The 67902-nt window shown below is 53.2% G+C and overlaps 5 protein-coding genes across 8 annotated transcripts in view; all 5 read left to right on the plus strand.

Annotated features, from left to right (window-relative positions):
- Window positions 1–10230, plus strand: part of PSME3 (proteasome activator subunit 3) — a 12094-nt gene extending 1864 nt beyond the window's left edge. The window contains exons 2-11 of the mRNA XM_034756126.1: window positions 1949–1981; window positions 2416–2478; window positions 2903–3007; window positions 3309–3357; window positions 3913–4025; window positions 4642–4710; window positions 5367–5434; window positions 5600–5654; window positions 7807–7893; window positions 8460–10230. Coding sequence (XP_034612017.1) covers window positions 1949–1981; window positions 2416–2478; window positions 2903–3007; window positions 3309–3357; window positions 3913–4025; window positions 4642–4710; window positions 5367–5434; window positions 5600–5654; window positions 7807–7893; window positions 8460–8540 — 723 coding nt within the window. The 3' untranslated portion in view covers window positions 8541–10230. The remainder of the gene's footprint in view (window positions 1–1948; window positions 1982–2415; window positions 2479–2902; window positions 3008–3308; window positions 3358–3912; window positions 4026–4641; window positions 4711–5366; window positions 5435–5599; window positions 5655–7806; window positions 7894–8459) is intronic.
- A 4375-nt stretch (window positions 10231–14605) lies between these two features.
- Window positions 14606–16357, plus strand: LOC117869448 (membrane primary amine oxidase-like). The gene has a single exon (XM_034756285.1). The coding sequence runs from the start codon at window positions 14708–14710 to the stop codon at window positions 16355–16357; it is 1650 nt and encodes a 549-aa protein (XP_034612176.1). The 5' UTR covers window positions 14606–14707.
- A 2244-nt stretch (window positions 16358–18601) lies between these two features.
- LOC117869342 (membrane primary amine oxidase-like) lies at window positions 18602–46390 on the plus strand. Of its 4 annotated transcripts, XM_034756121.1 has the most exons (5): window positions 18602–18673; window positions 37291–38833; window positions 41202–41487; window positions 43678–43807; window positions 44095–46390. In XM_034756121.1, the coding sequence occupies exons 1-5, from the start codon at window positions 18644–18646 to the stop codon at window positions 44377–44379; spliced, it is 2274 nt and encodes a 757-aa protein (XP_034612012.1). In that variant the 5' UTR covers window positions 18602–18643; the 3' UTR covers window positions 44380–46390. The 4 variants fall into 4 exon arrangements, with proteins under 4 accessions (XP_034612012.1, XP_034612013.1, XP_034612014.1 ...); XM_034756122.1 differs by lacking the exon at window positions 18602–18673 and having other exon boundaries at window positions 35660–38833; XM_034756123.1 differs by lacking the exons at window positions 18602–18673; window positions 37291–38833 and adding an exon at window positions 39325–39624.
- Window positions 18608–33127, plus strand: LOC117869343 (membrane primary amine oxidase-like). Its single transcript, XM_034756125.1, has 4 exons — window positions 18608–20213; window positions 30485–30770; window positions 31835–31964; window positions 32463–33127. Exons 1-4 carry the CDS (start codon window positions 18644–18646, stop codon window positions 32745–32747), a joined length of 2271 nt encoding a protein of 756 aa, XP_034612016.1. The 5' UTR covers window positions 18608–18643; the 3' UTR covers window positions 32748–33127.
- Window positions 46391–61858: 15468 nt separating the features above from the next.
- The window catches only part of LOC117869211 (glucose-6-phosphatase-like), an 8677-nt gene continuing 2633 nt past the window's right edge, over window positions 61859–67902 (plus strand). Inside the window, exons 1-4 of the mRNA XM_034755850.1 lie at window positions 61859–62180; window positions 63129–63238; window positions 66909–67014; window positions 67818–67902. The exon at window positions 67818–67902 is cut by the window's right edge and continues 31 nt beyond it. Of these exons, the coding sequence (XP_034611741.1) occupies window positions 61951–62180; window positions 63129–63238; window positions 66909–67014; window positions 67818–67902 (531 nt within the window). The 5' untranslated portion in view covers window positions 61859–61950. The remainder of the gene's footprint in view (window positions 62181–63128; window positions 63239–66908; window positions 67015–67817) is intronic.

The following is a 67902-nucleotide window of genomic DNA, read 5'->3' on the forward strand; positions in this document are numbered from 1 at the left end:
CCCTGCGTTCAGAGAGGCTTTAGATTGTTCTCTGAAATACTCGTAAGGGCACTGTCAAATTCAGATTTCCCTCTGACTGCAATGTATTGCACCTTCTATTGTCAGAGCAACACCTCAGGTTATAAAAATGGAAATATTGAGGTTCCCTGTGTGTGGGTCAGTCATGTAGCAACATGAGAGTAAAATGTTTTTTAAAGAAATAAGAAAAGTGGTCGTCAACCCCCAAATTGGCAAGGGGCTGAAGTTCATGTGTAGGACCCCAAACTACTTGTATTTTAAATGGACTAGCCTTCAGGTTGGCGATGCCCCTTTCAATAACCAGACTGCACCTGTCTGCAGATTCTTGCCCTCGCTGTTACTCTGCAGTCCTGTGGTTTTGAGCCAGGGAATGTTGAGTTTCTGGTTTTTTGGTGGCAACCAACAAATTCTCTCACTGTTGGGGAGCATACCCACTTCTCTCCCCAGAGAAAGGGACTGAATTGATGGGACCCTTACGTGAGGTGAGAACAAGGGCAAAACATTTCAGTAACTGATAGCGTTTACTGCTACGGCAACCATGGGCTTCTTATGCAAGTTATCAGTTATTACCAGACTCTCCACCCCCTCAGTGAACAGTGAGAGCTCTCACTATCCTTCAGACCTCAGGAGCAAAAGAAGTGTCCGGAGTAAGAATAAAAACCCACTTGGCCTAAAGCTAAGCAAAAGGAATATGTCTTGCAATGTGCATGCCTGTGAGGTGGTGCAATTCCTCTATTCTTCCACTGCATTTCTGCTTTATGATCAATCAAGCCCGGCGTTAGGCATTTGACCAAGTCAGCTTAACAGCCAGATAAAGGAGAAGGGCTCGGCATAATTAGCCGTAGCACCTGACAATGAGTATTTACCGTGGCCCTGAGAAGTTCGGCTGGTGGTGGCCTCAGTTCCAGTCCAGGAGTGCTCCGCATAATGTGCCTGTTTCTGAGGCTTCATGGGGACCTTCTGGAGTGCGCTTTTTGCCTTGTCGATCTAACAGCAGCACCTTCAGCCTCTGGTTGTGCTTCGCCTGCACGGCAGCTTGCTGTGTTCTCCATCCCCGATGGTGGTAGCACTGGGATGGGGAATGTTAGACCTGCTGTCCCTGCACTGCCAGCGTGGGCTCTGTTTACTGAGGTTGCTGAGTCTGAGCCTGTCCTGGAGTAACCGCTTCTGCCTGGAATATCGAGTCTGGAGGCCTTTCAGCAGTTGGTAATACTGACATCCTATAAAGCTCCGTCGGCTTTCCCGTTGGCCTGGTGGGGAAGGTGTTGGAGAGGCTGCTGTGTGGCCACCTGCCCCTCTGCAGTATCATTCTCACCCTGGGTCTCCATTGTAAAGGGGCCATTTACCCGATGCCGAGGCTCTGTGCGCTGCAGGGCAAACTGGACCTAAATTCTGCATCAAGGGCCCCAAATTCTGGGCATTTAGGAGACTCTGGGAGCTTCAGATACATTCTGAAAACAGGGTTTCTTATTGGATTCAATATGCCATGGCTAGGATGGTCAGGGAGTGGCCCCACTGCTTAATTTTAGGCTAGAGTTCCGTTTTTAATGCAGGCCTTGCATTTCCAGTTCTCTCACTGTCCCCTTCCTGCTTCCATGCAAGCCCATGAAGATGAGTAGGTCAGCTCACTCCTCTCCGCTATTGTTTGAGGCTGTCTGCAGACAGGCAAATGACCCTGGGTCAGTTACCTCTCGTTCTGGTTTTCAGGCTAGCCCTCAGGAATGCAACAATGTATACCTCTAAGAGAGCTGGAATTCGGGGTCCAGCTCTGAGGCAGGGGATGAGTTCTGTCGCTGTGGAATATGTAGGGCTTTGCCTCTGGCCCAGTGCCTGGCACACCTGGGCTGCTAGATCAGGAAGAACTAAGGCTGTCTGTGAACTGTGCTGTTTGGGAGCAGTTATTTTGAGCTGTTGTTTTCCTCTTTTCTAGGTTGACTCTTTCAGGGAGCGGATCACAAGTGAGGTAAGTGTCCTCACCCATCTCCTCAGAATGGAACCTGGGGGCAGAGTGAATGCCATGTTGGGTTCTAGCTTTCTGTTGGATTGTGCTGTGATCTCTGAGGTGCAGCAGAACCTTTCTTTGCAGGCTCCTTGCTGGCAGTTGGCACTTCAGTCACTCCCTGAGTGTGGAGAGTCTGCAGTCCTGTTGTTCTCCAAAGCCTTGGCAGAGTGGAGGGCTGCCAAGACTCCTCTGCCTTCAGGTGGGAGAGTTTGACTCCCTCTGAGGTTCCTTCCTCTCCCTCCCCCTCCCCCCCCCGGCTTTGAACAGAGCTGTACGCTTGGCCTTTTGTAGTAGCCTTGGTTTCCACAGTGTCCTTGCGTGCTGGCTAAGTGCAGAGGTGAGGGCAGCCTGGGGCACTGCTCTTGTGTAACCATCTGCTGCTCTTTCTCATTCAGGCTGAAGATTTGGTGGCGAATTTTTTCCCAAAGAAGTTGTTAGAACTTGATGGGTTCCTTAAGGTAAGATATGTGCTGTTGCCTGCTTCCCCATTCACTTCAGAGTCCAGCATGCAATCCTGACCCTGGGGAGGGGTTGTCTTTAGTCAGAGCAGAGAGTAAAACAGGATAAAACGCTGAAAAGCAGTGTCCCAAACTTGCTTTATACCCATTTGAATGCCATTAGCCCATGACACTCGGCCTAGTGTCTCTTACGGACTGTGATAGTGTATGGATCCCATCAGCTGGGCACTGGATAGAAACCTAACGGGTTCGGTCCCAAACTTACAATCCATTTTCCTAGTCCTCTCAGTCCCATCTTCCTACCTGCCTCTGTTCTCGCTTGCCTGGTGGCTGGATGAAACCTGAGGTCTGGAATCTCCCATTTCCTGGCAATTAACATGACAAAAGTTGTTAGATTTGTATGTGACTTCTTGTTGTTTTCCAGGAGTCCATCCTGAATATTCATGATCTCACCCAGATCCACTCAGACATGAACCTTCCTGTCCCTGACCCGATCCTTCTCACTAACAGCCATGATGCACTGGACGGGGTAAGATTCCTCCCTTGGCTACATTAATTAAACCTGCATGGCCTGCTGTGCATTTGGTTAGGCTGTTCCCTGTTAACGACAGGCCACAGCCGCCCGTGAGCATGTGAGAACTGGTCTCTTCAGCCCGTGGATCCTGGCTGGAGGTGGTGCTGTGTTTGCTCTGTAACCCACCCCCGGTTGGAGGGGGAAGGCTGCTCTGAAATCAGGACCCTCGAAGATGTTCTGTAAGAAATTTCCTCGCTGCTGTCGCGCTAAGTCCCGGGTGGTTGGGGAGTAAAACGTTTTGTTGTATGTATTTTAGCCAAATATGAAAAAGAGGAAGCTGGAAGACTGTGAAGAGACCTTCCAGGGTAAGAGTCCCCAAGTCTCTGTGCTGCTGCCTGCCCGCTGAGCCAGCGCTCCGTGCCTAGGGGTATGAAACTGCACAAGCTCCACCTGCCCTCTCCCGACTGCCACTGCCCTACCCAGGCCTGTCCGTCTTTCCTCTTACAAGCTGGGGCGTGTGACTGAGTCACGGAGGAGCCCACTAGTGGTTCTGCTGAGCAGAGCTTGGCCTCTCCCAAGAGACTGGAGTAGGGCTCATGAGAGCTGGCGTGCTGCTGGAGGGAGCAGACTTAGAGCCGCCTGACCCCTTCGTGGAAGGAGGGAGCTGCCAGGCCTCATGCTGCATTGAAACAGAGGCAGCTCCTACGTGTGCCTCAGGGAGCTCCCTTTGCACCCTGTCTCTCCAGTTTGGGTTTCTTCCCGGGTCTTGTCTCTCTTCCCCTTCCCATGTGGTAGTCTTTGTAATAGCCTGTTAAATATCCCTGTCCCCATGGCGATCCAGCATGGTTAGCACACGTGCAGAGCTGGCGGTCTCTGAGGTAAGATGCTGTGAATAACTGACCTTTCCCCTCTGGCGCTAGGTACCAAAGTGTTTGTGATGCCCAATGGGATGCTGAAGAGTAACCAGCAGCTAGTGGACATCATTGAGAAAGTGAAACCGGAGATCAGGCTGCTGATTGAGAAGTGCAACACGGTGGGTGTGGGCCTGAGCATGGGGCAGTACAGCAACCAGCCCCCAGACCCAGCTGTCCAAATTCCTTCCCCATAGCATCAGGGCTTCTCAGGGATCCATAAAGAGTGGACTGGGCCTCCATCCTACCTCGAGGATAAGGCAATGTAGGACTCCGCCTCTCCCCTGCTTCTCGTGGTCTCTGAAGAGGATGCTGCCCAAAGGGGCAGGTGCATTTCCCAAATGTGCTTGGAGCTGCCCTGACTCCAGTGCCTGAAGTCACTGCAGCCCTCAGCTAGCTCCCTCCTGCCAGTCCTTTGCTTGGAAGGGCTTGCGTCTCTGTGACGTTGTACAGCACCAGGCACGCCTGTGGCAGATACTTGCTGAGTGGGGCTTCAGTAAAATCGAGGGACAGAATCTTCCCTTAATGCTTGGGTGGATGTCCTGGGTTCCCAGGAGAGGTCAAGGCATCAGGCCTTGTCCCCAGTCCCCGCATGAGCCAGGCCCTGAGACGGTCTTGGGATGAGCTGCTCGAGCGAGAGTTTCCGTGGGCCCCCAATAAGAGGTCCTGATTTAAAGGCAGGTCCCTGCAGTGCTGTCTGCAGTCAATCAGTCACAGGGTCATTTTGCGTCCCTCCAGGTCAAAATGTGGGTGCAGCTTCTGATCCCCAGGATAGAAGATGGAAACAACTTTGGGGTTTCTATTCAGGTAAGTGACCCGTGGCCACATGGCTCCTTTATATGCCAGTGCCCCAGACGCCAGGGCATCTTGGGCTTCTGAGGAGCCTTTCATTAGATCCACCTGGCTCTGCCTCCAAAGGGCTCTTCGAGGGGTCGTTGAAACCTGAATCCTTCCCTGGCATCTAAGAGGGAGGGGCAGAGAGGGCCTAAAAGCCTCACTTTGCTCAGAGGCCTGGGAGCCATGCCATAGTTTTGCAAGACCCAGTAAAGCTGACCCATGTTCGAGGAAGGCTGTGTGCTCCACCCAGCACCCTAACCTGGCAGGATCAGGGTGGTTGTGTGAAGCTATTTGCATTGCTTTCTTCCCTGAATCTCCCAGGAACTTGTCTGCCTTGCTCAGAGGATCAGCAGCCTTAATTTGTAGGGCTGTGTGGGGCTGGTGCAGGGGGTCATCATGGCCAGGAACTGCTGGTTCCTGCTGGCTCCTATTTTCCTGTAACCTTCGCTAACTGACTGAGGCTCGAGACCTGTGTCTGATTCTACCCTGACGAGTAGCTGTTGCAACTTTAAAGGTGGCCAGAGACTGAGCTGCTGGACGCTGGGTGGCTGCACACGTGAGTGGGGTTGGAGTTTCTTGCTTCTGCTGTGAAGCTCACTCACTCTGTGTCCGTGGCTCCCTTGCAGGAGGAGACGGTGGCTGAGCTGCGGACTGTGGAGAGCGAGGCAGCTTCGTATCTGGACCAGATTTCTAGGTAGGTGGAGGTGGGGAAGGAGTGGCTATGAGCAATCTTCGCTGGGTCCCTCTCTGGGGAGGCTGAGTGCTTTTGGGTAAGGACTTGAGCCCCGTGGCTAAGGCAAGGTCTGAGAACACTGCTTTGCTATTTTCTGACTATTAAATCTACCCTCTTCCCTTCCAGATACTATATCACAAGGGCAAAGCTGGTTTCCAAAATAGCAAAATATCCTCATGTGGTAAGTGGAGCATCTCTTTGCTGAGCGTTTGGTGGGGTTGGAGAGAATTAATTGTTTTTCTGTTTCTGTGGATAGCCCTCGACTGGCTGTTTCTATCACTGACTCCCTTAAGCAGAAGCTGCCAGAGTCCTGTGGGGCCTGGAGGGTTGGTGGAGGGACCCTGTGGTGGGTAGGAGCCCTGGGAGGGGAGCCTGCAGGGCTGGAAGGATCTGGCTTCTCTCAAGGGAAAAGAAAACTCATAATAATAATAAATATAAATCAGAAGTTAGGAATTGTAGAAAATCGATAAGGGATGCAAAGAGACACAAGGAGAAATCTATGGCCAGTAGAATAAAGGGCATTAAGGGGGAGTTTTAAAATATATGAGGAACAAAAAGAACCCGCCAATGGTATTGGTCCATTACTAGATGGAGATGGTAGAATTACCAGTAATAACGCAGAAAAGGTGAAAATGGTCACTAAATAATTCTGTTCTACATTTGGGGGGGAAAAAAACAGACAATACAGTCTCAGCCTATGGTGATAACACTATTTCCACTATACTAGTATCTCTGGAGGATGTTAAGTAGCTGTTACTAAAGTGAGACATTTTGAAATCAGCGGGTCCAGATAACTTGCATCCAGGAGTTTTAAAAGAACTGACTAAGGAGCTCACTGGACTGTTAATGTTGATTTTTTTCAATAAGTCTTGGAGCACTGAGGAAGTTCCAGAAGACTGGACGAAAGCTAATGTTGTGCCAGTATATACAGGGTGAATGGGAGTACCTGGGTAATAATAGGCCTGACAGCAATCCCAGGCAAGACAATGAGTGTCTGATACGGGGTTTGATTACTAAAGAACTAAGGAAGACAATGTAACTGATGCATATCAACATGGTTTTATGGAAAACAGATTCTTTCAAACTAACGTGATACATTTTTTTTTATAAAATTACAAGTTTGGTTAATAAATGTGATAGTGTTGATGTAATATACTTAGACTTCTGTAAGGCGTTTGACTTGGTACCACACAACATTTTGATTAAAAAACTAGAATGAGATAAAATGAACATGGCCCACATTAAATGGATTAAAAACCAGCTAACTGATAGGTCTCAAAATATAATTGTAAATGGGGAATCGTCATTGAACGAGTTTGTTTCCAGTGGGATCCTGAAGGGATCAGTTCTTGGCCCTATGCTAATTATCATCTTTATCAATGACCTGGAAGAAAACACAAAATCATCAGTAATAAAGTTTGCAGTTGACAAAAATTGGGAGTGGTAAATAATGAAGAGGACAGGTCACAGATTCAGAGCGATTTAGATTGCTTTGTAAACTGGGTGCAAGCAAACCATATCTGTTTTAATATGGATAACTGTGCATCTGGGAACAAAGAATGTAGGGAAGCAGTGACTCAGAAAAAGATCTAGGGGTCCTGGTGGATCCCGGTGTGATGCTGTGGCCAAAAGAGCTAATGTGATCCTAGGATGCATAAACAGGGGAATTTTGAGTGGGAGCAGAGAGGTGGTTTTAACTCTGTGTTGGCACTGGTGCAGCTGTTACCAGAATCCTGTCTCTAGTTGTGGGGTGTCCACAATTCAAGAAGGAGGTTGATAAATTGGAGGGGGCTCCGAGCAGAGCCACGAGAATGATTAAAAGATTAGAAAACCTGCTTTATGGTGAGAGACTCAGAGCTCAATCTATTTAGTCAAAGAGCAGGTTTAGGGGTGACTTGATCACAGTCTATAGGTAGCTACCGGGGGGACCAATATTTGATACTGGGCTCTTCAGTCTGGCGGAGGAAGGTCTAACATGAGCCAATGGCTGGAAGCAGAAGCCAGACAAATCCAGACCAGAAATAAGGTGTGTGGTGTTAACCGGGGGAGTAACTAACCACTGGAACAGTTTCCTGAGGGTCGTGGTGGATTTTACATCACTGTCAATTTTTAACTCAAGATTGGAGGTTTTCCTAAACTCTCAGCTGTAGGACTTATTTGGGGCAGGTCTCTGGCCTGTGCTATACAGGGGGCCCGACTACGTGATCACAACGGTCCCCTCGTGCCCTTGAATGCATGAGATTGAACAGGAGAGAGCCCCCTTGATGTCTGTAGAGGGAGGGGCAGCCTGGCGTTTAGGCTATTCACAGCCACGTTCTCCCTTCTCTGTGTAGGAGGATTATCGCCGCACGGTGACAGAAATTGATGAGAAGGAATACATTAGTCTGCGCTTAATCATCTCCGAGCTGAGGAATCAATATGTGAGTGAGAGTTGGGATCCCGGTTTATGCGTTCCCCTGTGGAGAAGCACCCTTGGGATCCATCCCACCTCAGAGCCCTGAGAGGAAGCTGGCCTGGGCCTCTGCTTTCCCTTTGCTCTTAGCAAGCAGAGAGAGCGGCGACTCGCTGCCCTGGAGAGTCTGGTATTTCCCGCCTCTGGGCTGAGTGCTGGGCCATGCAGTTCATTGCGCTCTTTGCTGGAACCTTCCGTCCCAACCTCTCCAGATGGCGTAGGCCAATCCTGGGCGCCGTTAACGAACTCGCTTTCGTCGGTGGGGCTTGCAGTGGCCAAAACATGCTGGTCTCTTCAGAGTGCAGACAGGCGAGGCCTTGCTTAAGGTGCTTACTGCCTGACATGAGACATGACCTGCTGCTTGAGGGCAAGGGCTGGTGAGGTGGGGAAGGGCCAAGGGGCGGTAGGCTAAGGGGCTGTAAGAGCAGCCATTACTCAGGTTAGGCCGGTGCTTACGGTGAGAGTGGAGTTAAGTCAAATCGTGGACGTCCCACTCCTGACGTGCATCCATGGTCTTTCTCCTCCTCCCTCCAGGTCACTTTGCATGATATGATCCTTAAAAACATTGAGAAGATCAAGAGGCCTCGGAGCAGCAACGCTGAGACTCTCTACTAAGTGTCAACGTTTGAACTTGAGAACTGTTCAGTCAACTCAAAGACCGTCATTGCCTTGGTTTGTTACGTGACTATCGAGATGGGAAACTGGCTGGAAATAGTATTGCACTCTTAGTTAAACTCTAAAGAAACCCTCGCCTAGTTCTGTGATTGGTTTTGTTCAGGTCTCAGGAACTCTCCCTAATGTAGTAATTGGTATTGAGCGGGCCACTGCCATGGGATGGGAATGCTCCTTCAAGCCTTTCTTCCTAGCTAGGTGGGAATTGGATGAGAGACCGAGCCCTGGGGTTCTCCCCCTCGCCCCCCATCTGTCAGCTGCAGGGTTTCCTTGGGGCCCCTGGGAATGGAGGAGATGCAGTGTCTTCAGCACTAGACTGAGTCCACAGAATGTGTGCTGCCTGCGAGAAGCCAGCTGCTTCTCAGTGCCATCTGAGTGACCCCTCTGCTGATAGTTGTCTTATGCTTGTTAACTGCAAGGCTGGGAGGACGTGCCCCTTTGGAGCAGGCGGCTCCCCTAGCCCAGGCTGCAGCCACGCTCAGCAAAGTGCCATGGAGAGATTTTTAGGTTCAAACAAGCCAGGAAAGAGCCATCTTACGTTAGATCCCACCCAGTTTGTCCCTCTCCCTTGTGAAATGCAGCTAGATCCGTGCAGAGGGCTATGTGGAGCACCTGCCACCCAGTCACGTCCCGCTGGGCTGGCAGGTTCAGAGCCCGGGTGGCTTTCGCTCCTGTGCGTAGCTTTCCTCTTGGCTCTACAAAAGCAGTTTTCTTGGTTAAAACCGATGTTAATCTCTCACACGTCTCCTTCGGCGTGAGGCATTTCTGTCCAGAATGAAGTTAGGGAGAGGCCTGAGCTCAAATTTTGAAGTCCTCGTAGTCTCCACTGATGCTAAGGAATTAGCAGGTTGTGACGCACAGTCGCCTGCCGAGTGTATTGGGGGGCAGGGTTGGGCAGGCTGGCTGCGATGGCTGATCTTTTGGAATGAGGACGGCCAAAAGCAGCCACAGCAAATCCAGTATCAGAACCTCAGCACCCCGTGAAAGGTACCTCGATTCCTTCTCCTGTGCCCAGGAGCTCCTCCCAGGCCCATTGCAAACCCCATGGGAAACGGTCGGTTGCATGGTCAGTTTTTGTATGTGTGGGAAACGGGCTCATGACGCTGCAGGTTCCTTCTACGTTTTATTATTTATGGTATTTTTACTTCACACCCTCCTTCAGGGGAAAGCTGGGTCAGTTGGTCTTGGACCCCTGTAGCTTCCATGGGTCTCACTGTCACACCTGTAACTTCTTGTGCAGTAGCCTTAGAGTTGTTAGTCGTGAGAAATGGAATGAACGTCCTCTCCTTCCCTCTTGCGTTCTGTTGCTTTTGTTTCTTCTTCTATGCTGAAGAGCCCCGTTGTCTCTTGCTGGTTTCCCAGGGGTTGCTCTGAGCGTGGAGGGCCCCCTGCCCTTTCGATAGACTCCTTCGTTGTTGTTTGTAGTAAGTCCAATCTTCGTCTTCCCGTTAATAAATATTCAGTAACAAACCAACTGCGTCTTAGCTGCTGCCTGGGAGCAGCACCTTCACTGTGTGTTTCTTTGTACTGATTCCTTTTTATTTGTTGGACTGTTCAACTTTCCTTGCCAGATGAACGTATGTAAAACTTTTACCATGTCAAGAAATTAAAATACAGGTACTTTGAATTCTTACGTGGGACCCTTGTGTGATGCTGCGTTGTCAGACATGCTCTGTCAGTGGCTAGGCCTCGCCTCTGTCCCAGTCTGGCTCTGCCTCTCTCACCTCCACTCGCTCCACCCTTGAACTATATCATCTCCTTTTCCTTCCCCATTTCTCCAGACAGTCTGCTGCTGTGTGGAGCCCGGAGGTTCCATTAGCATCCAGCAACCTAGTACCAAGGCCCCATGTCCTTACACTGCCATTACTCACTTCTGCGCGGGGCGATTGGGAATTGCTAGAATCATTTGGAATAAAATGGGCCACTGGGGACCAGGGACTGGGATAAGGGAGCCTCCAACTCTAGGCAGCTGGTTCCAGGAGCATCTTCCTTGGGCCATGACTGCAGCTGTGTGCAGTGCGTGTCTCCCACGGCAGGGTTGTCAGCCTCAGTGGTGAGGGCTGGATTGACTAGGCCCTGCTTGTGGGAGAAGCTTCACCGTGGCTGCCTGCTGGTGTAGGGCTAGAGAGCATACTCCAGGGCTCTCACCTGGCCCTTCCACTAGGCTGGAGACACGGGAGGAAAGATGCGGGCCAGCTGCAAAGCTCAGCAGCAGTGTCTGTCATTCCACTTCCTGCTCCGAGTTCCAAGCGACTGTGGTGTCAGGATCCTGACCTTTCCTTTTCCTGTCATCCCTTGTCTGGCATTTCCAGCTAGCAGCCCCATCCTGGAGCTAGAGACCTGCTCCTCTGTGTTAGTCTGCATGCATGCTCCCTCCTACCTCCACCACTCTCTCCAATGGCAACCGATGCTTTCCAAGCTGCCTCTCCCATGAGCTCGAGCTCTGAGCGAGGGTTGAAATCTCCCCCTTAATGCTGTCTCTTGAGACCTTAGTGCCCTGGAGCTGGGCTCCCCCCTTGGTGAAAGGAACCTGCCGCACACTCCACTTCCGTGTGGTGTCAGGTATTTGCAGTCCGTGTAACCCCCTGGACTGGGTGAAGGGGGGACGTAGACAGTTGACGCTGAGGGTCTGAGGTAGTTAAGGCTGCTTGATCTGAGCCGGAGTCTGTTCTGTACAGAAGCCATCCTCTCAAGAACATACGGAGGGGTTCCCCGTCTGGAGCCAACGGCCACTAGATGCTGCTCTTGCTCCAGCCACCGAACAGTGGTGCGCCCGGCCCTGAGCAGCTGGCGCCTATGCGAGCACACTGGATCTCACTACAAATCTTAGGAACCACTGAGGAATGTGAGAAACGGCTTCTGGAGAAAGTCTGAGTTTCCTGCTGCCCATGAGGCCCCCTCCAGGACTCTGCTCCCTGTGGTGTGGGAAATGCCAAAGGCCTACTCAGGCCAGGCCCCCTTCGCAACAGGAGCAAAGGACTGGCTTAAAATAAAATTCCCTTGTTTGTTGTGAGGCCGCAGGAGCTGGGGGTCAGCGTGGGCTGACGCCGAAAGAACCTGACATGGCACCGTGAAAAGCACCCGCTCTTCACTACCACTGAAAGAAAGGGCCTGAACTGATGAGTGTGGGGGGAAAATATCCCAGGTTACCTAGGTGAGTGCCCATCAAAGGGCAACAAGACACAGCAGCCAACTGCCCCGTCCCTGCAGACAATATAATGAGGGTGAATGAACATCAAGCAAACTTACTTTGACATTTAAAATGATGTAACTCGCGGCCAGGAGAAAATGGGAGCAAGGAACGTAAACCTCCCTGCAGCCGGAGTTCTGTCTGCAAGTAGACAGACCCAGCCAGCCCCTGGGGAGTCGAGTAATGTGCTCCCTGCCCAGGTGGCCGGCATTCTGGTGCTGCCGCTGGCTGGCTTTGGGTTTGGTTCCGATATGTCGCAGAGATGGATTGTGCAGCTGTTCTTGTTGTGTGAGCTGCACAGTCTGCTCTCCTCAGAACAACACAAAACTCTTCCCTTCTCACTCCTTCAGGGGGGCAGGAAGAGGTGGGCAATTTACCAAACCCAGGATATAGCAATAGGTGGTTCCAAAAAGGAATTTAGCTAAAATAAGTCTCAGCAGGAAGTGAATTCTCTGGGGCAGGGCTGCGAGAAGTTCCGTACTGCGGCTGGATAGGACGTGTAGAACGGGGTACACACTCTGAAACGGAATAAAGTTGTGTTGCTGCTAGTAAGAAGACTTGATACTTTCTACGTGCCGAGTTAGCTAGCTGCTGGAGGTGTTCTTAGTTGAGACAAAACCCAGGCCTTTAGCACTTGTGCTTCTTAAAGAAGCCAGCTCACTTTTCGTAAGAGTCGGAGTGTTTGCACAGGTGTCCCGGCTGTGCTGCTGTTCAGTTCATTTCATTTGCTTCCTGAAATTTCCCTGGCAGTTTGAAATGGATTCAGGTTTGTTCTCCACTTACTCTGAAAATGGCCTGCAGTGGGGGGCTGCTGTCCTTCTGGAGAACTTTATCAAATGCTTTCAGATCCCTCGGCTGGAAAAGTGCCCAGAAATAGACGGTATCAAGTACTGCACCTTTAGACTGCGCTGCACTGGGACATCCTCGGGCATATACACAGGCTCGAAACTCGTGGGAGCAGTAGCAGAGAAGAGCAAATTCCCTCCACGTTGGCCGTATCCTTCCCCACAAATAGGCTGCTCATTAGCGTGGGTTGGTTGGTTTTTACTGTGGGGTAACTAGTGAGCTTAGATCTATATTGAAACACACCGAACAAAAGGCCATCCTGAAGCTCCCTCCGCGCTGGATCCAGGCGGCTGTAGGGCTTCTCCACCTTTCTTTAAGCCCTCGCTGTCACTGAGAAAAGCGCTGTGTTTGCAGCCTGTGCTGGCTTTAGACCGCTTAGAGGAGATGTAAACTGTCATTGCATCACTCTTAGCCGGCTGCTGTACGTGCCACTCCTGGATTGTCTCCTCCCTGGGTTCATGTTGTCTGCAGGGGTGATACTAGCGAGTCCGACAGAATGGAAGATGCATGTTTCTGGGGTAGCCACGTGTCCAGTTCTCCTGCCAACAGGCCTTGTGGTGAATGGTGACCGCAGCGGCTCCTGCCCTCGCCACAGCGCTAGACTCGCTGCCAAGGACTCAGAAGTGACATGAGTCCGCTTGTGTCTGTCTTCGCAGCTGCAGACGAGGCCAGAGAAGGCTGCTGGGATGATGTAGGTACTTTGTCAAGAGCAGCGCTGGCTAAATGCTTCTCCATAGGGCAGGGGGGTGGGTCCAAACCCAAGGTGAGGGAAGCTGCAATGGAAGAAGTAAAGGTGGAACTGCCTGAGGAGGAAGCAACCTGCCCCCAGCAGGAAAGAGTGAGTGTTGCCTGCAGGAGGAGGGAGGGAGGGGAGGCAGGGGTGAGTTGAGGCTGGCAGCAGGAATGGAAACTTGCTTTGACTCTTGGTTTCCTTGTGTGTTCGGCACAGGCTGGAGATCCGGCAGGGCTTGTGCGCCCCAGATCTCTGCTCTCTGCAGGACAGTCTCAGGCTGCTGTGTCTGTCTCACCAGCACATTGGGACACCTGCGCCTTTCTGGAGGTTCAGGGAGACCAAGGAAAACAGTCACTTATTAAAGTGAGGCTGGAAAAGTCATGCTAACCAGTGGGAGTTCCAGCAGGAGGCTGCCAGCGCCATGCTCCGTCCAGGGAAAATGTGCCTTCTATTTTCCCTGAACCCGCCCATCCGGTACCAAGCTGGTCACCAGTGTGCGGCCAGGCAGCCTGGGGAGAGGGATGAGCACATGGTGGAATCCAGGGACTCCTGTGTGCTAACCCTGGCTCTGCCTCTCCCAGTGCCCTGCAGGAAGTCAGCTCCTCTCGCCCCACGGAGCAGGGCTAATAATGACCCTGAGGTGTCTCATGGGAGTGTGACCAAGACTGGCTAATGACAGGCTGTGCAGGGGCATGATGCTGGGGCTAATTAGTAATTGTGATTTGGGTGCTGAGACTAAGGCCCCCATGACCTGGCCGGGGCTGCCCCATCCCTTTGGCTATTCCATAGCTGGGCACGTTCCTCCACACAGGACCTGCTGCTGGAGGTCAAACTGGGACCCAAAACCACACAGCCAGGGCATGTGTGTGGAAGGAAAGAGCCTGGGACATTAGGGAAACTCAGTGAAATGCAAAGAGGTGAAATTCTAAGCTGTGGTGGTGAAATCTCCACTCTCACAGGCTGGTAATGTGCCCACCTCCAGTCCCTAACCTGATGCTGACAACACCATCCCAGCCCTCATGGGAACCTAAGCAAACTGGCCAAACTAAAAAAAGCGACATAATGATGTGAAATTTGTCTTATGAGTCACTGGCCCTGTGGCTCCAGTAGTTTTCCTAATGCAGTGCGCTTGGAGGCCCACCGAGCGTGCTGGATGGGCTGGGAGCAAAGACCTTCCCTTTCTAGTCCCCACAAATTTCAGATCTCCTCCCCCAGCCTCTCTCCACCTTTCATGTTTCCTGTACTAACCATCCAGCCACAGTCCAAACAGGCTGACGGCAGCGTCTCTGGGAGCTGCTGTAAAGCTCCAGGAGTCTCCTCTGCCTTCGTGACTGCAGCAACATGAACCTGAAAACTGTCCTCATCCTCCTGGTCCTGGCACTAGCCACGATCTTCGCTTTGGTTTGTGTGTTGCTGACGAGAGGAGTGAAACCAGCCAGCTGTGAGCCGCAGCCCCTGAGCAGCCAGGGGGGAAAGCACAGTGATCAGAGCCTGGTCTTTGCTGATCTGATGCCAGAAGAAATGGGGCAAGTGGTGAGGTACCTGCAGCGCAGCCTTGGGGTGCCATTGGTAGACGCCTATAATGCAAACCCCTCCGATAACTGCATTTACTACATCGATGTGCAGCTCCCCAGCAAGGCAGAGGTGCTGGGGTTCTTGGATCGTGGGGGCAGGCGACCCCCCCGGCAGGCGCTGGCTGTGGTGTATTTTGGAAACCAACCAGATCCGAATGTCACGGAGTACGTGGTGGGTCCCCTGCCCCAGCCGACGACTCACCAGGACATCACGGTGCGGAAGTACGGAGGGAAGCTGCCGTATCACCGCAGACCAGTGCTGGGTAAGGAGTATGAGCAGATTGCTGGCTATTTACAGAGGACGGCATTTCCCACAGCTCGAACCTTCCTGAATCAAGTATTTGATTATGATGGAACTAATTTAGCAGCTATGACCACAGCCCCCCGGGGGTTCCAGTCCGGAGACCGCAGCACCTGGTTTGTTCTGTTCCACAACGTGAGCGGCTACTTCCTGCACCCAGTGGGGCTGGAGGTGCTGGTTGATCACAGCAGCCTGGACGTCTCCCACTGGCGGGTGAGAAAAGTGTTCTATAACGGCCAGTACTACGGGGACTTGGTGCAGCTGGAGAGCGAGTTCAAGCAGGGCCGTGTCAAAGTGCACTCAGTTACGAGAGCCCCACCCGACGGGGGATTCTCTTCCATGCAGCCCCGAGCAGCCCCCAGGGCTCCGTTCCCTCTGCAGTACGAGCCGCATGGGCCCCGCTACAGTGTCCGAAACAACCAAGTCGTCTCCCAGGCCTGGAGCTTTGCCTTTGGGGTGAACGTGAACACGGGGATGCGTCTCTTTGACATCAGATTTAAGGGGGAGAGGATTGTCTATGAAATCAGTGTCCAGGATGCTACATCTGTCTATGGGTCCAACTGTCCTGGAGGGATGTCAACCAGGTACATGGATGGGAGCTTTGGCATCGGGAGATTCACGTACCCGTTAGTCCGGGGGGTTGATTGCCCCTATTCAGCCACCTACGTAGACACACACTACTTAGCTCAATCCCCAAACCCTAGAATTAATAAAAACTCCATCTGCATTTTTGAGCAGAACACCGGGTCTCCTCTGAGGCGCCATTACTCCAACTTGCAGTCCCTGTACTACGGGGGTCTGACCAACTCTGCTCTGGTCCTTCGGTCAGTTGCCACTCTGGGCAACTATGACTACGTCTGGGACTTCATCTTCTACCAGAACGGCGCGATCGAGGCCAAAGTCCAAGCCACAGGCTACATGAGTTCGTCCTTTCTGTATGGTGACGGTCTGGACTATGGCAATAGGGTTGGGGATCACACCCTGGGGACGGTACACACCCATTCCATCAATTTTAAAGTGGACTTGGACATTGGAGGTAGGTCTCTTGGTGATGTTTCTTTCTCTCTCTCCTGTGCCTCTCACTTATTACGTGCTACAGGCAGTCCTCGGACTTAGGACACAATTGATTCCTGAAAATTGCGTCGTAAGTCGAAACGTCCTAACTTGGAACTGCAGTCCACTCTATTGCAGGACCGAGCATCCTAAAGTTGAAACTAATTGTCGTAAGTCGAATCAGGGTGTCCATTCAGAAACGTCGTAAGTGCCGTTCGTCGTAAGTTGAAGGCGATAAAGTCGAGGACTGCCTGTATTCTGTCCAACTGCAGGAGTGGGGGCTGCCCCAAGATGCAGAATTCTTGCAGATGGCCAGCAGCATCATCCTTGCTCACTTTCTTACCCTTAGCGCTCTTTGCAACGTTATTTATTGACTTATTCAAATGAAGAGTCAGGGAACGTCACAAACCCCAGCAGCCATGCGAATCCCAGCAAGTGGCAGCTGCTCCAGGGAAACCGTGCAAGGTAGCAGTTTGGAAATGTGTGTATTTTTCTTACACCCGTCAGTTGCCAGGCATAGGGTGGGAGCCAGGGTCTTGCTAGTTCTAACCGCTGCCTCTTCCTGTGACCTTGGGGTTGTCACCGTTCCCCAGCGTGCCTCAGTTTCCCCAGTGTAAAGCAGGGATACCAGCGACTGTGGATTAGCTTGTGCCGTGCTAAGCATGTACTGATCTCTGGGAACGTTTGTGGTTCAGGGCCCAAGACTCGGACCCCAAACTGGCCTCCTTGCGGCTGCTGAATTCCTCGTGCTTTGACACAGCCAGGCATGTTTTCCAGCGGCAGTTCCCCTGGGGGGTTATTTGAGAGTTTTATGTAACGTCCTACACGCCAGGGTGGTTTGGTGCGACTGCACGCGCCATCTGCTGGCTGAAACAATTGGTGTCGTCTAAGTGTCTATGCACTGTAGCCCCATTCGTCTCAATGAGGCTAAGAGACCAGGTCGCAGTTTTCTTGTCGGAAGGTCGGTCTGTCGGGCTACAACTCAGCAAGGCGTCAGTTCAGCAGGGACTCTGGGGAAGTACCAGGGGAGCAGCAGCATTGGGGGGGGGGGAGAGTCTTTAAATTAAAACGGCGTCTGCAAAAAGGGAACCGTAAAAAAGAGACACTTTGCACCGCCCCCCCAGCCAGATATGGCACCGGTAGGAGCTGGGTCCCCTGCCTCCCCTCCATCCCACAAAGACCTGCTTCATGTTAGCAACCAGACATGCTGACTCCTGCAATTGTGGCAGGGGCGTGGGTGGGGGGAATGGAGGCCTTGTCTGTTAGAGATGTTACCCCAATGCAAACCCCAGCAGAGGCCCCTGACGTCAGCTGTGCTTCATGGCTCCATTAGAGGACTGCACCTCTGTCGATTCCCTTTGTGTAGGCCAGGGCCGGCTCTGGCTTTTTTGCCGCCCCAGGCAAAAAAGCCTCCGGCCGCCCGCCCCCCCCCCACTCCCCCAGCACGGCCGGGGAGGGCGGCCGGAGCCCTGGGAGGAGGGTGGAGTGCCCGGTTGGGGCTCCGCTCTCCCCGGTGGCTGGGGGGAGGGCGCCGGAGCCCTGGGAGGAGGGCGGCGAGCCCGGCCGTGGCCCCGCTCACCCCGGCGACCGGAGCCGGAGCACCGCGCCGCCCCCCTCCAGGTGCCGCCCCAAGCACAAGCTTGGTGGGCTGGTGCCTGGAGCCGGCCCTGGTGTAGGCAAGGCCTGAGTGCGCATTAACATCCAAATCATCACCTAGCGCCTCGCTCCTTCCGCCACATTTGCTGTGTCCCTAGGCTCTAGTCTTTGTCCCAAACGAGCGTTGGTTAATCCAGAGCCACAGTCAAGATGAAACCCTTATCAGAGGGAACAATACAACCACCCTGCTTACCAAGGAAATGCAAGAGCAAATCCGACTGAGACCCAGAACCTAGCCGCCGTGGAGAGAGTTCATGAGAAAGGAACCCTAGGAGCAGTCCAAGTTCAGTGAGTCGGGAAGGGATGAAATTCTGCACTATAGCAAAAAATCTCCAGCCTTTTGAAGATTTGGTTTCACCCCCTACTGATGCTGAGTGCTTAGATCACAACTTCTACAGGCAGCCTCTGGAAGTTGGTCTGAACAAACAAGTAATGGCGCCTGTTCTGTAACTGGCCGTCTGTAGATCAGTTACGCTGTAACAGAGCGTGCTGGACGGGCTGATAGTGAAGACCTGCCCTTTCTGGTCCCCACAAACTTCATATCTCCTCCTCCCACCTCGCCTCCACATCTCATGTTTCCTGTACTTAACCCCTTCAGCTGCATCTTAAACGGGCTGCCTGTAGCTGGGAACACCACTCTGGAAGTGGCTCCTGAAGCCTCACAGTCTCCTCTGCCTTCCTGACTGCAGCAACATGAACCTGAAAACTGTCCTCATCCTCCTAGTCCTGGCACTAGCCACGATCTTCGCTTTGGTTTGTGTGTTGCTGACGAGAGGAGTGAAACCAGCCAGCTGTGAGCCGCAGCCCCTGAGCAGCCAGGGGGGAAAGCACAGTGATCAGAGCCTGGTCTTCGCTGATCTGACGCCGGAAGAAATGGGGCAAGTGGTGAGGTACCTGCAGCGCAGCCTTGGGGTGCCATTGGTAGACGCCTATAATGCAAACCCCTCCGATAACTGCATTTACTACATCGATGTGCAGCTCCCCACCAAGGCAGAGGTGCTGGGGTTCTTGGATCGTGGGGGCAGGCGACCCCCGCGGCAGGCGCTGGCTGTGGTGTATTTTGGAAACCAACCAGATCCGAATGTCACGGAGTACGTGGTGGGTCCCCTGCCCAAGCCGACGACTCACCAGGACATCACGGTGCAGAAGTACGGAGGGAAGCTGCCGTATCACCGCAGACCAGTGCTGGGTAAGGAGTATGAGCAGATTGAAACCTTCTTACGGAAGAAGGCGCTCTCAACAGCCCCTACCTTCCTGCATCAGGTATTTAATTATGATGGGACCAGTTTTGTATCACTAACCTCAGCCCCCCGGGGGTTCCAGTCCGGAGACCGCAGCACCTGGTTTGCTCTGTTCCACAACGTGAGCGGCTACTTCCTGCACCCGGTGGGGCTGGAGGTGCTGGTTGATCACAGCAGCCTGGACGTCTCCCACTGGCGGGTGAGAAAAGTGTTCTATAACGGCCAGTACTATGGGGACTTGGTGCAGCTGGAGAGCGAGTTCAAGCAGGGCCATGTCAAAGTGGCCCCAGTTATGAGAGCCCCACCCGACGGGGGATTCTCTTCCATGCAGCCCCGAGCAGCCCCCAGGGCTCCGTTCCCTCTGCAGTATGAGCCGCATGGGCCCCGCTACAGTGTCCGAAACAACCAAGTCGTCTCCCAGGCCTGGAGTTTTGCCTTTGGGGTGAACGTGAACACGGGGATGCGTCTCTTTGACATCAGATTTAAGGGGGAGAGGATTGTCTATGAAATCAGTGTCCAGGATGCTACATCTGTCTATGGGTCCAACTGTCCTGGAGGGATGTCAACCAGGTACATGGATGGGAGCTTTGGCATCGGGAGATTGACATACTCGTTAGTCCAGGGGGTTGATTGCCCCTATTCAGCCACCTACGTAGACACACACTACTTAGTTGAAACAGACACACCTGAAAAGCATAAGAACTCCATCTGCATTTTTGAGCAGAACACCGGGTCTCCTCTGAGGCGTCATTACTCCAACTTGCAGTCCCTGTACTACGGGGGTCTGACCAACTCTGCTCTGGTCCTTCGGTCAATTGCCACTCTGGGCAACTATGACTACGTCTGGGACTTCATCTTCTACCAGAACGGAGCGATCGAGGCCAAAGTCCAAGCCACAGGCTACATGACTTCATCCTTTCTGTATGGTGACGGTCTGGACTATGGCAATAGGGTTGGGGATCACACCCTGGGGACGGTACACACCCATTCCATCAATTATAAAGTGGACTTGGACGTTGGAGGTAGGTTTCTGTGTAACTTTTCTTTCTAATTTTGTGCCCATCCTTTTAGTGTCTCAGCACCTCCCAGGTACATTTAGATTTGCAAAATAAGGTTTCTCTTGGACTTGGGAGTGCTGCTTTTCTCCTCTCTCTGGCATGAGAGGGACCTGCCTGGCGTGTGCCCCATCAATAGTGTTTCTCTATCTCTGCCCCCTTTTGTGTCCTCACTCTGGTTATGGCGAGCAAGTGTTAACTTGCCTTGCTGCTGATCGGACTCCTTAATAGCTGGGAGGCTGCTGGGTAACCTCTCTGATTCATAGCAAAGTGAGAGAATGGAGCCCTGAGCTGGCATGAAAAGCAAAGGCCAGGCTGGGGAACACTGGTCATTTTACCGATTTCCACGGTTGAAGGAAATGAAGTTAAGGAATCTCTATTCGTCAAAATCGGGAACCTGATAAACAGTGAAGAGTTCTCAAGACAACCACTGAGCATGTTTGAGTTGTAACTCAATAAGGGACATCCCAGAATTGCTCTGGTCTCATTACTGCTGTTTGTGTATTAGCTTCCTCGATGGATATGTCTGCTCTCCGCTCTCTGCCACTCCTTCTGCTTGGGGGAATTGGCCACGTAGGCTGAAGGGTTACAGGGAAAGGCTGTTTATCCCCTAAGATGTAGGTAACCAACATCGCCTGCTTGGGACTCATTTAGGTAAGACCCAGGTGTGTCTATCTCCCAGCTGCGGGTCTTTTGTTTCCTTTCTGTCTTAGGGCTGGTACTGCAGAACTCTCTGTTTCTAATCATCCCTCTGGTTTCCCTCTTTGCGTTGTGTTTGCCACACAGTGCCCAGGCCCACGTTCCAATCTTAGGCTATCCCAAGAGTAGTGTTGGGAAAGGGAAGACAGGAGTGTGTGTGTGTGTGTGTGTGTGTGTGTGTGTGTGAAGTTTATATATTTGTTTGTAGCGGAGGTGTCTCATCTACCCTCCTCCTTTCTCCAGAGTAAAATCTCTCGCTCTGATCTCCTCTTTAGCTCTAGTCTCCACAGGGCCTTTTGAACATATCTGGCCAAAGTGCCAACGCCCCCCCTGAAAGACGCCGTAGGGTGTGGATCGACACCGTGGGCTGCCAGCGAGCCAGGTCAGTCCCGTGGGCTGCCGGAAAAGTTGCACAGCCCGAGACTGAACGTGGGGTGGGTGGGCGCAGGTATAAAGGCAACAACCCCTCCCTTTCTGGATGAAATGGGAGGTCACGTGCCCGGACCCTCGTCCACTGTATGTTCCAGCCGGGAGCGTGCATGGGAACCCAAGAGGCTTTTATGTGAAGAATCTTAACGGCAGGTGCAAGCTAGTCCCAGAGCCTGAGCGGGTACAGAGCCCAACAGCTACTGGGTCACCGTTAGAATTCTCCTCGTGCCCAGGGGCTGCCCGCAGCAGCTCAGGCCATTCCTCCCCTCCCCCCGGGAGTGCTGAAAGACGGTGCTCAGATCTTTGTCTGCTGCTCCAAGACCCCTCGCCCATGTTAACAGGCTGTGCAGCTCCCTCCCCAGACACCTGCACTCGAATACCCACCATCCCCGAACGAACGCTGGGAGAGGGATGCGGCCACCTCGGCTACAGCAGCCTGCGTTTGCTCTCGGGTACCTGTGGCTGACTCGCTGACGTCAGGGCAGTGGCACGAAGAACAGGAATTACTTGTGGCACCTTAGAGACTAACAAATTTATTTGAGCATAAGCTTTGGCAGGGGCATGAGTGTAACTGGCCGACTGTCTGGTTCAGCCCGGCAGCACAACGCTCGGCCAGCAGAGAGCAGCATTAGAGCACCCAACCACTGTGAATCCTACAGGAGACGAGATGCTGGCAGATCCGTTTCTAGCAGTCACAGGAACCTCACCCGACTCCTGGGGCTGGGACATTGGCGCTCACCTTCTAGCGCTGAGACTGCTGTGTGCAGCTCCCAGGCTCGGGGAGAGGCACAGGACATGCACAAACCCATTTTAAATAACCTCTTACGTTTCACCCACGTCTCACAAGCCCTCTGGGATTTTGCCGGGGGTTGAAGCAGCCGTAGCAAGCTCAGGCGTGGTGGGTCTGGGGCGGGTTGTGTAAGAGGCCTGCATCAAACACCCTTGTCTGTCTATGCTCTGCACGTGACTTGCAACTGTCTATCAGATGAATAGGTGAGAAGTCTGTCCTACCAGCTGCGTTCGGCAATAGGCTCTGGCCTGAATTCTGGTAACAGCAGCCCCTGCCCCCTTCCCAGCGCCAAACGAACTGGAGTTTGGGGTTCTGCAGAGAAAAGACAGCCTGCTGAATCCCAGCCAGTCGCCAGGGACAGAAAGGCAGAGAGCTCCTGGCGGTGGGGAGATGAGGAGAGTGATTGACAAGAAGCGGCAGATGGGAAATACTCTAGTACAGTGGTTCCCAAACTTTAACAGCCCGTGAACCCCTTTCGCTAAATTGTGAAATCTCGCGAACCCCCTCCTAAAAACGAGTATTTTCAGGGATTTAAATTTAAATTTCCTCAGTGTGATGGATGCCCCAGCTGCCCGGCCCCCGCTCTCCCTGGGGCTCGGGCTGTCTGCCCTGCAACCGGGTCCCACCTGCTGTCTCCAATGCCCGGGGTCCTCTGTCCGCCCTTAGTGACATTTTTCTGGCAAACCCCAGTTGGGAACCACTGCTCTAGTGCAAACTGCCGAAGTGAGCATGCATCGCACGTACATCAGACCTTCAGTCCTAGCTCCTGAATTGCTTCGCAGAGCTGGGTCAACCGTATTGTTCTCACTTAAACGGGGAAATGGAGGGGACACGAATACCAAGCTCAGAGAGTAACCGAAGTAAGACAGAATCCAGGTCTGCTGCTTCCTGCCGCAGTGCCCAGGGTGCTGACCCTGCTGACTTGCACTAGACTCCATCAAGCTCCTTCCATTGGTCGCTGTTGGGTCAACAGGGGACCACTAACCCTCCAGCTGGAAATTCCACTGGACAAATTAAAATACTATTGGAAGTGGGAGCCAACTGTCCTTTCACAAAGAAATGGCCCTTGTCCAACATGGCATGATAAGATTTCTGGTGGGAAACAGGGAGAGGGAGGTTCTCCATTAGGCGTCTGCCTTGAGGGATAGCTCAGTGGTTTGAGCATTGGCCTGCTAAACCCAGGGTTGTGAGTTCAGCCCTTGAGGGGGAGACTTAGGGATCTGGGCCAAAATCAGTAGTTGGTCCTGCTAGTGAAGGCAGGGGGCTGGACTCGATGACCCTTCCAGTTCTAGGAGATAGGATATCTCCATATTATTATAACTTCTGTTGCATTTCTCAGCCCAGGCTCATCCACATCCCAGTGTCTGTTACCTCAGGCCAAACGTCACCTTTTGAAGATTGGTGCCCTCCTGGTGAGACGCCGTCTCTGCTGCTTGCCCAGTGGGGTTTTGGTCCGTAGGCTTTCTCCAGGGGCAATAGCCATGTGACCCAGAGCGTTGCTGTCCCTAATAAGGAAAGATTCATGCAAACAAATGTCACTCAGCAGGTGCCTGGCCAAGCAGGTGTGGGGAGGCAAGGGAAGAGCCTCAGGATGGAAGTAAATAATGCTCTTCACTGGCTTTATCTTCTCTAGCTAGAAAAAAAACAGCCAATGCAGAGGGGTGGCTGGCATTAGGGGTGGCTGGTTTCAGGAGCTGGGATAAATCCCTGGAGCAGTAGTTAGAATCATAGAATATCTGGGTTGGAAGGGACCTCAGGAGGTATCTAGTCCAACCCCCTGCTCAAAGCAGGACCAATCCCCAACTAAATCATCCCAGCCAGGGCTTTGTCAAGCCTGACCTTAAAAACCTCTAAGGAAGGAGATTCCACCACCTCCCCAGGGAACCCAGTCCAGTGCTTCACCACCCTCCTAGTGAAAAAGTGTTTCCTAATATCCAACCTAAACCTCCCCCACTGCAACTTGAGACCATTGCTCCTTGTTCTGTCATCTGCTACCACTGAGAACAGTCTAGATCCATTCTCTTTGGAACCCCCTTTCAGGTAGTTGAAAGCAGCTATCAAATCCCCCCTCATTCTTTTCTTCTGCATACTAAACAATCCCAGTTCCCTCAGCCTCTCCTCATAAGTCGTGTGCTCCAGCCCCCTAATCGTTTTTGTTGCCCTCTGCTGGACTCTTTCCAATTTTTCCACATCCTTCTTGTAGTGTGGGGCCCAAAACTGGACACAATACTCCAGATGAGGCCTCACCAATGCCGAATAGAGGGGAATGATCACATCCCTCAATCTGCTGGCAATGCCCCTACTTATACAGCCCAAAATGCCGTTAGCCTTCTTGGCAACAAGGACACACTGTTGACTCATATCCAGCTTCTCGTTCACTGTAACCGCTAGGTCCTCTTCTGCAGAACTGCTTCCTAGCCATTCGGTCCCTAGTCTGTAGCAGTGCAGGGGATTCTTCCGTCCTAAGTGCAGGACTCTGCACTTGTCCTTGTTGAACCTCATCAGATTTCTTTTGGCCCAATCTTCTAATTTGTCTAGGTCCCTCTGTGTCCTATCCCTACCCTCCAGCATATCTACCACTCCTCCCAGTTTAGTGTCATCTGCAAACTTGCTGAGAGTGCAGTCCATGCCATCCTCCAGATCATTAATGAAGATATTGAACAAAACCGCCCCCAGGACCGACCCTTGGGACACTCCGCTTGATACTGACTGCCAACTAGACATGGAGCCATTGATCACTACCCATTGAGCCCGACGATCTAGCCAGCTTTCTATCCACCTTACAGTCCATTCATCCAGCGCATACTTCTTTAACTTGCTGGCACGCGTAAGCGTGCTAGCCACAATGCTGAAGGATCCAGGTCCAGGCTTGCAGGCAGCACTGTGTAATCCAAGGAGCAGGATTCAGAAACAGGATGAGCCCTATGCGGGAAGAGCCATTTCTTCCCAAGATGCCAAAAGGAGTGGAAATTTGCCAGGAGCTTTGGTCAGGTCTAAGGTGGTGACCTGCCAGGCCTCCCGCAATCAGTCCAGCAACTCAATCACCTGGGAATGTTCTGCAGTAACAGGCCTTCTCTGTGTCCAGCTGACCACAGCCAGTGTTCTGGCAGCAATGTTAAGGAAAGGGCTGTGTTTTGCCCCATCCCTGTGATACACAGTATTGCGAGCATGCATCTCTGCCTCCTCTCATCCTCTGACCCCGAGCTTTGGATTCCGTCTCTCAGGGCCAGCTGACAGCTGTGATCCCTGAACAGGGCCGGCTCCAGCTTTTTTGCCGCCCCAAGCGGCGAAGCGGGGAAAAAAAAGAAAAGAAAAGATAATGCCGTGGTTGGCGGCACTTCGGCGGCAGCTCTACCACCCTGCTTCATTCTTTAGCGGCAATTCGGCAGCGAGTCCTTCGCTCTGAGAGGGACCGAGGGACCCGCTGCCGAAGACCCAGACGTGCCGCCCCTTTCCATTGGCCACCCCAAGCACCTGCTTCCTTTGCTGGTACCTGGAGCCGGCCCTGTCCCTGAATAACAAAGGCGGCTCTGCTGTATCTGGCTTGAACTTGCGCTATCCACTTTGCAGGGTATGGCACAGACGGCACCTGCCACCCCCGCACAGGCTGGGATGTGAGACTGCAAGTCACTCTGCACTAACCCTACTGGGCTGCAGCTGCCGGGCGCTGATGGGGATTTTCTTGGCGTTATTTTCATTTGTGACAAAAGCCACATGGATGATTTTTATACAAAAGCTGCTGTCCGTGGGAGGAGCAAACAACCCCAGCCTTACTGGAGGAGGACAATGTGTTTCTTTCCTAAACTAAAAAGATACAAATAAACAATCCAACCTGGATAGAGCTGTGGGCTTGATTTCTGGCATTCTGCCCTCCCGAGGGCAAGTAGAGGCAGATAAGCCCAGACCTGCTGTAGCTGCACTGAAATTATTTTCAAGGAAAGCCTCAAGTAAACTCACTTTGCCTAAGCAGAAGAAGCCAGAGCAACTCAAACTGAGAACCAGAGACTATAACCACCTTTTCCTGCTCCCAGAGTTTGGAAAGTTCCTGGGACTCCTTCTCGTGAACATCTCGATTATCTTATTCCCACGGGCCCTTACCAATCTCATGTCCATGCACTGAATTTGTTAGTAGACTAGTTTTAGTTACTCAGATAAAAATATTGCAGGAGCCTCCTGATTTTCTGGCAGTGCAATGAAATTCATCCAGTTACTTGGGAGAGGCACGTATCTGCCTTCCCCCTTTCTTCAGATGGGTCTAGTACTTCTTGAGCATTTTTGCCTTGTACAACACTTAATATATTCTTCGCAGTAACTGCCAAATGCATGTCTGTTCTGTGAAAGTCTGCTCCAGGCCTGTTCTTACAAATGTGTCTACAAGGTCTCCAAATGTTTTGGCCCTGGAGGGCTTTCCTATGGCTTGTACCAAATCTTACGCATCTGTCACAAGACAGCTCCTCCCAGCAGGGTTAACTGTTGGTGGGCAGTGGACATCGTCTGTCAGTACATCACCCAATATTGCTTTTGCCTGTGCTAATGCCAAAGGGATTGGCATTAACTCGTGTCAAAATCTGTTGCAATTTCACAGTCCTGCTGGCTTCATAGGCTGTGATTAGTTGCTGAAGAATATTTCTGTCCATCTTCATAGTTGAAGCCTTTCCTTTGACTTCTTCCCCCCACCTCAGAGAGCTTGGAAAAAGTTGGAGCATTATTTTTTGGCAGTGGATGATGAATATGTACGTGACCAGGATCCCTCTCTTGTGTCATCAGCTGTTTCTCAACACAGCTGTCCAGTTGCACTTTTCCTAGGCTCTTTGCATTCAGCAGTGGGCCCTGTATGGCTTCAGCAGCTAGATCTTTTGTTGCGATATTTTGCAATGAAGTTGGTGGCTCATCCCCAGAGAACACCTCGAACCTCTGAAGTGTTCATAAGAATGAATCCTCATCTTCATTGTCACGTTGCTTCTTTGAACAAGTTGCCATCCAAGCCAACATGGATCATGGTTCTACTGTCTGCTGTGATATGGGCTCTCAGGTTGTAAGACAAGGCCCATCTGCTGAGGACTGAGCAAGTCTTGGTGATGCCTACAGTCCTTTCTTCCCTACCCCAGTAAGCCGCTCCTGGCTCTGATCAGGGTCCACTTGGTTGAACTTCTGACATGATCTCTTGACCACACAGTCTCCTTGCTGGAACTCTTTGACCACTTCAGCTGGTAGCCGATGTATTTCCGCATTGTAGGTAGCACCCCTGCCTTGCAGTCTGTGTGGTCACAGCTCGTGAAGAATGGCAGTATTCGAATTCACATTTGAAGGTGAAGAGCTGCACCTCTCAATTTCCTTCTCTCTGTGCATGGTTGAACAAGAGCAGTAAGGCCACCATTTTCGTGTACTGACATCAAAACCTGAGGTTCACTCCCTCCCCTCCCCTCCCCTCCCCTTTGCTGGTCAAAAATGTAGAGGGGAGATTTTCTGAAAGTATTGTGAAGTATGAACTGATACGAGTTTGCCATAAGAATGTGACCGATCGGCTTTGACAATATGCTCTTTGAGATCTTGATCGTGCTTTGCTATAAAGTCCAGTAGTTGTGGAAGAAGCAGGCACTACAGTGCTCGAAATGGCAGTTTGTGCCAGTATCGTCCCGGAATATGACTTATGATTCACAGCTTTTTCTGTTGAGTTTGGGCCAAGAACTCCACTTTCAGTCCAAACATCTGCTAGTCCTGAAGCCTGGGTGTTGGCCTATCCATTTTTTTGGAAGTTCACTGAGATATGGAGGTCTCCTAGTAGTGGAATAAGCCACTTTTACTTAATTTTTTTTACAGTACATCAGAAGCAGGAACGATGCCAACCAGTCCACTGAGTGAGTGAGGTGCAAAAGGAGAACTCAAGGAAGATAAGCCATTGCAGAAACACTAAATGAATGCTTTGCAGAGTCTTTTTTTTTTTTAACTGGAGATATCCTATCTCCTAGAACTGGAAGGGACCTTGAAAGGTCATTGAGTCCAGGCCCCTGCCTTCACTAGCAGGACCAAGTACTGATTTTTGCCCCAGATCCCCCTCAAGGATTGAACTCACAACCCTGGGTTTAGCAGGCCAATGCTCAAACCACTGAGCTATCCCTCCCCCAAAGGATATGGGTAGAGCCCTGTGCAGATACAAAATCTGTATCTGTGTCCGAGCCGCAAAAATGGTCTGTGGATGCGGCTGTCTGCAGATCTAAAGCGGATATCCATGGATACGCAGGGCTCTAGTTGTGGAGGAGAACGCCCCACCCCAGCCATTCTTTTTAGGTGACAAAGCCGAGAAACTGTTCCAAACTGAGGTGTCAATAGAGATGGATGTTGAGCAAATTGATAAATTAAACAGTATTAAGTCACCAGGACCAGATGGTATTCACCCAAGAGTTCTGGAGGAACTCCAGTATGAAATTGTGGAACTACTAACTGGTATGTAACCTATTGCTCAAATCAGCCTCTGGACCAGATGACTGGAGGGCAACTAATGTAATGCCTACTTTAAAAAAGGTTTCCGAGGCAATCCTGGCAATTACAGGGTGGTGGCTTAACTGCAATACCAGAACATTGTTTGAAATTATAGTAAAGAACAGAATTATCAGATGAACGTGATTTGTTGGGGAAGAGTCAACCCGGCTTTTGTAAAGGGAAATCAGGCCTCACCAATCTACTAGAATTCTTTGAGGGAGTCAACAAGCATGTGGACATAGTGTACAGTGTACTTAGATTTTCAGAAAGCCTTTGATAAGGTCACTCACCAAAGGCTCTTAAGCAAAGTAAGCTGCCACGGGACAAGAGGGAAGATCCTCTCATGGATTGGTAGCTGGTTAAAAGATAGGAAACAAAGGGTACATCTACACTACAGGGGGGAGTCGATTTAAGATACGCAAATTCAGCTACGTGAATAGCGTAGCTGAATTCGACGTATCGCAGCCGACTTACCCCGTTGTGAGGACGGCGGCAAAATCGACTTCTGCGGCTTTTTGTCGGCGGCGCTTACTCCCACCTCCGCTGGTGGAGTTAGAGCGCCGATTTGGGGATCGATTGTCGCGTCCCGATGGTACGCGATAAATCGATCCCCGAGAGGTCGATTTCTACCCGCCGATTCAGGCGGGTAGTGTAGACCTAGCCAAAGGGTAGGAATAAATGGTCAGTTTTCAGAATAGAGAGAGGTAAATAGGGGTGTCCCCCAGGGATCTGTACTGGGACTTGTGCTGTTCAACATATTCATAAATGATCTGGAAAAATAGGGTGACCAGTGAGGTGGCAAAATTTGCAGACGATACAAAACTACTCAAGATAGTTAAGTCCAAAGCTGACTGGGAAGAGTTACAAAGGAATCTCACAAAACTGGGCAACAAAATGGCAGATGAAATTCAATGCTGGTAAGTGGAAAATCTGATCCCAGCTATACATATAAAATGATGGGGTCTAAATTAGCTATTACTGCTCAAGAAAGAGATCTTGGAGTCATCGTTGATAGTTCCCTGAAAACATTTGCTCTGTGTGCAGCAACAGTCAAAAAAGTGAACAGAAGGTTAGAACCATTAGGAAAGGGATGGATAATACAATAGAAAATATCATAATGCCACTCTAGAAATCCCTGGAATTCACATATGACAAAAGCCGCCCTCCCCGACCCTTACTGCTCAGACTCATTCCCTGCAAGGCCCTGAATTACATGGAATCACCCAGTTCTTGAGAGGTGCTGCTCACTCCCCCTGTCACTTTGCAAGATCACCGTCTCTTCTAGGAAGCTGCAAAATCATGAGCAGAAATATTCTATTTGCTCTATCGCAGTGGTTTTCAACCTGTGGTGTGCAGACACCTGGAGATCCACAGACTATGGGGTCTGCACCTCCTTTGGAAATTGTTTAGAGGTCTGCAAATGAAAAAGGGTTGAAAACCACCAATCTATTGTATATGTAACATTTGTTAATTACAGTAGCTGTGTTGTCATCTGGGGAGAGTGCAGGGGCTAGCACAAGGGTAATGCACCTCTTAGGCTCCACTTAACTCTCTGCACAGGGTGAATTTCACCTTAGGTGATTACGGGAGCCAGATGATGGGGTTGGTCACATCTCATTGCATCTCAGCCACTCATCACAACTGCAGTCATTGCTGAGAAGGATTTAGCCGCACGTTTGGCGTTAGACTACTTGTTGGGCATAGAGCTGCAGACGTGGATGGGCCCCATGCAGAACCCACGTCGTTCAGAGTCTCTGGGACGGGGTGATGGTGAGAATGCATATGCTGTCTAGGAAGTACAGGAAGTGATTTCTCAGTGGTGTTTTTCTTTGTCTTTTAGGGGTGAATAATACTCTGGTGGCCCATGACATGGCATTCGAGCCTGTGCAGGCTCCTTGGAGTCCAGAGCACCAGATACAGCGCCCACGGCTCACCAAAGCAGTCCTGGACACAGAGGACAAGGCTGCGTTCCGGCTCCATTCAAACATGCCCAGATACATCTATTTTGCAGCCAACAGTGAAAATAAGTGGGGCCACCAGCGTGGCTACAGGATCCAGATTGTTAGCTTCACCGGGGAACATCTGCCAGAAGCCAGTTTGATGGAGCGAGCTATCAGCTGGGGGAGGTAGGCAGCTTTCATCTAGATGTTACCACGTAGTTTATGATGATGCATAAGTCACCTGTGGGTGTCTAGGTGTCCAGTGGCTGCATGGTTCAGGTACCCATAGAATGGACGTGGGCAAAGGCTCTTGTACGCTCTAATGAAAGGGTATGACGTTATCACTGGGAGTTATGCCTAAGGCTACAATTTTGTCATGGTTATTTTTAGTAAAAGTCATGGACAGGTCATGGGCAATAAACAAAAATTCACGGAATCCGTGACCCGTCTGTGACTTTTGCTGCTGCGGCTCCCTGGTGGCTGGGAGCTGTGGGGTTCCCCCTCCACCCACAGCAGCTGGGAAATGCAGGGTGACCATATTTCCCAAAGAGAAAACAGGACACCCCCCACCTCCTGCACGGCCACTGGAACCCTAAGGAGGGCCCCCTCAGGAGTCTGCCACTGGCTGTCAGCTCTAGAGTCCTGCATCCCCTGGGGCTGAAGCAGCAAATGTCACCGAGGTCTCTGGAAGTAACTAATTCCATGACATAAACGTAGCCTTAGTTATGCCCTATCAGCTGTTTGCCCACTCCTTGGAGTTTAAAGCCAAACCTCTGTTGCAACCTTGATTGAATTCTCTACTTCATTGGTTCATTTTGTACCCTGCTGCCACTCACTTCTTCCAGTGCACCTTAACTGTGGTCTGAAGCCCCCTCTGTTTTCCCAGTCCTGCCTCACCCCTTGGCCACAGCTCAGTCAGTGCATCTCCGTCATGACCTGCAGTACCCGCTATTCCAGTCTGTCCAGGTCACACCTATTCCCCTTCTGCTGATGCACCTCACTGGCACCCTGCTATACCAGTCTCTGGTGTTTCCTTTGTAGATCCGGCCGGCTGGGCTGAATGTTGTGGTAATTGTTTTGTGAGGTATACATTAGGATCATAGAAGCTTGAGATGGAAAAGACCCATTACATTATGTAGCCCATGCCCCGTCCACCCTGCCAGGTGGGGTTAGGGCAGAGTGTTTCCTGTAGTATATTTCTCCCAATCTGGTTTTAAATGTCCCTGTCCTGTGTGGCTGCCTCTCGTTAGGTACAAACTGGCTGTCACCAAACGAAAAGAGGAGGAACCAACCAGTAGCAGCATCTACAACCAGAACGACCCCTGGACGCCCACCGTGGCCTTTGCTGACTTCATAGACAATGAGACCATCGTAAACGAGGTGAGTTGGGTTCTCTTTGTGCTGGGGCCATATACTACAGTGTGCCGAGTATTATGCTCAGTCTTAGAGCTATCCACAGCCCAGGACCCACGCAGACAAACCCCGTTCTTTTGCTCAGGGCTCAGACAGACATTGCTAACAGGACTTTTGGTTTCTGTGGGACAAAAGGAAAACCTTGGGGAAGGAGAAATAACTCACAGCACTCCATGTTTCCCCTCTTCCGAGCTGGCACCTGTTCATTCTTTGCCCTTGTGAAGTCCCTGCGACTGAGTCGTGTGTAGAGTGAATGAGCAGAGCTGGTCAGGACAGTCTGAAAAATCTGAAATCCCAACAAATGGGGAAAAAAGGTCAGGAAAATGTTTCCATTGCCCAAGCCACTGTCCTAAAGAGGGAGCCCGGCAGGTGGCATTCGCAGGTTCTGTCCTTGGACAGTATGTGCTCCCCAATGGATGTTCTCCTAAAATAACCAAATTATGTGACACTGTCTCCCTTCCCCAGGACTTGGTTGCCTGGATAACAACCGGTTTCCTTCACATCCCACATGCCGAGGACATTCCCAACACCGTGACTGTGGGAAATGGAGTCAGCATTTTCCTGAGACCGTACAATTATTATGACATAGACCCGTCCATACACTCACCTGATGGCGTCTTTTTCAGCAGGGAGCAGGACTCGAGTGCATGTGAAGTCAACCATATTGCCTGCCTGTCCAAAAGTGCCTCATGTTTACCAATCCTCCCTCCGTTCACCTATGACGGCTTCCAAAATCTGACGAGACTGTAAGAGCTGTGGGCTGCAGGGTCTTTGTGTGGTAGGAGAAATGAATATGATGCACCAGAGTGACTCCTCTGCTGAAAAAATCTATTTTAATAATGGAAATCTGTCTTCAAGTCCCTCTGTCAATGATGTTGTGTAGCTTTTTATATAGTAACTTCACTATTACAAGGGGCTGTATCTTTAAAGGGAAACATAACATTCTCAGTGCACTGCCAGGTGACCATTTGCATTAGTCTTTTTTAGAATAACCTGTTTAAATCCAACCTGTCGCATGGAGGGAGGCAGGTAGAAGGAGAGCCAATTCTGTTCCTCTGATCACAATAATAAATACTGAGTAGTAACTGGCTCAGGTGAAAATAATGAAGCTTGATGCTGGTCCAAAGTTATCTCAAATGCCTTATTCTTAAAGTGTTGCATTGCCTGTGTCTACGAAGGCTGAAGGGGCTAAGAGTCTTAGCGTAAGCACGTGTGAATAGCCGTATCGGGTCAGACCAATGGTCCATCTAGTTCAGTATTCTGTTTTCCAACAGTGGCCATTCAGAGGGAATGAACAGAGCAGGGCAATCAGTGAGTGATCCATCCCCTGTTGCTTCTGGCAGTGAGAGGTTTAGGGACACCCAGAGCATGGGGTTGCGTCCCTGTCCATCTTGGCTAATAGCCATTGATGGACCTGTCCTCCGTGAACTTCTCTAGTTGTTTTTTGAACCCTGTTATAGTTTTGGCCTTCATAACATCCCCTGGAAACGAATTCCACAGGGGGAGTGTGCGCTGCCTACACTGATAAGTCAACCTTTAAAACATGCTCTGGCCTGAAGCTTTGCCTAAATCCCAGCCTTGAGAAAGCACAAGCCATACAGCAGCTGAGAGATCTCACCGAGGTTAGCCAGTCCTCCTCATGGGCTAGTGCCTTTCAAGAGCATCAGATATATAAAGCCCTGTAGCCTGAGGCCTCTCCTGAGGGTCTGATCTGGCTGCCGTGAGAGTCTGGCGCCCTGCAGAAGCAGGGCCGGCTCCGGGCACCAGCCTGGCAAGCAGGTGCTTGGGGCGGCCGCTCCGGAGAGGGGCGGCACATCCAGCTATTCGGTGGACGGTCCCTCACTCCCGCTGGGAGCAAAGGACCTCCCGCCGAATTGCCGCCGCAGATCGCGGTCGCGGCTTTTTTTTTTTTTTTTTTGTCTGCTTGGGGCAGCCAAAACCCTGGAGCCGGCCCTGTGCAGAAGGCTGTGAGCTGAGTCACTCCTACTCACTTGGCTTTCCAGACCTTTTGGGTAGTTCAGCAATAGGAACGGAATAAGGGATGAAGATTTGACAAGTGGCTCCTCAGCATCTGCTCCCTAAGTGAGCAGCTTTGGGGACAGCGATCTCTGGTAAACACTGGATGTAAAAGCAAGATGGCTGAAGAGCAGCAGAAGCATAGATGGGGCACAAGGCTGTGACTCCCGTGTTGGAGCACCTGAGTCCTCACAAGCTGGGCTGGGGGGGGGGGTGCAGGCCTGGGGTGCTGGGCTGATTGGGAAGCCAGCGGCAGTGGCTGTGGGGCTGGAGTTGGGGCTCCCCCTCACCTTGAGTCTCTGCCACTCTGGGCTGGGGCCTGGGGCAGCGAGACGGGAGGCAGAGGCAGTTGGCACATCAGCTCGGGGCCAGAAGGAGGCGCTGCAGGCCAGTGCCCATCATGAGAGCGCAGCTGAGACATGGCGGGTGCTGCTGGTGTGAGCACCCCAGGCGAGTGCCAGGGGCCGGGCAGCCCTGCTCCCCACAGACAGCCAATGGCACTGCCTTATCCATCTCACTCCTGGGGGGTTCCAGCCTGTCCAATCCCAGCCCCCTGTGCCCTGGGGCCCCCTCTGATGCCCACTTTGCAACAAGCATTCCCAGCCAGGGCCTGTCCCCGCTGCCTGCCGAGGGGACAGGGCTCTGCGTGCAGGTTTGGGTCAAGTCACAAGGAGAGCCATGCCCCCGGGCAGAGGGATGGTCCACAGGCCAGAGTTAGGGATATGTTGCCCCAAAAGAACCCAGTGGGCCACTGATCTGGCCGCGAGAGGAGATGGGCATTTTATCTGCTGGGACACTGCCCTGCTCCACTGGAAGGATGAATTTGAAAATGATTCGGGGTTGGGAACGGGGCTCCTGGGAAGGAAAGGGGCAGAGCTGGCAGCTCAGACCTCTCCTCCATCATAGGAAGGGTTGGTCTAAGCCCCCTCCCTGCCCAACGCCCAAGGAGACCATTCCAAAATGCTGGAGCGGAGCTTGCCATTTCTGCCAAACTGGGGGTACAGGACAGGCCATGGGGTCTTAACCAATCAGGGGTGAAGCCCCCACCCCCATGCAGAGTCCAGATTCTCCCCTGTTCCTGGTATGAAGGGGCAGCAGCCTTCAGGATGAGGCCAGAGATAGTCACCCGGGTCAGCTCTGCTCGTGGGGTGGAGCGTGCAGGAAACGCTTTGGTTTTGGCAACATGCCGGTTTCAGAGAGACCATAAATCCTGAAGCCAGCCTGGAGCCCTGGAGCCAGCCCTGCCCGGCTGTTACAAAAGCAAAGCATGTAACACAGCGAGAGCTGGAGGCTCCCCGAGCGTTTGGTGAAAGGAACTTAGGACCTTAAAAGAGGAAGGGAAGGGGGATGGGAAGAGGGGAAAACACCTAATGTCCTAAACAGCAGGAGAGAAGGCAGCAGAGGCAGGCTGGAAATGTGGGGATGGGAGCAGAGGCCTGAGGGAGATGTGGCATTGGCTGAGCGTGGGAGTTAGGGCTGGAAAAGGACAATTTGCTAACAAGGCAAACTGAGTGACAGCTGAGCCAGACACTTCAACCTCTCTAACCACTCAGAGACAGACTTGAAGGTGACAATTTTGCAACCAAAAAACAGACTCCAAAGAGAGACGGCTTAACTCGAATTAATATGCACATTAGATACAATTCAACAGAGACTGGGAATGGTTGGGTCATTACACTAATTGAATCTATTTCCCCCATGTTAAAATATCCTCACACCGTCTATGGGTCATCTCGATTATCACTTCAAAGGTTTTTTTCTCCTGCTGATGACAGCTCATCTCAAGTGATTGGCCTCTTACCGTTGGTCTGGCTACTCCCACCTTTCCAAGTTCTCCGTATGTATAAATATCTTCTGTCTGTGTGTTCCACTCTATGCATCTGAAGAAGTGGGTTGTAGCCCACGAAAGCTTATGCTCAAATAAATGTGTTTAGTCTCTAAGGTGCCACAAGTACTCCTGTTCTTTTAGCTGAGCTTGGGTTTGCACCTGAGCCTGTGAGTGGAGTCAGAGAAGCCTGGGCTTCCCTATCTTTCTGCACCAAATCCATCTCAGACCCCGGGCGGAGGGGTATGCCCTGGGGAAGGAGATTTTTGAGGGGATGAGACACTGTTGGTCTCTGACCCGGTCTGGCCATCATCAGAACCTGCCTACAGCACATCTGTGATTGGTGCATCCAACCCTCAGAATGTGGGGAAGGGGAGTGGGATTTGCTGATTTGCTCTGGGCTCATTTCAGAACATGCGTGAGCTCTGGAGGGAAAGCGCTGTCTCTCCATGTATGTTTGTTCAGTGCCCGTCACCTGGGTGCCGCTACAGAATATAAACCCTATTTCTAAAGGCCTCCTGCAGCCCCATGCCCCTCCCAGCAGCCCCTGTTTATTGCAGATCGCCTCAGCATGGTGCTTGACAAACAAACGAGCAAAGACAGAGTCCCTAGCCCCCATGGGCCCAGTCTTCTTCCCGCTGGGTTGTACCACCAGTGAGGAGTTCATTCCAAGAGGGCTTGTCGCACAGTAGGGTGCCACACACCCAGTGGGGGAACTCCCTGCTATGTTGAGAGGCTGGAATAGGGAACAGCTATGGGGACCCAGCACCAGAGCCGTCAAACACTGAATGAAGGAGTCAGCAGAGCAGGTGTGAGAGACAAATCCAGACTGATCAGCCCAAACAACAGCTCTTGGGATGTAACCAAGTAAATCACCATGCAGGGGAATCGTGCGAAGCAAGACAGAGGGAAGCCCAAAGTGGGGACGTCTGGGACACGGCAGCAGAGAAGTGGACTGTAGCCAGGGAGGGATTGGGTTACAGCATCTGGCAAGAAGCCCCTAGCAGACCATCTCTCGTCTGCAACGTCTCTGCTTTGTTGTCCAGAGCATTTTGCTTTCCCTGTTGTTTGGAGTCTATGCTTGTGTTTTCTAAAACAACTCCAAAGCCCCAAGGACCATGGAGCTGGGAGCAGCCTCTGTAACCCGCCTCCCGAAGAGCTGGCCAGGAAGTGAGTGCTGTGTGGAGACCTAAAGCGCTGCTTAAGAAGCGGAGCCTGTGAATGGTCTGGAGACGGAGAAGAAGCCTTTTATGGTTGATAGCAAACCTCAGGCGTCTTCCCACCACATCTCCCTCCTCTAGCCCTGCACCTCCCCACAAACAGACCCAGCTCTCCTGGAATAACACGCCCAGCAGCAAACTGACTGCAGCAGGCGCCCCCATTCTGTGAGGCTTCAGGAGCCAGCTCTGCAGCGGCAGCAACATGAACCTGAGAACTGTCCTCATCCTCCTGGTCCTGGCGCTAGCCACGATCTTCGCTTTGGTTTGTGTGTTGCTGACGAGAGGAGTGAAACCAGCCAGCTGTGAGCCGCAGCCCCTGAGCAGCCAGGGGGGAAAGCACAGTGATCAGAGCCTGGTCTTCGCTGATCTGACGCCGGAAGAAATGGGGCAAGTGGTGAGGTATCTTCAGGAAAACCTTGGGGTGCCATTGGTAGATGCCTCTCAAGCAAACCCTTCCGATAACTGCATTTATTACATTGATGTGCAGATCCCCACCAAGGCAGAGGTGCTGGGGTTCTTGGATCGTGGGGGCAGGCGACCCCCCCGGCAGGCCCTGGCTGTGGTGTATTTTGGAAACCAACCAGATCCGAATGTCACGGAGTACGTGGTGGGTCCCCTGCCCAAGCCGACGACTCACAGGGATGTCACGGTGCGGAAGTACGGAGGGAAGCTGCCGTATCACCGCAGACCGGTGACTGAGAAGGAATACAAGGATATTGACCGCTTTGTCTACCAGGAGTTCGCCAAAGCACCCAGCTTGCTCAGAGAGTGCTGTGATTATGATGAGACCAATTTTGCTACCCTCACCACAGTTCCTCGGGGGTTCCAGTCAGGAGATCGTGCCACCTGGTTTGTTCTGTTCCAGAACGTGCATGGCAGCGGCTACTATCTGCACCCAGTGGGGCTGGAGGTGCTGGTTAATCACAGCAGCCTGAACGTCTCCCAGTGGAGGATAAGCCAAGTGTTCTATAATGGCCAGTACTATGGAGACATGGAGCAGCTGGAGACCGAGTTCATACAAGGCCGCGTGAAAGATGTAAAAGTTAAGAAAGTCCGACCTGACGAGGAATTTGGCTCCATGAGGCCCAGAGCAGCCCACGTGGCACCAGGCCCTTTGCAATATGAGCCCTGTGAGCCCCGCTACAGCATCCAAAACAATCACGTCATCTTCCAGTCCTGGAGTTTCGCCTTTGGGATGGATGTGAACACAGGACCACGTCTCTTTGACATCAAGTTCAATGGAGAGAGGATTGTCTATGAGCTGAGTCTCCAAGAAGCCCTTGCTGTCTACGGCTCTAATTGTCCCGGCGGGATGGTGACTAGATATATGGATGGGAGCTTTGGCATCGGCAAGTTTGCTTTTGAGCTGGTCAGAGGTGTTGATTGCCCCTACACAGCCACCTATGTGGATAGACACTATCTAGCTGAATCAGAGACCCCTAAAGTTAATAAAAACTCCTTATGTATTTTCGAGCAGGACACTTCAGTCCCACTGAGGCGCCATTACTCCAACTTGCAGTCCCTGTACTATGGTGGTCTGACTAAATATGCCCTTGTTCTTAGGGCCATTTCAACTCTCATAAACTATGACTACGTCTGGGACTTCATCTTCTACCAGAACGGAGCTATTGAAGTAAAAATCCACGCCACTGGCTATATTAGCTCGTCCTTTAGCTATGGCACAGGCACCGAACATGGCAATCGGGTTGGGGAACACACCCTAGGGACAATGCACAACCATCTCATCAATTATAAAGTGGACTTGGATGTTGGAGGTAGGTCTCTTTGCATGTGTTTTCTCTCTCTCTCTCTCTCTCTCTCTCGTGCCTGTGCATTGTGAAGGACACCCAGCACTGCGATGCTCTTTGTAGCTATGGGGAACCACATTCTGGGAAGAGCAGCCCAAGGTGGCGCAAAGGGGGCTTCTGAGTTCTGGGCTTGGCCAGGGCCTGCCCATTCCCCAGTGTAAATTAGAATCTAATTGAAGGCAGATTCCCACAGCCCAGAACAGCTGCAACCCAAAGGGATGAGGCAGCCGCATCCTTCCCCACCCCTTGGCTCACTCCCCTGCCAGGAGCTGAGTGTGTCGGGGTGTCATTACACCAGCCCTGGGTTGCTCTGGGATCTGCCCTGTTCTGAAATGATGTAAAGGGTCTGGAATGCAGCAAGAATTGGGGCCACTAGATATAAGCTCTGCATTCTATAGGTTGCCATTCCGGGAGCTGGCAGGGTCCCCTCCCCATGAAGCGAGCCGGAGACCAGTGTAACTAAAAGTGGCCCAGAAACTCACCAGAGCAGCGGATAAAGTGGAGCAGCCAGATTAAATTAGAAAACTTTCTGGATCAACTTCCATAGAAAAAACATCAAATTTGGCAGGTTTAGGAACTGTAGACACAAACTTTGCTGACTGCATGCCATAGATCTTGGATGCAACTGCCTCCATGGGGGGAGAAGAAAGGATTCAGCATTGAACATGGAAGAGTATAACTTAACTGCCCGTGGGAATAAGAAGCTAGGACGGATTCACTCCAATCCACCTGTGGGGGCATGCATTCATTCTGCACAGGTAAGAGGCCACTTTATGTAACAGACCTACTTAGCCCCAAAGGGGATGCTTGCAGGAATCAAACCCAGCTATTAGACTAGGATATAGCATGGAAAACAGATTACTCTTGCTAGTGACTTTCTGCATGAACAGTGTCACGTGACAGAATACCAACCATACCTTAGCCACATACCAGTAAAGCGTCCAATTAACCACTAGGTGGTGATTATTAGCATCCCAATAGGTGTGAGCCTGAGCAGTGGAGCATCCGCTGAGCAAGTCCGGTCCCAGAGGCATTCTCAGCACACATGGGACAGCCGCCACAAGGAGTGTCAGACACGCAGGACAGCTGGCAAGAAGCTGAAACTTCAGTTCCTTCCTGACTGCCATGGCATGACCTGGGGCAGGAAGGGTTCAACGGCAAATACCCCTGTGTCATGTGTCTCCTGTGACTAGTTTCACACCCATGGAAGAGTTAACTTGTGAAAAGGCAGCAGCTGTTGGAAGCTTTTGGGGACCGTTTCTGCCCTCTTGGCATCATCAGCCAGCAAGAGTCTCTTGTGATGCTATAATGCTTCTAACTTGTGTTGCGTTGGCTGAAAGCACTTGGCGTCCTCTTGGAGAGCTGCAGGCGCAGAGCTCTAGCTCCTCGCTATATTCAGCTGTTCATTTTCTGTCCCCCTTCTGGACTTTTAAACTCTCTTGAGCCAAGCACAAGGTATTTTATAACTAAAATTAAACATTAGTCCTCTCAACAAAGATGGGCTGGGCCTTGCCCCTAATCCACCCAGGTCATGAGTCCCATGGGACCAGCACCTCTTAGAAGACTGGATGACAGACTATTGAAGGTTGCACAATTAGAGGATTGGAGGGTGAACTGTAACACCTTGCTACCCTTGAGGAGTTAGATGGCTGAACGATCTAAATATGGACTGGTGATACCTATGAAAAAAGATGCACCTATTAAAGAACTACCTCTATACTCATGTCACAGACAGAGGGTGGCAGATACATCGTTTAGTGGTGGAGCTGCCTGAAGAGACATCATAGAAATATAGCAGGTGATTTTGAAACACATGCACTGTATAGTAAGCCCTGTGCAATAAATCTCAGTTCCCCATGCCAGCTCTAAGTGTTGAGAGAGGAGAACACCCTTTTTCCCAGGAGTTATGGGGGGAAATGACCTTTCCCCATTTCCCACATGGCTGAAGAATGGAAAGCAGTGGAGCAAGGGGGAGTTTCCAAGAGGACACAAGTAGTTCGGGTGCACAGCAGGGTGGGCTGGGGATCATCACTCTGATGAGTCGATCCCGCAGAGAACGCTAGAATTTTTCATGTCCCAACATGCTAAGTGAGTAGGAAGTTCCTTGTTCTGTAGTATTGTCAGCTGCTCCTTTTGGAGGGCGTGGTGTTTCCTCTGCAATAGATTGGTTCTGTTCAAGAGCTTTCACACAGTTCTTCGTCCTCCTGAGTGAGCTGCAGGGCCTGCCTCTGCAGCCTGCAGCTTGGAATGAGCCAAGGCCTGACTCTTACAACCTGTCGGGAACCCCAGGAGGTCAAGGGTGCAATTTCTCAGAGGTTTTCTCTTTGCCTTGTAGGAACAAAGAATTCTCTGGTGGCTCATGACATGACATTCGATACCGTGCAGGCTCCTTGGAGTCCAGAGCACCAGATACAGAGGCCACGGCTCACCAGGAAAGTCCTGGACACTGAGGACAAGGCCGTGTTCCCACTTCACTCCAAGATTCCCAGATACATCCACTTCACCACCAACGTTGAAAATAGGTGGGGCCACCAGCGTGGCTACAGGATCCAGATAGTCAGCTTTGCTGGGGACCATCTGCCAGAAGCCAGTTCCATGGAGCGGTCCATCAGCTGGGGGAGGTAAGTGTTTACATTTAGAAATTAAGCAATTCCTACTTGCGCTTAAAGAATTGCCATCCCTCTCTGGGTTGGTGCCATGCTGGGACCAGTGGCTGCAAAACCGGGGCTGTGGGGAGCAGCCCCCAATGGTACAGCAATGGGCCAACAGCCTCCTGCTTCAGGGCCTGAGCCAAGCACTGCTTGCCTGGCACTACGGGAACCAGTTATTCCACAAGTCCCCCTATGGGGTTCCTTGCACCTTCCTCTGAAATGGTGGAACCTTTCAGAAACGGGACACTGGATTGGATGGACTCTCCAGTCTGATGCCAAGATCAAGGAGGGGATTCAATGCTGGCCTGTTTCCATCCAGCCTTGCTTGGGTGCAGCAATAATGCTGTGTTCGGATTGATATACCGGCTGGGTTATGCCTCTGACCCCGGCTCTCCCACCCTGTCCTGCTGGGGTCACTCTGGGGCAGCAGGGATGTGAGACCCGGAGAGATGGATCCAAAGCAGAAACTGACCTGGTGCAAGCTCTGCAGATGCGCTTTCCCTCTCTGCCATTGCTCAGGCTCTGGGGGCCCCATCACTGCTAGCGAGTCCCCCCCCCCCCCAGGGGAAATGATGTAAAATCCCTGCACTGAAATAGCATCCAGGGCTGGGACAAAGTGGAGGGAAAGTGGCCGGGAGTACGGAGGCGCTCGCTCCCCCTGCCCAGCTGCTGGAGTCTGGGGAGCTGTGAGTGAAGATAAAAATAGATTTTAAAAGCATCCAGGCACAGCTCCCATGGTCACCATGGGCTCAGCCCCAGAGATGGGGGCCCCTGTCTGAGGGGGGGACTCACCGTGGGCTCAGCCCCAGAGATGGGGGCCCCTGTCTGGGGGGGGGACTCACCGTGGGCTCAGCCCCAGAGATGGGGGCCCCAGTCGGGGGCGGGGAGGGGACGACGACGACTCACCTCAGGGTCAGCCCCAGAGGTGCTCCACGCTATTTTGCTGATGACACAAACCCCAAAGTATTTCAAACCCAAATTCTCTTTCCCCTGGGCCATGGCTCTTTGTTAACTTTGTCCTTGCTCTGTTTGGAGAGGGAAATCAGAAAGGGTCATGCCATAGCCCTGGGCTGGGGGCTGGAGCTTCCTGCCCTACAGGGGACAGGTTAAACAATTAAAATAAATGTTCTTGGCCTTTAAAATGCAAGAGAAAAGGGGCAGAATTGCTTCTCTCCACAGTCGTTCATTGACTAGAAGCTGGAGCCAGACAAATTCAAATCAGAAATTAGGCCCCAGTTTTCTGCAGTGAGGGCGATTAGCCATTAGAATGAAGTCCCAGGGTAAGTGTTGGTTCTCTGTCTCGTGATGTCTTCAGATCAGGCCTGGGTCCATTTCTGAAGTTCTGGGGCTCAATACAAGAGTAACAGGGTGAAATTTAACGGCCTACCTATCAGGAGGGATATGATAGATCTTATGGTCCCTTCTGGCCTGAAATGCTGTGAATCTCGATTGTTGTATGCAGTGTTGGTCCCAGGATATTAGGGAGACAAGGTGGGTGAGGTCCAATAAAAGATATTATGGCCCCCCCTGTCTCTATGTGAATCTAGATTGTTATTTAACACCACCTACATGTTGAGTCTTGTCATCTTGAGCAGTGTCCCTTTAACTGCATTATGATGCCCACTGCGAGGGAGCAATTGGGGGCTCACAAGGTCCCTGTAGCCGGAGCTCTAGGGTAATCTCTCCAGCCCTTGCTGTCATGTCCCAGACTATCTCTCCACCACACAGCCTGTGCCATGGCCTGTCCTCCAGGATGCATCTGTCTAACCATGTGGTGCTGATAGTTTCATGGCCCTTCCGTTTCATATCCTCTCCCCTGCCCCTTGTCAGCATTTGCAAGTGTGGGTGGGTCCTCTCCCGGGGCGCTCCCCATTGACAGATGCTGTGTGAGCGCTGCTGATTTGCAGAGAGGGTGTGCCGCTAGCACGCTGCCCCGACAAATGCACAACAAACACCCACTCTCTAATTGTCACATGCCCTCGGAGCAGGGATTATTGCCATTCTGCTGCTGGGGAAACAGGGACAGAGAGGAGAAGTGACTTGCCCAGGCTCACGCAGCAGGGAAGAGAACCCAGGAGTCCAGGCTCCCAGCACGGATGTCGTCACTCAGGCTCAGTCTGCATGGGGAGAGCAAATCAATCTCTTCTTTCTGCTCGTTAGGTACAAACTGGCCGTCACCAAACGGAAAGAGGAGGAGCCGACCAGCACCAGCATCTACAACCAGAACGACCCCTGGACGCCCACCGTGGCCTTCGCTGACTTCATAGACAATGAGACCATCGTAAATGAGGTGTGCTGGGTTCTCCTTCCACTGAGGGCTGCAGCGTCTTCCAGGGGAGTGTGCAGGGCAGTCAGACAGACACACACAGCAAGCAGATGGGGAGTCCAACCCACGGGTGGGCAGACACAGTGCTGGCTAGAACAGGTCATGTCACAGCCAGCAGCGTATTCCCTCATTCCCTGTGTGTGTTGAAGTGTCTGCTGGACCAATGGTCAGTGCCCAGTGGTGTTTACAGAGGGTCTGCCCCAGGTGTGTTCTCCTGAAATAGCCCAATGACGCGTCTCTTCCTCTTCCAGGACCTGGTTGCCTGGATTTCTGTTGGCTTCCTGCACATCCCACATACTGAGGATATTCCTAACACAGTGACTGTGGGGAACGGAGTCGGCTTTTTCCTGAGACCCTACAACTATTTCGATGAAGACCCCTCTGTTCACTCACCTGACGGCATCTATTTCAGAAGTGACCAGGACCCCAGCATGTGTGAAGTGAACCATATTGCCTGCCTGTCAAAGACCGCCTCGTGCTCACCAGCCCTCCCCCCGTTCACCTACAACGGCTTCCAGAACCAGACAGGTCCCTGAGCCACTGATTGCAGGGCCTTGTAAGCGTGCTGGTGATCGACTGTTCGTTGGGCCACGTGCTCAGGTGTCCATTGAACGCAGCCGTCAGCCCTGGCTCACCGATCCCTGTAGATGGTTTATACAGGGCCATCCTTAGCCATACGCAGCATACGCGGCTGCCTAGGGCACCATGGAATTTGGGGCACCAAATTGCCCCAAATTTCATGGTGCCTTCGGCAGCTGGGTGCTGCATACGCGACAGCACTAGCCCTGGTGACCAGCCCTATCCCTCGGCCGGACCCCCTGCAAGGGGCAGGGCCGTCCCTAGGCGGGTGTGGGGCCCCGACAACTCCCTCTGCCCTGCCTCTTACCCTTCCCCCTGCCCTGGGCACGCCCCCATTCCACCTCTTCGCCCAGCGACCCCGCACTCACTGGCCCCAGCCCGCTCTACTCCACCAGCTCCTAGCCGCAGCGCTTCGCTTCCCGCCGCTGCTGGTGAGTGGGGGGATCCCTTCCCCCAAGCCCCCTCCCCCAAGCGACACGGCTGGGGCCGAGACGAGGGAAGCGGACTGGGCTGCTCCCAGCCCCCTGCTAATCCCCCGGACCACTCTGGGCCTGTGGGGCCCCCAAAAGTGGCCCCCCACAGCTCCTGCCTCCCAGGCTCTGGGGGGGGGAGGCCTGGGGCCCCACACAGTCCCCCCCACCCCCTGCGGGGTGGCTATGTAGGGCACCCAAATGGCTAGGAACGGCCCTGGGTTTATATTTAGCTGAACAGTCACACTGCTTACAAAAACTTCAGTGAAAGAGGGTGCTCTCTCTCTGATCAAACATCATTGGTGTACTCTGGTGCTGGACTGAAATCAAAAAAATGCACAAGTCCTAGGCAAAGCACTGAGATCAGACAAGGAGAAATCTTGCACTACCCAGCGCTGAATAGATGAGACCCCTGCAGCATGTCTTATTTCGCCTCCCTTTTTTCCTGTGATCCCCTGGTCACTAAGTACATTTCGGGCTGGATTTTCAAAGGAGCTCAGCTCCCATTTAGGCACTTAAATGGGCCAGTCAGAAGTTTTGTAGGTGGGAGCTGAATTCCTTTGAGAATTTGCCCCTTCAAGTGCAGTTCTGCAAAGTGATTCTAGCTAGATGGCAGCCTGGGATTTCTCAACATGCAGGTGACTGAAGCTGCTGCAAATCCTGTATAATGCAGCCCACAGAATTGTGCAGGGCGGCACGTGGCTGGTCTCATCTCTAAGGCCACGGGGATTGAGATGGCGCAGTGCATGCTGGAATCTGTCAGCAAAACAAGTTGTACCTCTGTATGAAAGAGGAGAGGTGGCTGCAGTCTGCTCCATTGAATGCCAAGTAGGTGCATCGGTCAGGTTCCTGGCGTGTTGTCAGCAGGGCCCTCAATTGGACAAAGTTTGAAATACCTCATGTTTAATTAAAGTTTTCCCAGGTCCCTTTTGATTCAGCAGATACCTAGTGACCTGGTGCAGAGTTGCAGTTTATCTAAGAGTGTATATAAGAAAATTAGACACAGAAGCTCTGCACACTCACTAGACGTGACCTGACGTAGCTTCAAGTAAAACATTCACTAGCAAGCGTCTGTCGTCTTCTCACAGGCCTACCAAGGAGCTCAGGGTGGATGTGCATTCAAGACCAATTTTTATTTCCTGTAACATTTCTGTATTGCCACAAGCTCTGAATCCTCATTGGCTTAGATGTATGTCAGTCAAAATATTACAGCTGTTAGTACATTCACATCTACACCTCTACCTCAATAGAACGCTGTCCTCGGGAGCCAAAAAATCTTACCGCGTTATAGGTGAAACTGCATTATATCGAACTTGCTTTGACCCACCGGAGTGCGCAGCCCCACCCCCCTGGGAGCACTGCTTTACCGTATTATATCCGAATTCGTGTTATATCGGGGTTGAGGTGTAGTCAATAGTTACACATATGTCACGTTATAAAACACAGGAAAAGATGTGCTATTAATACTGAACCTAATAAAAGGTAAGTGACAGCAGTGTCATTTGGAAAAGCCTGGTTTTTAAAAGTGCGAATGGCTTTAGAAATGTCCTGCTTTTGTCTCCCGTTTTCTGTTGCTGTAAGACAGGGGCTCTCCACCTTTCCAGACGACTATACCCCATTCAGGAGTCTGATTTGTCTCAGGTACCCCAAGTTTCACCTCACTTAAAAACTACTTGCTTACAAAATCAGACATAAAAGTACAAAAGTGTCACAGCACACTAGTTCTGAACAATGGCTGACTTTCTCATTTTTACCATATAATTATAAAACAGATCAACTGGAATATAAATACTGTACTTAGACGTTTCAGTGTCTAGCATATAGAGCAGTATAAACAAGTCATTGGCTGATGACATTTTAGTTTGTATGGACTTTGCTTGTTTATGTCGTCTGTTCTAAAACTAGGCAAATAGCTAGTTGAGTTGATGTACCCCCTTGAAGACCTGTGTGTATTCCCAGGGGGGGTGTACCCCTGGTTGTGAACCACTGCTGGGTGGAAGTTCCAGGGCACTGGGTGGGAGGCAGAAGATATGAGTCCTGTTCCCAACTCTGCTTATGATTCAGTGTGTGTAACCTGGGAGGTGTCACTTGACCTCCTGGTGCCATGGTTTTCTCAGCTGTAAAAGGGGCACGAATGACTCTGTTATAAAATGCTTTGAGCTCAATGGATGAAGGTGATGAGTGTTCCCATTGGCGGGAGGCAGGGCTGAAACAGACCCGGAAGGATTTCTGCAGAGACTCAACAGGAGGGTGTAGGACAGGGCAGGAGGCGGGAATGCACCTGGCAGACTATCAGAAAGCTCAGGATATGTTGCAGCAGACTGCGGATGGCGGACGGATGTTCAAGATGGGCCTCAAGGGCTGGTGCAGTTTGGGGACTGCCAGTTCCATGGAGAGTTGGGGAGATGGTAGGGCATTGGCTGGTATGCTCATTTGCATGGAATTGCCCATAATGCCCTTGTTATTTCATTGCACAGCTAGTGGGAGAACAGCCTGGATGGTTTGAGTGCTGAGACAGTGCTCCCCAGGTTGTGAACCACTGCCAGGCCTCAAGTCTGGGTTTACAGGACTGTTGTGTGACCCTGCAGCTGTCAAGGCTGGCCGGGGAAGAGGTCCCAGTGACCAGGAAGCTGTGTTTGACACAGGGTGTCTTGTTCGCTCAGGCTTTGGGTGTTTGTTTAAAAGCTGAATTTCTGCATTCCCATTGCTTAAGGGGACACAGGGGTCTCTCCCCACTAGAACAGGGTGGCGGCAGTGCCGCCCAGAGGATTCAGGGGACCTGGGGCAAAGCAATTTCGGGAGCCTCTTCCATAAAAAAAAGTTGCAATACTATAAAATACTATATTCTCGTGGGGGCCCCTGTGGGGCCTGGGGCAAATTGCCCCACTTGTCCCCCCCCCCCCGGGCGGCCTTGGGTGGCAGCAGACCTTTGCTAGGTGGATCCATGCAATAAGGGCTGATAACAGTCCCTTATTTTTTCATCTTGGTACAACAAGACTGGGAGTTGCTGAGTGCTGCAAAAAGCAGCAAGAAACACCCCTGGTGATAGTGAATGGAGGTGAGTCCTGTTAATAATTAATTATAACAATAATATCAGAGGAGAGAAAGGGCAGGGGTGCTAAGAAAACAGTCCCTTATTTTTGAAATACAACGTTGGTAACCCTTTCTCCAGGCTTTTGGGGTTGGTTTTGCATCTGTCTGCTAGCTGGTCAGGAGGCATTTGCTGAGGGGGCTCGGGGATTTGCAGTCTCTGTTGGGTCAAGGGAGCTGGTGCTCGAAATGGCATTCCCTGCCTAATACACTAGCACTCAAGTGCTTTTCAAACCCAGACTTGTGTGTGATCCATTTCCTAGAGACGGGCTGGAACCAGAACCCCAGTTCCAAACACTCTGGGAAAGTTCTGATTCGGGCCTAAACTTTACTCCCTGACTCCAACTCCTAACACATGGGGATTGCGCTGCCTGTTTGCTAGGAATAGGACATGATGATCTGGGGGGCAGTGGGAAGACGTGCTCCTGTAAGTTGGCCTTCATTTCTCCTCCCTCCACACACACATCCCCTCCCCAGGCCCTGGCCATCAGTTCTGACTCTGGAGCCTGTCAGGGGTGCTGCAGTGCTGGCTGGTTGTGGGAGATGGGGGCTCAGAGACGCTGATTGTCATTACAAGGGCATTGCAACACACTGGAAGGCGGGGAGGTGGAGGAAAGACCTGGCCTGGCCTGGCCTGCTGTGCGGGGGTTGCAAGATTCTCTTTGCAGCATTCAGCGCAGTGACAGGAAATAAATGCTAGGTTCTGCTCTTGGTTCTCAGATCCCCTCTGTCTGTGGTGAGAAAGTTTCACTCCCTTAGGACACTTGTGGGCTGCTTCATTGTCTCTCTAGCACAAACAGTCCTGGCACGAGGGGTCAGAGGCTGAGGGCCAGGCAGAACAGCTGGCTTGGGGCGGGACGTGCTGCGGCATTGGGGCTGGAGCGTACAGCTGAGAGTTGTGCTGGGCACTGCACAAAGGAACAGGCCCCTGCACTCAGGAGCGGGGGAGCTAAGCGCCAGCTATTGCGGGTTGTTGTGATGACGGCTTTTCTTGCCAGCAACCGCAGGGCTGGGGGGAGGGGGCCCTTGGTGCAGGATGGGGAGAGGGGCTGAGAGCAGCACAGGCCCAAGGAAGAGTGGTGCCTTCCCTTTAATGAAGGGAACTCTCCGTGTCCCTCTGCCCCACTCTCCGGGGCTCTGGGGTCAGGGAGGGGGTTGGCCTGAGAACAGGTCATCAGCCACCTTCGAAATTCCCTTGCTCTGGCTGCTTCTTCCAGGCCCTATTTGCTTGTGACATCACAGCTGTCGCCACACTAACCAGTCGTGACATCACTAACAGAGGCGGAAGCGGCCATTGTGCATGGCACTGCTGGCGTGGTGTCCAGGCGCGGGAGAACCCAGCAGCCGAGGAGGAGGGGGAGGAGACTCACGGCTGACCGAGAAGTGGGGCTGGCTTAGTGCCCAGCGTGAGGATGCCACCCCTGCTCTCCTGCTTTCACCCCTTTCCCAGCAGGTGACAACCCCGCTGCTTCTGAGCTCTCCGGCGCAGGGCTAGAGCGCTGTGGGGCAGCCTGTGGGAAGCTCGGCTCCCCCGCCCTTGGGTTGCCTGTTGTTCCCTGAGGAATATTTCTTCAATCGTTGATTGTGATTTGTAAGGAGCCCAGTCGAACACAGGGCAAGGGGCATGTGGAAGGACTCTGGGAGCAGCACTGCCAGGGTTCCAGCGGCAGGAGTTCTCCAGGTGTTCCCGAGCTGTGCAATACCTTTGCTACCGTTCCACGCACACGACGCGTGCTGGGAATGCTCTGTGGACCCAGTCCATTGACAGCAAAGCACTAGTTGGAAAATAAGGGACAAACAAGTGAGTTAATGTGTAACAATTGTACCAAGCAGGGATTAATCAGCCCCGGCCTTGGCTCTTGTGGAGAGCAATCCTCCTAGCTCTGAATCAGAGACCCGGACCCTTGTCCAATGGCCCCACAGCCCCACCAGACACCTGCAGGGCCTCAGCGCTCGCGCAGCCCAGCGCCGGGGGCACAGAACATCTGAGCAAGTCCCATGTGCCCTGGCGCCCGCTTCTTCGTAGTGGGGCTTGTCCCAGGGAACATGCACCAAACTGGAAGGCGAGGCCCCAGAGTCCGGTGGGTTTGTGTGTCTGAGGGTGGGGAAGGCCCATGTCTGCCCCAAGGCACAGACGCTTTACCAAGGTCAGGGCTTGGCCTTGCTTTCGAGACATTGGTCAAACCGCACATGCGCCTTAGGTTGGGCAGTCCCATGGGAGAAGCAGGGAAGTCTGCCTCATGCAGCACCTGCCTTGACCTCTTAGGGGCTGGGACATTCGCTGGGGCAGCAGGCCTGGCTTGAGACCTGGTGGTCTGCATAAGGAGCTGCGAAGCTTTCCCCATCTGTCAAACGGCAGCACTGGACTCTGGGGGGCTGGTGTGACGGGCCGGTGGAGCACCGGTATGTGTGCGCAGCACAGTGGCCGTGTGAGTGTATGTCATGGAACCCAGGGGCTGGGTCGGGGCAGTTTGGTGCCCAGGGCAGGAAGGGACGCGGTGATGGGACTGATCACAGATGTCGAAGGTCAGGATTGGTAGGAGGGTGTATGGTGCTGTGGGCTGAACAAGAACAGAGCCCACTGAGCCGCAGAGCATCTCCGGCTGCTGGAGGCCGTGATGTCCCTGTCCCTGGGCTGACAGCGTCGTTTGTGAGGTGGGTTTTGTGGGATCAGAGCTGGAGGCTTTCTATAAAAACGAGCCCTGGGAGCTCCCTGCTCTTGGCTGAGAGATGTTTTATGGCTGCTGCATTCAGGGGATCCCTGCCTGGGCCAGGCCTGGCGCACGGGGCCCGCAGTGATGGGCTCCTCTCTCAGGCTCCTTTGTGCTCGCTCAGGGACACATGCAGGGTTCTGTGCTCTTTGCTTTACCACAAGGGCTGCTCCTTCCTGCTCTAGTATCGACTCCTCTCTCCTGGGGGCTACTTCAACCCCAAAGCCCTGACAGGCCCAGGCAGGATTTCCTTTCCCCAGGAGCAGCAAGGTCCGGTCAGTTCTCCTGGCCAAAGTGCCCCTCGGCGACGTTACCTGGGTCTCCCCCAGCTCTAGGCTCAGGACAGTGTCATGCTGCTTGCTCCTACGTCCCATCCCAGAGGTGGTTGCGTTTCAGTGGCCAGAGTCTATCCCCAGTCTATGCCCTGTCGGAGGGCTCCCCAGAAACCTCAATGTATTAGGATGGTTCCTCTTTTAATAGAAGAACAGACGGAAAGCCATATGGAAAGCAGTTTACTTTGCAGACTCCCGACTGGCTGGGAGAGACGCCACTTCCTCCCGGCGCTTTGCGAGCTGACAGTGGGTCTGCAGAGATTATCCAGGTGGACAGTCCAGGAATTGGTTCCCACGTAAGGGCCAATGCCCAGGAGATGAGAGTGGGCCAGAGTAGCTGCCCAGACAACGGCAAACGGAAGGTGCGGAAAATACCTGCCTGGGAGTGGAGGAGACGTGTTAGAAAAGTCCTTGCTGTTCGGCTCCTCCCTGCACAGGAGGGAACGATCCTGCCTCCGACCCCAGGGTAGGTGATGGACTAGCTGGTTATGGCTTTTCCATCTCCTGTGTCTGTGGTTCGGCTGTTGTACACCGCTCACAGGTGGGGGGCATTAGCAGCAGCATCCTTTGCCCCATCTCTGCCCTCTGAGAATCTCAACGGGCTTTACAAACATCAGTGCGTTGAGCCTCGCGCTCTCCCTCCTGCCCCCATCCTCATCCCTGAGGTCCTGTTGCCAGGGGAAGTACTGAACTCACGAGCCCCTGGGGGTCTTTAGAGCAAGAGGGGGTTGCTCTAACAGCTGTGCTCTGGTTGGACCACCGGTTACTGGGCTCAGTCATGTCCCACAGGAGGGAAGTATAGTTGCCTCTACTACAAGGGTCCCTGGGTGGGGCAAGCGTGGCACAATGGTCCATTCTGACCTTCATGTCCATGGGCCTTGTCTCTCATGCTGCCACCATCTTCACACCATCTGTGTCGGTGCAGGTCCCTCTGGATGTATGCCAGATCAGGCGAAAACAGAATCAGGCCCCATGAGCTGGGAAAGCAGAGGTATGGAGGGGTCAGTGACAGCCGTAAATGGGATGCCATTCTCTGAATGTTCCCTGCCTTCCGCACACGGCGAGCCTGTCCCTGGGGAGGCCAAGTTCTCAGAAATCCATCACTGTCTGCCCAGTGTGTTTACCGGATTGGCCTGCCTGGACTCTGCTCGCTGCGCTGACGCAGGTGAAGGCTGGGAGGGCACCGCGCTAACTGCTGCCAGCCAAGACTAGCCCCTCGCTCCCCAGCACTTAGTCCCCCAAAAGTTCCTGGCTGGCCGGGAGCACTTTAGATTAAATATTTGCCCAGAGGACACGGACAGGCTCTCTGACGGAGGGGATGTTGCAGGAAGTGCAGAAGCTGGGAGCGTTTCCCAGAGCCCACATCGCTGATTGTGTGACTGGACGCTAACCAGAGCCCTGGGAATCTCAGGGAACACGCTGTCCCAAAGCCAGCGATCCGGCTGTTGTGCTTAGTGGATCAAAGGTTGGCGAGAGGCACTGGGGCTGCAGTGAGGTTTTGTCGTAACTTGTTACGTATTGAAACTCTCGGGATCAAGAGGAGCTGGCGGTTCTGATGTGGTTGTTTTTTTTCTCCGTTTGTTATTGTTTCAGATGGCATGGATGGGGAACTGTGGGTGCTTTATAAATAGACTGAAGGTTAGTCCTGCTTTCCTGGCCTACGTCTGCATCCGCCGCCCGAAGGCTGCGTCACGGCCTCCTGCAGCCATCGCTCCTTGGCCCACGAGCCCTGCGCAGCGGCCTATAAACACTGTAGAGCTGCTGAGGATGGAGCCAGCCGCTGAGGACCCGGCATCACTGGAGATGCTCAGAGCTGGGACAAGGCAGCGCTCACCCACCAGTGGTAGTTTAGTGCTGATGAAATCAATCTCACCCCGATGCACGTCCATCCCACACCAAAGGAGTCTACAGCCGGGGACACGTCTCCTCTTTCTCCAGTGCTACACACACAGAGGTACTGCAAGCTTCCTCACGTAGGGGCCTGCACGTCCCAGCTTGCAGAAGTTAAGGTGCATCAAACATGGCCACACAGATGCCCCCTTCCTTCCTGTTGCTGTGCTTACCTGAAGAGTGGTCCCCACCCTGTGGCCTCTCCTGACTCCCTTCTGCATGTTAGGGGAAGCCCCATCCCCCCCCCAGCAGCCCAGAGGCTGTGGAGTTCAGGTCTGGGCTGCGTCCCAGCCATGGTGCCCAGCACGCGGAGAAGAACCTGGGGCAGGTGGAAGTTCACGTTCACTCCTCAGATGGTAAAACAAAGCATGAAAGCCCCTGCTCCTTCCCCAGAGCCCTGGGCTGATTCCTACCGTGTCCTTTCCTGCCTCGGGGGCATGGGCCAGGCTTGCAATACCATTGAGCCAAGACCAGTTTCCTTAGGCGCAAGGAGAGAGAAGCTCCCAGCAGCTGGGAGCACAGAGCTAACCCAGGCAAAACTTCTCCAGATCCTGCTCTGCCCTCACCCCCTAGAGTGCACCCCCTCCAGCCATGGCCTAGTGTATGCTGGGCCTGTGTGAACTGAGTGGAAGGGTCTCAGCCCAGTTCCTACTGGAGAGGCGTCCACACCAGTAAAACCACGCGCACCAGTGGCAGCCTCAGCAGAGAGGCGACAGGTTGAACTGGCCACGGGGCCTGTCTTGCTCCAGGTCAAGGATGAGGCCGGTTGGTGGAGCAAGGAGCGGACGGGGAGAAGAAACTTGTGCTGCCGCTGCCCCTCCAGGATCTCTCATGTCTGGAGAATCCGCTCAAGACAGAGGAAACAAAACTGGGACTGGGAATGCAGCTCCTGTGAAACATCCAGCAGAAGGGGCCCTGCCCCGGTTCAGAAAGACGGGGGGTCCTGGCCCCAGAACACGTCCATCGGATCGCAGAGCACCTTGCAAAGGAAGGTCTAGCATCACTCCCACTGCACAGAGGGTGACACTGAAGCATCGCTCAGGGATGTGACTCACCCAAAGCTCCCCTGCTCCTGGAACCTCTGAAAGGCCGAGTTTGAACCCCCCCGGAGAACAGTCGTAGTGACGAGGAGCAGGGGATTTTCTCCCTGTGATGATTTCGCATTGGGTGCCGGGAGGTTTGGGGTCAGTGGCCCAGGGGCAGCGTTTGCCTGCGATGAATGCTCCAATGTTTGTCAGCCACCTTGTCTCATGAAAGACGATGAGGCCCATAACATGCTGCAATATAGCGTCTGATTCCTGGGCAGGGCACACAACATAACCAGCCACAATGGAGAGAGGGGGGCTAGCCCAGGGGTCGGCAACCTTTCAGCAGTGCTGGGCCGAGTCTTCATTTAGTCACTCTAACGTAAGGCCAGTCATACATTTTAACGTTTTTAGAAGGTCTCTCTCTATAAGTCTATAATATATAAACTAAACTATTGTATGTAAAGTAAATAAGGTTTTTAAAATGTTTAAAAAGCTTCATTTAAAATTAAATTAAAATGCAGAGCCCCCCGGGCCGTTGGCCAGTACCCGGGCAATGTGAGTGCCACTGAAAAGCAGCTTGCATGCCGCCTTCGGCAGCCGTGCCATAGGTTAAAAATATAAATATATGGAGATATAAATATCTCCTAGAACTGGAAGGGACCCTGAAAGGTCATTGAGTCCAGCCCCCTGCCTTCCCTAGCAGGACCAAGTACTGATTTTGCCCCAGATCCCTAAGTGGCCCCCTCAAGGATTGAACTCACAACCCTGGGTTTAGCAGATCAATGCTCAAACGACTCAGGCCAGCGACGGGAAGGCCAGGGGATCTCTGCAGGCGTGTGAAGGAGGAATTCGGCTCTGGCAGGCTGTGAGGGGTGATCTGTAGCACACAAGGAATCCCATGCAGTCCACTCCCAAAGCGCTATCTCAGAAGGAAACTTGGACCAAGACCAGGCCGGATTTGGCAGATATTACAGCACCCTGGAGGGCCAGGAGGAATCTTGTGTTATCCTGGCAAGAAGCTGTGTTGCTCTCTCAGAGGCTGGATGGGTTGCAGCTGTTCCTAGCCCCAGACAAATGTTCCTCAATGCCGAGAAACTCCATTCGAGCTCCCAGCAGGACAGGGGGCCTGGACGTCGGCTCTGGGCCCATATGGCACAGACTCCATCTCTCCTCTGGAGGAGGCGCCTGTCCCATACCTGCTGAGGGGGACAGGGCTAGGCCAGAGCGTGGCATTGCCCCTCAGGGGGGGTGCTGCTCTGCCCATGGGTGCCCCGCAGGGTGGGGCGTGGGGGTTGCCAGCGCTGTGGGTGGGGCCAGACGATGCTCCTCACTCTGAACAGACAACCCCAGAAATGCAGCATTTTGCCCTGCGGGTCTGTGTGGGGCTTGGACTCAGCCACCAGGGAGACAGGGGTCCTTTGGGGGGCGGGGGGAGCTTTGTTGGGATCACAGTGACCCCAGGGTGATTGGTGACCCCCTCTGGGCAGGGGCTTCCTGGAGGGAAGGGTCTGCATGCCGTCAGGATGCAGCTGGAGGACACGCGGGGAATCTGAACACCTTACACTGGGCAGTGGCGAAGCACCTGCTAGATTTCAGGGTCTCTGGCTTTTCTCCCTTGGCCCTCGCAGTGCTGGGTCGTGACCGTGGAGCAGCTGCACGTACAGACATTGCAGCCCTCTGGCACACACGCCAGGCTCCTGGGGACGTGGGCAGAGCCACGCCCCATGGCCTGGCCGAAGGAAGGCCTGGGCACAGCGCACTCTCCATCACGGGGGTGTTTGAGCAGAACGAAAAGTTCCAACGGGTCATTTTCTTTGGATGAAACCCAGGCCCCGTCCGTCACTGGGTCGGTTCCCTAGTCACTCGCTTCCCCCCGCTGTGCCCAACGGTTCCAGGCCAGGCCGTGTGGGTCTGAGAGGGGTAGGAAGCTAGAGGCCAGGCTCAGGGCTGGGAAGTAGACAGATATGCTGGGGGGGTACCATGGTGGGGGCTCAGTGGCTGGGGTGTATGGGCAAAGCTGGTGCCTTGGGTGGTGCGGTGGTGCCAGCTGGGGATGGGGACAGGGCGGCGTGGTGGTGGAGTGGGAGAGGCGCTTTGGGGACTGGCTGGGGGGAGAGCAGGAGGCATTTCTGGACATCAGCCCCTTTTCCTGGCAGCAGTTGGTTGTTTTCTGACCAGAATTTCTCGGAGGAGAGAGGAGCGCCCCCACCCCACCGCACCCCCCCACCTCCTGCAGCTTGGCCGGGAAGGACATCGGGGGAGGTCTCTTCAATAAGACTGGAAGAAGCTGCTGCCCAGTGACTCTCAGGGCCTCCCTTCCCCCTCCTGTTTTCCATGTGGAAACTTCCCAGGGCAGAACTCTTACTGGGACGTTTCCAAGAAAAGACATTTTTGAAGCTGAAGCCAGATTCCCTGGCGTGGTCCAGAAAGGCTCTCGCACAAGGGACTCTGGACCAGGAGTGTTTAGCAAAGTCGTTTCCTAAGCCCCGTTTCTGTGCACATGTTCATTCCCCTTTGGAGCAGCTCTCACAAGGCCCCAGGGCCAGGACGCCCCTCAAACTCTGCTCCTCGGTGGGAGCAGGCAGCAAGCCGGGGCTCTGAACGCAGGGCCAGAGAGCGAGGGGCCTGGGCGGAGGAAAGCATCTGCATCCTCAAAGGCCCCTCGCCAGGCCGATGCTGCGGATTATTTTGGCTTTGTGCTGGGCTAGCGGCTTGAGACGCGAGTCGGATCAGCGCCAGTCACCGCACAGAGACTGTCATGACCCAAGGAGCTCAGAAGCTGTTCTCTGCAGTGAAGGGGGGAGATGTTGGGTACAGCTGGAGGACGGGGTTTGCTTCTCCTCTCAGGCCGTCAGTTTCACATTCTGACTGCTGTGGGGCTGCTGGCCATGAGGCGCCCCAGGGCCCATCGTTCCCGGGGGACTGTCACAGGGTGGCCGGTCCCTTTAACTGAAGCGGGCCCAGCTCCCCTCGGCCTGCACAGGTGCATCCCCGGTTGAGCTGATGAAGAGGGCAGGGCAGCAGCTGGGACTAATAAATAGAGGAAGGCAACTTTGACAGGGGAGACGGGCCTGGGGGTGGGAAAGGGCAGCGGCAGAAGTGGAGCTGGCTCCGGGGAGGCAGCCTGCCCTGGGGCTGGTGCTCCTGAAGAGGAATGGGGATGAGTGGGAAAGCCAGGCCTGGGTGGCTGAAATGGGCTGAGGGCTGGGAGGCCAGTGGCAGGTAGAAAGGCCTGGGAGTTCCTGCGGAGACAGAGCAGGCCTGGGACTGGAGTGACCAGACGGAGCCCAGGTTGGGCTGAGGGGCGAGGCTGAGCAGAGCTGTGCGGAAGCTGGAAGCCAGGCGGACCTTGGGGAGCAAGGGCCCTGCCCGTCTGGGGTGCAAGACGCCTGGGTTTCATTTGGGCTCCCTGTTAATAAAGCGGAGCCTGAGACGTGGGAGCGGCTGTTTGACACATGGTCCTGGTGCGGGGTTATCGAGGAGCCCTGCGAACAGACCCGATGCAGGGGTGCAGCGGGGCCCCAGGCTGTGGGGGACGCTCTGGAAGTGGCGACAGAATAGGGACAAACAGCCCCGTGTAAATGCATTCAGACAGGGCCCCCGGGCTCAGCATCCCCATTCAAAGCAGGCGGCCACCCCAGCTCTGCTCCCATTGTTTCTGGCCCGCTCGGCCTGAGGCTCAAGGTGTGGCAGGATCACAGGAGTTGCACAGGGCCATGGGCTCTGGGACTTAAAACTGTCTGATGGGAATGTGGAAGCCAAAATTGCCCTGTCAGACCCACCCGGACGATGTCCCTGCACTCCCTCTGTGTGCGGAGCCATGGGTGGCCGGAGAGCACCATGGTGGAGCTGGGATTCCTCCATCTGCGCAACGGGTGGGCTCTTGTGCTAGTTGGAGGGACATGGGACACACGTGTTCTCTGCGGTCTGTGGTGAGCAGGAGGAGGGACACACGCGTGTTCTCTGCATTCCGCGGTGAGCATGAGGAGGGACACGGGACACACGTGTGTTCTCTGCATTCCATGGTGAGCACGAGGAGGGACACGGGACAGATGCATGTTCTCTGCATTCTGTGGTGAGCACGGGGAGGGACACAGGACACACGTGTGTTCTCTGCATTCCGTGGTGAGCACGGGGAGGGACACAGGACATGTGTGTTCTCTGCATTCCGTGGTGAGCACGGGGAGGGACACACGCGTGTTCTCTGCATTCCGTAGTTAACATGAGGAGGGGTTTGCAAAGTGGCAGTTACTGGAGTACAAGAGGCCTCGGCCCCTAGGACCATCACAGTACAAGCTTTACAAACACTGGCGCTAATCTCGGGTCTGGCTGGTCTGTGCAGAGGGCCTGGGATTGTGGGCGGCTTTCCATCACCTAGGCGGTCCGGGTTTCTAGGGCCAGGCTCAGGCTTATTCAGACCCTGATGCGGCTTGGAGAGGCCCTGCGGCTGCGCTGGCTCCATGCTCAGCTGTGGGCTGGGCTGGGCTGGGCTGGGCTGCGTTCGTGGAGCAGGGGTTCAGTTATGGCTCCTTATGGCTGCCCTGCGCTGAGCTCTGGGGCCAGTTCCCCTGACCAATACCGCGGGATGATTTATTTTTCCAAACATCCCTTCAAAGTGCTCTGCAAATCTCCTCTCTGTCCAGGGGGGCCCTGCCCCCAGCACCTGGTAGCTGAGGAGAAGCTGCTGCGGGAATCCTTCTGTTCTCGGCACCATTGCAGAAAAGATGTGGGGAGAAAGCCGAGTGTTAGCCTCTAGAACCATGTAGGTATCTCCTGCAATGTTGGGAGGAGGGCAAAAGTGGAGCAAGTCGACCTATGGAAAGTCAGGGGGGCAAATCAAAGTCGGGGGGAGGGGAACTGCAAACGGTGCCCCTGCTTGCATTATTCCCTTGTGAGCCACAGAATTCACCAGCCCCCCCTGTTAAAATATCCCGAGCCAGGACCCCAAATCACGAGCCTGGCTTACAAATGATGAGATTTTGTTTTTTTTAAATAACTCCTTTTGACCCTTTGCCTTTGGGGATCACGTTTCCCGGCTTTTCTCTGTAACCAGGAGGCCTAGATCCTTGCATTATATTTTAACAAAAGCTGAGATTCTCTCATGATCCTCTGACTCCAGGAGCTGGGGCTTTAAGAAAATCCCCAACTATTGCAAGAGTCGGTACCACAGCTCACACAAGCAGCCAGCCGCTGGGAGCAGGGTGGGTGGGGTTTAGCTGATGGTGAATTCAGAGGTTTAGCGGGTGTCCAGCCGCACAATGTCCATTATTTATCAGCAGGGCCCAGCTCTTGGGGATGTGACCCCAGCCTGGGACAAGCTGTTCACAGCTGCGTGGTTCAAGGCTCTTGACCTGAACTTTCTCACTGAGCGGAGATAAGGGCTGTGTTTCACTGGCTGGCAAACATGAAACCCTCGCGCTGTTTCCCCTACTTGCGTACGCCAGCGTGTTTTGGTGCAGAGGAGTTTGCCTGCCTGCTGTTTGGTTAGCTAACGTCACAGCTGTTTGGTTAGCATCTCCCCACACAGTTTCAACAGCGGCGATAGCCGGCTGGAGCCTGCAGGCAGGTGGACAGGAGGCATCCGTGCGAGCTCTGCGTTACAGGCACAGAGCAGAGATGTTGGGCAACGCTGCGTCTTGTGCAGTGGGGCTGATGCCTGTGACAGCTGCTTCCACCCGGGGCCTGTCCCCTGGCTGCAGCCCTGGAGTTCTCACTGTCCCCGTGGCGCCAGTCACCCCAGGATGGTTAACACTGAGCCACTGCCCTACTTCCCAGAGCCTCTCCCGCCTGAAACCCAGAGCCCAGGGGCCATCTCTCCTTCCCCTCCTGGGGCCAGACCCACCCTAACAATAGCCCCATTGCTCTCTGTGCTGTGGGGACACACACACACTACAGCTTAGCTCCCTAATCATCTCCTGCCTTGAGTGCTCAGCCCCCGTCGCGCTGTTCTTCATGCCCCCCCAGCTGAAATGCTGCTGTTGAAATGGTTTCCCTCCTGGCTCTGACCCAGCACCCCCCTTTCGAAGGGCCATCAGCTCTCCATTGCTCTGTGCATCAGGTCGGGCCCTTGGCTTCCAGGCTCTCCATCGCTCGGCTCCTGCCTGCGCCTCTGCCCCCCGTAATGGCTGCGTCCCAGACCCAGGGGACCAGCCACTCCCCTGCCTTCCCGCTAAAGAGAGGATCCTGCCCCACAGCCTGTGTGAGCCACGCACGATCATCTGTGTGCAGCCTCGTGCACCCCACGCTGCCGTTAAAAGCCGGGAATCTCAGCGAGCGCACAAGCTGCCCCGGCGTTGGCACACGTTCTGATTTCTGCTCCTGAGAGTCAGAAGGGACCCACGTCACCAGATAGAAAAGCAGGCTCTTCTTGTTCATTACGTGACAGCGAAGCCACGCAGTTGAGTCCTGTGCATGCTAACGGCATGTGGTTCCAGGTGGCTGGCACGCCAGGCAGATACCAAATCCATAATTCATGCTTATCAGGAGAGGTGCTGATAATGCTGCCGGGCAGGGCTGCCCTTCCTCGACAGTGCGGGGGCAGCATGGCTGCAGGGGAGGAGAGGCCAAACTTAGGGACAGAGGTGTCAAGAATTGAGTATATTCCCTTTGCTTCAGATCCCAATGATCCCTCAGGGTTTTATTTTCTAGTATAAACAGGTTCCACCTTTGCCTGAGACCCATTTCAAGGGCTGCATGTCTCATAGTCTTTGTCGCTGCATCAAGTGGGGCAGACCGGGCGCTTTTGCAGGATGCCAAGGCCCAGGGCAGATGCAGAGCTGGCAGCATGGGATTTGTGATTAGGAGTAGAATCGAATTGGTTGTTTCTCTGGGCGTCTCTTCTACCCTGGGAAGTTCAGCTCTGAATGTAGCAAGCTAGAGAGTGAGGCCAGATTCAGAGCTGGTGTCAGCAAGGGCGACCCCACTGCGGCGCATGGGAGTTTTACTACCGCCTGCAGTGGGAGCAGGATCGGGCCCTACGCAAGGCGGACCCTCCTGTGGGAGTGCAGCCCTGTGTCCTCCTCCTCCTCCGTTGTGCGCTGGGCAAGCGGGAAGCGAGGGACTTACTGAGCCAAGAGTGTCTGGGGTCTAGGGTACCTGGACGCCGAAGTTCCTTTGAGGCCACACAAAGCCCAGCAAAGTGTCTCTAGAAAAGCACGACCACAGGCCAATCACTGGGGAAGCCTGACTGTCTAGCACCATTGGCAGGTCCTTCTGGACTTTAGGGGGATACTGGCCCAGTAAGCAGAGTCTGGCCCAGTTCCCAGTTAAATTACAGGGTAGTGCAAATGCCCTAAAGGTGCCCATCTATCCTTACCCAGCTCTCGGCTTTCATCCTGCTCCCACAAATGCAGCTGAGAATCAAGCCCACGCTACGGTGACACCTCTCTCCAAAGTGCGCAGCCCAACCAAGGGCCTGCGTGACCCCGCTACACTCCAGTAAATGCCAAAGTGACCCCACTGGAGCTCTGAGCGCGCTGTGCGTTGTGCCACCCGCGTGACTATCAGTCCTTCGGGCTCTGTTCAAATAGTGTTCTTGACACTCGTAATTTAAAAAATGAACGGTACTATTGTGGTTTGCAAGCGACCGTCAGGAGGCAGCAGGAATTGTGCACGGCACAGGCTGGGTTCAGTTTAAAACAAACCCGTGTGATTTTTCCTAGGGTATTTTTGTACCGTAGCCAGTAGCCTGGTGCTGCAAAGGGTTAACGGTGCCCTCAGGTCAGTGGATGGCAAACAGCAGGCTGTTTTGTCAGCCTCTTTTACGTAAATTGCTCTAAACATGTTTGGATCAACCCCCCCGGTGATGCACCTTTGATCAATGGGGGTTTTGGCAAAAGTGTTTTGGGTCCAAAGATCAGTGTGGGAGCCAGCAACTTACAGGCTGCGAACAGGAGTCCGGCAGGGTATAAAGCCAGGCAGTGAGCAGCCCAGAGCAGTGCAGTCTCATCAGAGACCGAAATCACACGGCACTCCCAGCTGAGACTGAAGTGTTGAAAGAAAAGGAGAATGGAGGCCGGCATGAACGTCCTGCATGACATGGGGATCCAGGCGACTCGCTACCTGCAGGAGCATTACCAGGGCTCCCAGGACTGGTTCCTCTTCATCTCCTTCGCTGCCGACCTCAGAAACACCTTCTTCATCCTCTTCCCCATCTGGTTCCACCTCTGCGAGGCCGTGGGCGTCAAGCTGATCTGGGTGGCCGTGATCGGGGACTGGCTCAACCTGGTCTTTAAGTGGTGAGTTGCCTGTGCTGGTCCCGTTCCTGCTGCTTGCCCTGCACATGCCCGGCTTGCTGAGGGTTGTTCGGCTGTGAAGTGGGCACCTACCAAGTGGGTTCAGGGTGGCTCCAAGTTGGAGCTTTCCAAAGACAAGTTCCTTCAGCTCGGCAGCACACAGATTTAGGGGCTTACGTTTAACTGCTTTTATTTTCCTGTGAGAGGCTGTGTGGTGCAGGGCTACGGGGCTTACCTGGGACACGGAGATGCTGCTGACCTACGGTGTGATATGGGCAAGGTAGCCTCAGTTTCCCCTTCTGTAATACAAAAAGTCCTTTGAGGTTGATGGGTCCCATCTAAAATCTTAACCCCTTTTAAAGCCACGTGAATCTTTGTATAGCTTATGACAGAAAGCGGCAGGGAGAATGCATGGGGCATGAGCCCGGCGTGTGAGTGAGCACGGGAGCTGGCCCCAGCTCTGGGTGTCATCCATCTGGTCCTAGGTGCCACACCGATGGCGATTGCTCTTCTCCAGACTTGCTGTAACCATGGGGCTCTGCCCCATCGGGGAAAGGGTGAGATTGGTGGTGATGGAGTTGCCTCTGGAGACAAGGAGGGCATGTGGTGGGCTGGGCTGGGGGGTGGTGGGTCAGCCAGCATGAGGCACATGTTGTATCTCTGGTTCACGCCCGGGGAGAAGCAGATTGAACGTCTCCTGTGCCCTGCTGCACCATCAAGGAAAGGGGGGAGTTGGCGCCTGGGTAAACGTGCAGCATGTGCAGGTGCCTGTATGCACAGAGCGGAAGCCAGCTGTGTCCCCAAGCTCAGACTGGAGTCGTGCCTACAGACAACTGGCCTGGAACTGAGGATCCCCGATTCTTGCAGCCCCGGCCCCACCCTGAGCTGTGTCCTTGCTTTCCTGCTCGTGGGCCCGAGGCAACGAGAGCCACTTTTATTCTTGTGTTTCAGGATTCTCTTTGGGCAGAGACCCTACTGGTGGGTCCGGGAGACCGATTACTACGGCAACGCCTCCACCCCTGTGATCCAGCAGTTCCCCCTCACCTGTGAGACCGGCCCAGGTGAGACACCTCTAGAGAGAGGAGTAATTTGGCAGAATCATGCTCCACATTATACACAAGGAGGGGAGGCATCTTCCACTGCAGCAGCAGGGCATGGGGTGGGCATTTATCAGCGTGGAGGGACCCACCGGCAAGAAGGGCAGGGGATGTCCTAACCTGCTCCGCTGCTTAACTATCCCGGTTAGACATGTTTTTCTAATGTCCACCCTAAATCTCCCTGGCTGCAAACTAAGCCACCTACTTCTTGTGCCACCCGCGAGGGACACAGAGAACTACTGTCCTCTGCCTACATCCTTTTACATATGTGAAGACTGTTTCCAGGTCCCCCCTCAGCCTTCTCTTCTCTACACTAAACATGCCCAATTCTTTCAACTTTTCCTCATAGATCAGGTCTTCTAGAACATCAGAACGGCCACTCTGGGTCAGACCAAAGGTCCATCTAGCCCAGTATCCTGTCTACCGACAGTGGCCAATGCCAGGCGCCCAGAGGGAATGAATAGAACAGGAATCATCAAGTGATCCATCCCCTGTCGCCCATTCCCAGCTTCTGGAAAACAGAGGCTAGGGACACCATCCCTGCCCAGCCTGGCTAATAGCCATTGATGGACCTGTCCTCCAGGAACTTCTCTAGTTCTTTTTCTAAACCTCTGATCATTTTTGTTGCTCTGCTCTGGGGTCTCTCCAATTCATTCACATCTTTCTTGAAGTGTGGTGCCCAAAACTGGACACAGTGCTTCTGCTGAGAACTCCTGGTGCCAAGTAATGCAGGACAATTACCTCCCGTGTCCTACATACGTAGGGTGACCATATTTCCCAAAGGGAAAACGGGACACTGCGTGGGGCTGGCCCGAGCCTCCCGCCCAGGGCTACCCAGAGAGGGGGGGCAAGTGGGGCAATTTGCCCCAGGCCCTGGGCCCCACAGGGGCCCCCACGAGAATATAATATTCTATAGTATTGCAACTTTTTTTTATGGAAGGGGCCCCCAAAATTGCTTTGCCCCAGGTCCCCTGAATCCTCTGGGCGGCCCTGCTCCCACCCTGCCTCCAGTGAGACTGTTGTTGGTCGCTGGAACCGTGCCAGCTCCCCCAGTGGAGCCCTGCCTCTCCCCCCCCGTGGATCCGGCATCCCCGCTCCCCCCCCCCCCATGTTCCGCCACACCACACCTCCCTTTTTTGACAAAATTGGGCATTTGTCCCATTGGCTCTTGCCAATTGATCAAGTCCCAAAAAAGCCGGGATGGCCAGGACGGGACTTTAAAAAAAGGGACTGTCCCAGCCAAAACGGGACGCATGGTCATCCTGTGCATACAACACTCCTGTTAATACATCCAAGAATTACATTTGCCTTTTTCACAACAGCATCACATTGCTGCTCACTCTGACCCCCTGATCTTTTTCCGCAGTATTGCTGCCAGCGAGTTATTCCCCATTTTGCATTTGTCTTTTCCTTCCCAAACGCAGAACTTCACACGTCTTTACTGAATTTCACCTCATTGACTTCAGACCAATTCTCCAGTTTCTCAAGATAGTTTTGCATTCTAATCCTGTCCTCCAAAGCACTTGAATGAGTTAACCTGCATTAAACCCTGGGTGGACACTCCCATTCAGAATTAAATCACCTTAATTCAGTTACATTTAGTTAATTTTGGAAGTAAATTGACATAAACTAATTCTGAATGAGCATTTAAACTTAATTGACTTTCAAAATTAATTAAATTAAATTGAACGCAGGCAACTTTTCATTCTGAATGAGAGTGTCCACACAGGGGCTTAATGCAGTGTAACTAATTCATTTTAAACTCACCTGTTTAGTTAATCTGGATGAATTTTCCTGAGTGTCACAGTGTAGACAAGCCCTTGGACAGCCCTTCAAAGAAAGGAAATATGTAGGGTGACAAGACAGCAAGTGTGAAAAATCAGGACAGGGAGTGGGGGGTAATAGGAGCCAATATAAGCAAAAGACCCAAAAATCGGGACTGTCCCTATAAAATCGGGACATCTGGTCACCCTAGAAATATGGGGCCCTAGAGCCCAGGGCTGCCGCTGAGCAAAGTGGTTTAGCACTAGGTTGAGCGTTGGACGCAGCCGCTGTCCTTAAGCATTTCCTGTTTGCTGGGGAAAGGGAGACTTTGGAAGTGCAGTTTTTGCCCTGTCAGCAGTTAGGGGTGGGCCAATCTCGCCTTGGTGCTGGAGTGAAACAAGCCAGCGTATGCAAAACCTGCCTTAGACTAAACTTAGCTCTGTAGAAGAAACCTTTGGGCCGACCCTACAGCTACTGAGATTAAGAACAAATACCTTCCCCTGCGTGACAAGGGCTGTCTGCCCGGCCCAGGAGAGAGGCAGCCTTTCCTTCCAGAAAAAGCGTGGACTAGCCCAGTACCTGTGCCAATTTTGTTTGCAGGGGGACCCTTGACCTATGCTGGAATTAGAAGCTTGTTGCAAAACTCAGTAGGAAGCCAGCGTGGTGCAGGCTCAGGCCCAGATCAGAGGCATCCTGTGTATATTGCAACCACTGGGGCTTTGTTCATGCCAGCTGTTGTGTGTGTGTGTATACACATACACCTGCGCACGGGAGCTCACACACGTTCACTACTGCTCTACTGGATGGACTGTTCCAGCGCTGTGTACGCAGTGTTGTAGCTGTGTCTGTCCCAGGATATTAGAGAGATAAGGGGTGTGCGTGTGTGTGTGTGTGTGTGTGTGTGTGTGTGTGTGTGTAATACCTTTTGTTGCGCCAACGTCTGTTGGCGAGAGACGAGGTCTCGAGCTACGCAGAGCCCTTTTGAAGACGAAGACCCGAAGAAGAGCTCTGTGTAGCTCGACAGCTTGTCTCTCTCCCCAACAGAAGTTGGTCCAATAGAAGCCGTTGCCTCCCCTGCCTTGTCTCTCCAGTGCTATGTGACTATCAATTCCCTCTGCCTGCTGAGCTGCGTCTCCCTACGGAGCGGTCTGTGGCTAGAGCAGAAAGCCGGGTAGTCGTCAGCATAGGATCCTTGCAGCCTAATGCCGCCTCTACCACTGATGCTCTTTCTGTAGCCTTCGGCAACAGTGGATAACGGGGACCGGGTGGTCTGCCCGCTAGCCCCAAGCGCGGTGGCTGCCTCGCCGGGTGGTGCTGATAGCGGGGTGTGGATGTGTGAACACGCACCGGGGGACGGGGGGAAACGGGCTTGAGCATGCCGTGAGGACAGGGCCTACGACTGTGGCGTGCTGGGCTGGTCTCTGCAGGGGACCAGTGGGCGGGTTAATACATAGAGGGAGGCTCTCTCTGCATATGTGCCAAGGACTCGGGCAGGATCACCATTATGGTGTCTGTGGGGAGCTGGGCCTGTCAGTGGCGGGGCCACAGACCCTGAGGAATCTTGTAGAGCCCCCCTGGCCTCATGCTAGCGCTGCGGGGTCCCTCCCCTTGCTGAGCGACTTCCTTTTCCCTCCTACACACCCCTGGTTCTGGTAAGGACACCCCTCTCCAGTGCCTCGCATGGGGGATTCCCTCTGGGCCTGCCCCTCCCCGTCAACTCCCTAGCGCCCTGCGCAGGGAGTTGTGCTGGGCTGGGCTGAGGCAGCCTCTTGGCCTTTAGTCTGGGTGATCCCAGCGCTCTAGGCACCCGGAAGGAGGTTGCTGTCAGTGGCCAGGGCAAGGTGTAACGCGGGTGTTTTCTCTCCCCCAGGGAGTCCCTCCGGCCATGCGATGGGCTCTGCAGGAGTTTACTATGTGATGGTGACAGCCATTCTGTCCATTGCTCTGGGGAAGAAGCAGCCGACGATTAAAGACCAGTAAGCAGCATTCAGACTCTTGCGCTCCTGTGTCTGCCGGGTCAGTGGTGTGCCCTGAGGCCAGAGGGAGGTGCATTTTGAACCAAAGGAAATGAGTCTTCATGCAGCGTGCAGTGGAGCTGTGGAATTCACTGCTGCAGGAGGCCGGCAGCGCTACAGGCTCATACACCCCAACGCACACACAGACACAGGGTTTTAGAAGGGGTTGAATAACTGCAGGAGCACGAATCCCACTGGCCGCCGAGCCAGCTAACCCCTAGATAAAGAGAATCGCATCTCATGCCTCCCCTAGACTGGATGCCTGGTGCAGTGGCTGGGAAGGAAGTGAAGGGCCTGGACTAAAACCTATCCAACGCCTGCTGAAGTTGATGGGAGTCTTTGGATGAGGCCACGACGGGTTTAGGGGAGTGGGGTGATCAGAGGAGCTCTGCCCCCCTGACGTCAGTGGGAGTTTTGCAGTTGCTGTCAGTGAGAGCGGAGGGAGGCCAGCTCCAAGCGCTTTGGGGCCCCTCCTGGAGGTTTACGCTTTCCCTGGGTCATGGCAGAGGCAAATCCCTGGTTCTGAACCTCTAGTCACCCCACAGGGGTGTTTAATGCCACTTTCCATTCTGGGACTGGCATTCAGGGCTTTATAACGTGCCCCTCCCTCTTCTCCACCTGCTGGAACTTCAGCCACTACCAGCCGGGAGAGACGCCTGAGTTCTCAGCCTCCCTGCTCCCCTGAGGGAAAGCCTCAGCGTGGCCTTGCGCAGAGCCGCGCTCCGCTGACCTTTGCGTCTAACCAGAATGTCTCTCTGCGGCAGGTTCTTGCGGACAGCGCTGTGGGCAGGATTCTGGGCCGTCCAGGTCTGCGTCTGTTTGTCTCGAGTCTTCATTGCTGCCCATTTT

The sequence above is a fragment of the Trachemys scripta genome, chromosome 23 (genome assembly GCF_013100865.1).
Source record: "Trachemys scripta elegans isolate TJP31775 chromosome 23, CAS_Tse_1.0, whole genome shotgun sequence".
Lineage (NCBI taxonomy): Eukaryota > Metazoa > Chordata > Testudines > Emydidae > Trachemys > Trachemys scripta.

What these genes read in the sequence shown, in the direction of transcription:
- LOC117869343 (XM_034756125.1), top strand. Translation starts at nt 18,644, where the DNA reads ATGAACCTGAAAACTGTCCTCATCCTCCTAGTCCTGGCACTAGCCACG. An exon ending in CGAGCTATCAGCTGGGGGAG is followed by an intron (nt 30,771 to 31,834) that starts GTAGGCAGCTTT and finishes GCCTCTCGTTAG; the next exon opens with GTACAAACTGGCTGTCACCA. An exon ending in ATGAGACCATCGTAAACGAG is followed by an intron (nt 31,965 to 32,462) that starts GTGAGTTGGGTT and finishes TCCCTTCCCCAG; the next exon opens with GACTTGGTTGCCTGGATAAC.
- LOC117869342 (XM_034756121.1), top strand. Translation starts at nt 18,644, where the DNA reads ATGAACCTGAAAACTGTCCTCATCCTCCTA. An exon ending in AAACTGTCCTCATCCTCCTA is followed by an intron (nt 18,674 to 37,290) that starts GTCCTGGCACTA and finishes CTCATCCTCCTG; the next exon opens with GTCCTGGCGCTAGCCACGAT. An exon ending in AGTGGACTTGGATGTTGGAG is followed by an intron (nt 38,834 to 41,201) that starts GTAGGTCTCTTT and finishes TTTGCCTTGTAG; the next exon opens with GAACAAAGAATTCTCTGGTG.
- LOC117869448 (XM_034756285.1), top strand. Translation starts at nt 14,708, where the DNA reads ATGAACCTGAAAACTGTCCTCATCCTCCTGGTCCTGGCACTAGCCACG.